This window comes from Papaver somniferum, chromosome 1 (genome assembly GCF_003573695.1).
Source record: "Papaver somniferum cultivar HN1 chromosome 1, ASM357369v1, whole genome shotgun sequence".
Classification (NCBI taxonomy): Eukaryota; Viridiplantae; Streptophyta; class Magnoliopsida; order Ranunculales; family Papaveraceae; genus Papaver; species Papaver somniferum.
Genome location: NC_039358.1, coordinates 28,108,433 through 28,180,521, shown reverse-complemented (window position 1 = coordinate 28,180,521; position 72,089 = coordinate 28,108,433). Strand labels below are relative to the sequence as shown.

Genomic DNA, 72,089 nt, shown 5'->3' with positions numbered 1-72,089 from the left:
TTCGATGTTGAATGTTGATTAGACAGAGAGAGGAATAAATTGGCTTCTCAATTTTCAATGCTTAAGTTGAACCAATTCTAAGCCCATGCCTATAATACCCATATATATATATAGCGCATTAGGTTACATTTTCACCACACTGATCAGCAGAAAATGGCGGATAGTGATTGCACGAATTACTGTCTTGTGTGCCGTGGTATTTTTTCTTTACTAGTTTTTTGTGTGGTTTTATCTTTTTCAATTAATATTTTAACCTTTCTCTTCAAAAGGAAAACAAACCATACTGTCTGTTTTAATGGTGTCAACATAGTAACTACTGTAAAAAATTCACCATCAGTTATCGACTCTGTTCTTAATGAGTTCCGTTCAAAATGTGTTATAGGTCTCGATATAGAATGGAATTCAGCTTCACACAACAACAAGGTTGCAACACTTCAGTTACGTCATGGAAGTCGTTGCATTATCATTCAGCTACTTCGTTTAAATTCAATACCAAGCTCTTTGCGAAGTTTACTTTCAGATCGATCAATCACTTTCGTTGGTGTGGGTATGACGGAGGATATCGCGAAGCTGGACCGTGACTATGTTCTTTGGTGCTGGTCTATTCAGGAGTTGGGTCCACTTGCAGACAGGGTTTATGGTAACAGCATTTTGGTAATGCTGGATTGGCGTCCTTGATGCATCAAATTGTGGGAGTTCGTATTGAGAAACCGGTGCATGTGAAACGTTCGAACTGGAGTTTGAACACCCTGAGCACTGAGCAAATCAAATATGCTACCATTGATGGTTATGCTTCTTTTGCAATTGGAAACAAGTTGTTGTGTAGATATAATTTTGTTAGTCGGTTGGGATTGGGTTCTTGATGGTTTAGTAGTTGTGTTGGTATCTTATATGATTTCGTGTTGTTTATGTTTCTAGGAGTAGTTTGATGGGGTTTCTATGTGGTTGTTTTTTCTATGTTTAGGAAGTCATCTTTTGATTTATTTTGCAATTTTAGTTTTTATCTTGGCTTGTTATGTTTCGTTTCATGAGATTGTTTATATGTTGACTACCGGTAGTGATATTAGTGTTAGGATTTTCTTAGGAAATCACTGACAACCGCGGAATAACGGATCTTGAGATATTATGATTAATTAGTCTTCAATTAACTAACAATCTCCCACTTTGAAGACTCATTTATTTTCTTCGATTCTCCTTTTCCTCAACTTTGTATTTACGGTACTAAAACATCTTCATGTCAGTGCGGATCCCCTCCCAGATCCTCATTCTGAGAAACCAACTAAAGCCTTGCAGAGCTTTAGCTTGTCTGATGTAACTCCCTTGGTAAACATGTCCGCCGGATTCTTCGAACCAAGAATCTTCTCGAACTTCAACTCTCCTTCTTCTAAGAGATCCCGAATGAAATGATAATGAATATCTATATGCTTCGTCCTAGCATGATAAGTTGAATTCTTGGCTAAATGTATAGCTCTTTGACTGTCGCTAAACATAACACTATCTCGTTGTTCCTTTCCCAACTCATCTAACAAACCTCGTAACCAAATCATCACCTTGCTCGCTTCTGTTACTGCTACGTACTCCGCTTCTGTAGTAGACAATGCCACCAACTTCTATAACCGTGAGTTCCAACTCACTGCAGCTGACCCCATAGTATAAACATAACCGTTCGTACTTCGCCTTTTATCTACATCACCTGCGAAGTCTGCATCCACATAACCCCTCAATATATAGGAACCTCTTCCATAACACAATGGTACATTTGTGTTACCTCTCAAATACCTGAGAATCCACTTCACAGCTTCCCAATGTTTTTTTCCCGGGTTGCTTGCATATCTACTCACTACTCATACTGCATGTGCAATGTCCATTCTCGTGCACACCATAGCATATATTAGTCTCCCAATAGCTGAAGAATATCGTACGTTAGTCATGTACTCCTTTTCTTCATCTTTCTTCGCACACTGCATAATTGAAAGACGAATCTGACTTCCAAGTGGAGAACTAACTGGTTTAGCATTCTCCTTATTGAACCTTTTCAACACTCGTTCAATATATTCAGCCTGACTAAGCATAAGAGTTCCCTTAGCTTTGTCCCTTATGATTCTCATACCAAGAATTGTTTTGCTTCACCAAGATCTTTCATGGCAAACTCACTTGCTAATTATTTCTTCAAATTCTCAACTTCTTGTAGAGATGTTCCGGCAACCAACATATCATTCACATACAATAGTAATATGATGTAGTCATAACCATTCCTTTTGAAGTAACAACAATGATCTGCATTACACGTGAATAACCACTTATATGCATGAAGTTATCAAACTTCTTATACCACTGTCTCGGGGCTTGTTTCAAACCGTACAAACTCTTCTTTAGCTTGCACACCATCTCTTCCTTGTCTTTTACTATGAATCCTTCTGGATGCTTCATGTAAATTTCTTCATCTAGGTATCCATGAAGAAAAGTTGTCTTTACATCCAACTGTTCAAGGTAGAGATCTTCAGAAGTCACTAAACTTAACACTACTCGAATAGTAGTCATCTTCAAAACTGGAGAAAATATCTCGTTGTAATCAACACCAGATTTTTGTTGGAAACCTTTCACAACCAACCTCGCCTTGTAGCGAATATTTCCATTTTCTTCAGACTTCATCTGATAAATACACTTGTTATGCAACACCTTATTACCTCTTGGTAATTTTGCTAACACCCATGTGCCATTCTCATCAAATGAATTCATCTCATCCTCCATAGCAAGTTTCCACTTGATTGAATCATCAACCGCTAGTGCTTCCTTAATATCTTCAGGTTTACCTCCATCCGTAAGTAATAGATAATTCAAAGCATACCTTGGGTTTGGTTTAGGAGTTCTTGACGATCTTCGTACTTCTTGTGAAACTGTAGGAATAACTCTTACTGCAGTAGAAGTCTCTTCAACTTGTACTTCTCCGCCATCAACAACATCATGCTCTTCTTGTTCCACACTTCTTCCAGAAACATCATCAATATCGATATACAACTCCTTATCGATGTTTCTTGACCTGACATCTTCAACTTGTGTTGTATTACTGTCCTTGTACAAATCATTCTCATTAAAAGTGACATCTCTACTTCTAATAACTTTGTGACCCTCATAGTCCCAAAGTTTATACCCAAAAGCGACAATTCCATAACCAAGGAATATACATTTCTTTGCTTGAGTACCTATCTTAGACCTCTCATTGGGACTAAGATGAACATAACCAACACAACCAAAAACTTTCAAACAGGAAAGATTTACCTTTTTGCCAGTCCAAACCTCCTCTTGTATCTTCATATCTAATGGACTACTAGGTGTCATGTTAATTATATAAGCATCCGTCTCCGTTGCATGTGCCCAGAAGGTCTCGGGAAAACCAGACTGCAACCTCATGCACCTTGCACGTGCATTCAACTTCCAATTCATACGTTCTGCTACTTCATTCTCATGTGGTGTCCTTGGAACTGTCCTCTCCAAACGAATTCCACTCGTAGCACATAACTGTAAGAATTCTGTTTTGTCATACTCACCACCGTTGTCTGACCTTAGACACTTCAACTTCACACCAGTTTCTGTTTCAACCAAAGCTTTCCACTTCTTAAACACTTCATACACCTCGAACTTATTCTTCATAAAGTAAAGCCACACATTCCTTGAGTGATCATCAATAAAGGTGACATAATATTGGAACCCGCTGTGAGATGCAACATCAATTGGTCCCCATACATCTGTGTGAACCAAATCAAGTTTTTCACTTCTCAAGTCTCTTCCTCCTCTGCTGAAACTAACCCGTTTTTGCTTTCCAAGAACACAGTCACAAAAACTCTTATCAATAGACTTCACCTTTGGTAGATATCCTCCCGAACATATAATCTTCATGTTCTTCTCACTCAGGTGCCCTAATCTTCTATGCCATAAGTTATTGTCTTCACCACTACTAGCCACTGCTAAAGTAGTTATATCTGAAGTCCGGTATAGAGTAACGACTCTAACTCCACAAGCTAATACCGTTGCTCCTTTCTTCACTTTCCAATTGTGTTTCGTAAGTACAACTTCACAGTCATCATCGCAAACTTGGCCCACGGACACCAAGTTCTTCTTCAAATTTAGAACGTGTCGTACATCCTTCAATTTCCATGTCGAACCGTTGACTTTCAAGATCACATCACCCAAACCAATGATGTCGCATTCTTCACCGTCACTCAAGAATACTTGGTCATAGTATCCTTCTTTATAAGAGATCATAATACTCTTATCACCTGTCGCACGGAAAGAAGCTCCCGAGTTTATAATCCAAGACTCATCTTGCTTGTCCTCAGAGAGTAGTAGAAAACCATTCGTAATCACCTTCTTGTTATCAACAAGGACCTTTACCGGTTCCGCAGCTGCAACTACGTTGACCTCTTCTTGATTACCTTTGTTTCCACCATTATTAGCACCTTTGTTTTTCGGAAAATCGCGCTTGAAGTATCCTACTTTCTTACACGCCCAACACTCAACAACACCTCTAGGCTGGGATTGAGATCTTCCCTAGATTTCCATCTAGACTTCCATCTAGATTTGTTGTTGTTGTTCCGATTTGAACTCATGCCTCTATCTTCTTCCGGAAAACTTAAGGCCGAGTTTGAAGTACTAGAATCGTAACCGTATTCTATTCTTCTCTCCTCTTCAGCAATTAACCTTTGTTGTACATCATAAAGCTTCAACTTCTCTCTCCCCGCGGAATTGCTAATGGTTGTCCTTGCAGTCTCCCAACTCTTTGGCAATGACAACAACAACCGTAAAGCTTGAACTTCATGATCAAAAGTAATACTAACTTTTGAAAGCTGAGAAATAATTGATTTAAACTTCCCAAGATGTGCTGAAATCGCTTCGCCTTCTTGCATCTTCAGATTAAATAATTGTTCACACAACATAATCTTCCCCGAGGCTGATGACTTTTGATACAACTTTTCAAGTTTATCTATAAGATCCTTCGTACTAGTTTCCTCTTGTACGTTATTGTAAACTTCCTCCGGTAGACATCTACGGATCACAGCTACATACTTGCGATCAAGTGTTGTCCATTCATCGTCTTTGCGTGCTCCCTTTTTCATAACTCCACCCAATGGATCAGCAAGGTCTTTCTCATATAGGTAGTCTTCCATCTGAGACTTCCAAAATGCAAAGTTCTTCCCACTAAAAACTTTAACCCTAGCTACCGTACTTTCGTTATTATCACCCATAACTCTCACTCCAATCGTACTACGATCAATCCTATGCTAAGAGCAACTTGGAGCTTAACCTAAAGATCTGATACCAGTTGTTAGGATCTTCACGGAACGCCGGACCCTATCTACTTCTGGGCCCGACCACATAGCACCGATATTGTCCCCACTTGACCACCTGTTACTGTAGGTGTGGGGTTCTAATCTAAAAGGCCTCGATGCTATGTAAGGAGATGCCCAAGCTTATTAGGCACCACATGTACTACCTCTTATTCCATGTGGGACTATCCTAGCTATACATATGTGGTTTACATCGCGTTACATACTCCAACAATCTCCACCTTGGCGAGATTAAACCACATTACCAATCCAATCATACTCCACCATATGATCGCCGTCCGTTACCCATCGAACATAATTATTGTCACTACGCACCCTGGAACCCTACTCCACCTTAAGTTAATGGGAAGGCTAGCACTAACTCCACCTTGAGCACAACCTTGCTCACCATAGAACCCTGCTCCACCTGAGTTAATGGGGTGCGACATTAACTCCACCTTGAGCGCCAGCTCTAGCTTGGGTCTTGCCTGCTCCATCTTGAGTCTGACTCCACCTGCGCCGTACCGGGTGACATCCACAACCACTTCTCCTTTCGGACAGTAGCCCCAACCATATGCTCTGATGCCAGTTGTCAGGATTTTCTTAGGGAATCACTGACAACCTTGGAATAACGGATCTTGAGATATGATGATGAATAATAAGTAAACCAATCACAAGCAATTATGAAAATACGAAAAAGATAATCAACTCACGGGACACAATATTTATAGTGGTTCGACCAATACATACAACTTGTATATATTTTCTACGTCCACTTTGAGCCGCGCCAACTCAAATCCACTATGAAGAAAAACGATTACAACGTCGTGTGAATCCCAGCAAACCCTTGGTTACACCGCAACAATTACCAAAGACGATAACCTTGTCTCTTGTTCCTCACCAATATGCTCTCACAACGAAATCCTAGCTTTGATCCTAAAAGCTATACAAGAAATCTCTCACCGATCTCTTAATCGTTTTCTACACAATGTAAATTTTACAAGGCCTAATTACCTATTTATATAGATTACAAACTTGGCCACCAAGAATTATAACCAGTTTAGGAAACCCCTTTCCTAAAATATCACGGCTAACTTTAGGAAATAATTAATTAGTCTTCAATTAACTAACAATTAGCTAATAGCATCTCATTATCTTATGATCTGCTAATGTTTACTGCAAACATTTTGTTCAATATGGATTAGTCGATTGAAGTTGTTGGGCTTGATATAAAGTAATTGTAAGTTCCTTTAATTGGGCTTGCAGAATCCTTACAAGTTAGAAGACTACAATGATCAAGTATGCTGCTATATTGGTGTCAAAAAAAAAGAAAGTATGCTGCTATGCTTTTTTTCCGTATTGATGCATATGCTTCTTTCTTGATTGATGCATATGTTTGGATCGAATTATTTGCCAATCTCCTCAATTTAAATTATTAGTTTGATGGCCGATGAAGAAAAGACGGTGACAAATTTCATTTTTCAAGCTTTTTTATGGTACAATTTTGCGTTTGTCACCACCTAATTCTGGGTGTCAACATGAAAAAATAAGTTAGAAATCGGGATGCTGGTGAGTTTCAATCACAGAGTATATGCTTAGTCAATTCCGTTTCCAAGTAAAGAAGTTCGACTTCTGGAATCAAAAACAAATGTTTTTACTTTTAACGTCTACTACTGAGAAACTAGAAATGTTTTTGCTTCAGGTATCTAAACACCAAGGCCTACAAGTATCGAAACCCTATTTGGTCTTTGCATTGTTCGAAGGATCTATATAAGAAAGACAAGCAGCCTTATAAAACCCCAAAGAGAAGAATCCGAAGATAAAAAAGAGAAGAGGACCCGGTGGCCTGTGCCCATTTAATGGTCCAAAAAAATTATTCAACCTCCCCTCTCATTATTTCATGGTCTCAAGTACTTATCATGTTTCGAATGCCACTTGATGATACACATCCAGTGCACAAGGAGACATTAGTGTACTATTTTTCCCACATGATTTTTTTTTTTTGCCAATCTGTAATTTTTAATGCTCAGTGATGCGCAAGATATGCAGTAGGTATGTACTATTTTTAATGCCAGAGAACTGATGCAGTAAGCCGGCTGTCTGCTTATCTTGTTGAGTTAAATATTGCATTGGGGCGCTATTAATGCAGGGTGTCCATTTCCATACAGCGCAACCAAGCATGAGTCATGAGTCTCATGACTGCTTCATTGCCTACCACCTAACTAACACAAACCATACCAGCAATTATTGAATTTATCCTGTGAAATCATTGGCCCTCTTCAACTAGGATGTAACCAAAAATTACTTGTGCACCAGTTTTTTGTCCAGATCAAATCTCACCTGACCAATAAATAAATGTTATGAAAAATCTAGTAATTCCCGATTTATCTCAAAACAGGACCTGTTAAATTTGATTTTTTAACAAAGGTAGTCACAGCTAGAGTGCACGTGAAGGTACTAAAGTATGACGTGCTAGGTAAGGTTTTGCTCATCATAAGCTTCAAAGAATCAAAGCAGTACCACCACTAACTCCACCACTGAAAGTATCTGACACAAAGAAGAAAAAAATGGTGATGGTGGTGGTGGCACGAAAAAGAGAACATCTAAATTTTTCTGTACTGCTGCGATATATCATGTGGTGGTTTGGGTCCAAACAACAACTAAAGTCCTACCTCCCACATGGGGCATATCCTTTGACCAGCTAGTTATAGACCAACACGTGTACTGGAAATTTGCAAACATGAAATAGAGCTATTCTCATGTCTGTTTCCCATTCGTATAGCTGAGAGAACAGGTGAAAGAATGGCCAAAAAGATCTCTTCCTATATAAAGTCTTCAAAGACAGGTCCTCTGAGCACGCTCCATCCCTCTTTACAGTTTTTTTAACTCAAATTTTAAACCTTTTTCCCTCTCTATTCACATGTTTCTTGTCAAAAATGAGGGACTTACTTTCCTTTAAAGGGATTTTTTTACTTCAGTACTTAAGTTAGCATAATCAAATGTGGGGGTGATTGCTTTTAATCTTATCATTATCATAGTGTACTTGGAATTGTGATTCATGCATTTATGGGTTTTTTTTTTACTGTCGAGATTAGGATTTTAAGAATATAAAGAAGGATATACTGTTATGTAAACTTTTGTGATGTGGTTTAACATCTTTGTCAACAGATTTTCAATGGTGGAACCATAGATTATAGGAGGCGTATTTAACTTTTTACGTGGGGCACTAGGATTTTACTGTTTCAGTCATTGTTGATATTTCCTTGACATGGAAGATTTATCCATTTTTAAATCTTTTTTTTCTTCTTGGGATCCGAGGACATTTGAAAATGACACGATGATTCTCAACCCAAATCAAATATTTGATCGTTTATTATTGTATTTTGGGAATGTCTAATGCGAGCTCTGACTGAGTTCGTACCAAAACCAAAATTAAAGCTCTTTTCCGGTGGTAAATACCAGGTCGAGCAAATATAAACCGCGTAACGATTTTATTTTCAGAGATGCGACAAAAGCTTTTACACCGGTCGTCAGCCTGCTGAGACGCAATCCATCTATAATAGGAGTAATCCTTAGCACATCCCGTGTCGTGTTGTGATGAATAGAGAGTGGACACACCGCTCTAGTAGGGTTTACGTATTCACGACCATTAAAGTAGTATTCTCACTTTATCCCTGCCCAGAAGACAGAGCAAGTCTGCCAACTGGTGGTATAACAAATTCGCATGCTGAGGATATGACCGTCTTCAAAGTGGACCCTATCGAATGGCCCGTATCCATGAACAGAAATCCGTGGATACGGCTAACCGCCCAACTGGGCAATCGTCAAATGCTAAATCAACGATTTTAACGCTCAACATAGTTGGGTAATCGAGTATGGTTGTTGGATTACCTTTGGAAAAGGTCCATTGCAATGATCTACCCCATCACGATGAAATTTTTGAAGATTACCCGGACCTGTCGGCCAAGGCTATATACTCGTTGAATACATCAGTGTAGCGCGCGTGCGGACCAGAACATCTAAGGGCATCATCGACCTATTATTGCCTCAAACTTCCGTGGCCTAAACGGCCATAATCCCTCTAAGAAGCTGGCCGCGGAGGGAATCTTCTGCATAGCTAGTTAGCAGGCTCAGGTCGTTCGTTAACGGAATTAACCAGACAAATCGCTCCATCAACTAAGAACGACCATGCACCACCACTCATAGAAACAAGAAAGAGCTCTCAGTCTGTCAATCCTACTATGGCTGGACCTGGTAAGTTTCCCCGTGTTGAGTCAAATTAAGCCGCATGCTCCACTCCTGGTGGTGCCCTTCCGTCAATTCCTTTTAAGTTTCAGCCTTGCGACCATACTCCCCCGGAATCCAAAAACTTTGATTTCTCATAAGGTGCAGGCGGAGTCCTAAAGGAAACATCCGTCGATCCCTGGTCGGCATCGTTTATGGTTGAGACTAGGACGGTATCTGATCGTCTTCGAGCCCCCAACTTTCGTTCTTGATTAATGAAAACATCCTTGTCAAATGCTTTCGCAGTTGTTCGTCTTTCATAAATCCAAGAATTTCACCTCTGACTATGAAATACGAATGCCACCGACTGTCCCTGTTAATCATTACTCCGATCCCGAAGGCCAACGCAATATGATCGAAATCCTATGATGTTATCCCATGCTAATGTATCCAGAGCTTGGTCTTGCTTTGAGTACTCTAATTTCTTCAAAGTAACAGCACTGGAGGCACGACCGGGCCAATTAAGGTTAGGAATGCATCGCCGGTAGAAGGGACGAAACGACCGGTGCACACCCAAAGGGCGGACCGGACGACCCAACCCAAAGTCCAACGACCTTTTTAACTGCAATAACTTAAATATACGCTATTCTGGCTGCGGCTGCTGGCACCAGACTTGCCAGTTAATTACCGCGGCTGCTGGCACCAGACTTGCCCTCAAACGGATCCTCGTTAAGGGATCTAGATTGTACTCATTCCAATTACCAGACTTGGAGAGCCCGGTATTGTTATTTATTGTCACTACCTCCCCATGTTAGGATTGGGTAATTTGCGTGCCTGCTGCCTTCCTTGGATGTGGTAGCCGTTTCTCAGGATCCCTATTTGGAATCGAACCTTAATTCTCCGTCACCCGTCACCACCATAGTAGGCCACCATCCTACCATCGAACGAATTTAGAGTCTTTTTTTTTTCAAAATTGGAGTTGATAAACTTAAATTCAGACTAGTCAGTTGGAAAAATGGTCCTCTTAAGTTAACCATGCTGGTAGACAAGTTCTCATTAACTCTGTCACATCCACTATCAGTATTTACCAGATGAACTGTTTCAAGCTCACAAAACAAACCTGTCAACACCAGCTTCAAAGAGATTTCTTCTGGGGTAAAAGCTTAGATGACCCAAAAGGATACCATTCAAAAGCCTGGACTGTTGTGTGTATACCAAAAGATCTAGGAGGGTTGGGGTTCATGAATATGGAACACTTCAACAATTCTATGCTCACTAAAATTGGTTGGAGGTTGGAGAATGAGAAAGACAAAGATTCACTCTGGTATCAGCTCATGGATACCAAGCCTAAAAATGGAGATTTCTAGGTTACGAAAGATAATCTGGAATGCATCAACAATATCCAAGACCATAGTTCTTGGAGAATTGGTAATGACAAGAACATCAAAATTTGGGAAGATATCTGGTTTCCTATGATTACTGCTAAGACTTAGCTTTCGAATGGGTCAAGGGATTGCAGCACACCAACGTAGAAATTCATGCTGAGTCCATAGAAGTTCTGGTGCATTTCACATTACTCTACCACAATGTAGTTAAAGAAAGATTTCATCTCCGTTATCATGAAAGAAGTGGAGGAGAAACCAACGGAAAAAATGAGGATAAAATTAATGTTATCTTTTATTTTATCCATAGATTTCAAAACTTGGCCATGGCTTGTAAAAACCTTACTACTAGAAGCAATGTTACCTTGTTTACTACTATATAGCTGTCAAACGGGCAAGCTAGGGTCAACCCGGCCCTAGCTTGACAAGCCACAGACGGGTTAGGGTCAACCCTATCCCTAGCACTGTTCATGTACAAGCCCAAAACCCCAACCCTAGCCCTAGACGGGTTGGCTCTGACGGGTTGCGGGTTGGCTGGTAAATTTATGGCATCAGTTAACTGATGGTGTTTCTGAACCAAATATCCGTTCTATTCCGTACTATGTTTAAACCAAGAAAGTTGAGGTTTTTTATCAACTCAATGCCTATGGTGTCAGCAGTTAAACATCACATGTCATGATTGAAAATTTGAAATTAACCAAACCAAAGTTGTGGAGTGGAATACATATAGACATAGTTTACATACATATATAAAACCAAAAAAAAAAAATACAAACTTCCACTTTTACTGCCTACCAGTTTACCACAGTGACAGAGACACAGAGTATCACCTACTAAAAGTCTAAAACATTTCAACCTTAGTGAAGAGGAGACCATAATAACAACCAATTCCTTATTCCTGCACAAAAAGTATCATATTCATTAATAAGGAATTAAGGATATAGGTCCAGGACTGTGATTCATATAAGAATCCTCAAAGTGACAGTAACTATTATCTATGTTTGTCCTTTTATATACAAAAGTGGACAAACTGAAGTACTGAACTGAAGCTACGGCTACCGTCTACTGAACTGACTTTGAAATCTTGAATCACAACCTAAAGGTCCTAAACCCTCATATGCAGTCACATATACAATATATATCGTTAGTGTCTCCCTTCATATTTATACAAAAAATAGGAGACAGTGATATCATATCGAAGTCCAAAATATTTCCTAAGTCAGTGCCCAAAAAATGTTCTTTTTCCATGTATCTTTGTAATTGTGTCTAGAAGTGTATTACTTCAAGATGCTCCAGTATGAATCTGTAATTTCCAGCAAAAAGTATATCAAACAAAAGGATGTGTTAATGTAAATAAATAGAATTTTCATAATTACCCGCTTTATATCGCTGAAGTACAGATACTAATTAGACGCATAAGAACTTACTGCCTCATTGTTGTTTGCTGGCTCAAATGCCAATACATCCTCACTAATATCATTATCTTTCACTTCCTCAACATCAGTTGATGCAGCTCCTACATATAATTGAAAATAAGTAATTATCAATCTATATATATTGTTAAATAGACTTACAACTAATTTTAAATATTACTTCAATCAAGACACTTAGCCTCTTACCGATTCCATATATCCAATCACGAGTTGTTATCAATGCCTCGGCACTTTCAGGTGATAAGGAGCTGCGATATCTGTCAAGTACCCTTCCCCCAAGGCTAAATGCAGATTCCGAAGCAACAGAAAAAGAATTGATAAAAATCAGTTGCCATTCTTGTAAGATTAGGGTATCGTAGTTCTTGGCTTCTCCAATACTTCAAGATGTCAAAATCAGTTGGCATTGATCCTGATGACTCACTTAGATATTGTTCTAGTTCTGACTTGTCAGATTGTTGACCACCATTTTTTTTTGCCGCGGCAAATTCCTGCATCAAAAAACTTCAACAATTAACTACCAGTTCTATATGGACAGTTATAGAAATGTTCAAGCAGTTAAAACTTAAAGAAATATCACCTGCATAAAAGCACTTCCATTGCGTCCAGAATTCCCACCATTTACAGTACCCGAATTCTGAGTTTCATTGGTTGTTGTCGAACCTCTTAAAGTTGACGCCGTATGATACTCTTTATAGAGTGCCGCCATCCTTTTTCTAATAATATCAACTTCCTTCTTCATTTCACTCAACAGGATACACCTTTTCTAAAGTAAACTCTACAAATTCAAACTTCAATCGAGGGTCTAAAACGACTGCCATTGCCAATATTGGACTCAATTTTTTCCAATACTTGGCAAATTTTTCTTGCATTTTCTTCGCCATGTTTTGATGAACTCAATGTCATTAGTTGTCTCTTGATCTAATAATACTTTAATCTGACAAACCCCATCAAAATAAAAATTAGAAGTAGGATACTTGTTTCCAGAGAATAGAGTCGTGAGGTCATAAAAGACCTTGAGAAACTTCGTGACCACTTTGATTTGCTCCCATTCTTCCCCATTAGGAGACTCTGCATAGTCAGGGTCCACCAACCTCAAATGAGTGAAGACTTTTTCATACGAAATACAACTTTGCAACATAAGATAAGTAGAATTCCATCTTGTCTTAACATCTTGTCGAACACCCATCTTTACTGACATTCCTAAACCGCTGACAGTATCCAAGAAATTTTGTTTTCTTCTTTGTGAACCTTTAAGGTACTTCACTGCTAACCTTATCTTGATTATTGCTGGATCAATCTCTGTCAGTCCATATCTTACAATAAGATTTATTATGTGAGCACAACACCTTATATGAAAGTTTCTTTTCCCAGTATCCGACATAACATTCCTTGCAATGAATCGACTCTTCATTATCTTAACACATGAAGTATTTGATGCAGCGTTATCCAAAGTGATGCTGGTTACTTTTCCTTCAATTCCCCAATCATTTAACATCAGAAATAACTTATCTGAAAGTGCTTGACCAGTATGGGGTGGTGGCAGTGGAGAAAAATTTAAAATAAACTTCTGCAATACCCAATCTTGATCAACAAAGTGTACTGTTAAACTTATGTATCCAGTGGTGTTGACGGAGGTCCACATGTCTGATGTTAGACATATTTTACCTGGAGCACATTGTAATTTCTTGCGAATAACTTCTTTTTGGAACTTATGCATTTTAAGAATATCAGACCTTGTAGTATTCCTTGATATGGTTTCAACATCGACATTCAGATAACTACATAACTCCCTAAATTCAGTCCATTCTACACAATTAAAGGGGAGATTTTTACCAATAATTAGTCTTGCAACTAAATCCCGAAACTTTGATTGATCTATTTTGCGTGCACGAGTAGCCAGTTCTCCATTTTTTGTAGATAACAAAAGTTTCCCCACATCTTGCATCTTCAGTCTAGGGCACTTCTTTAAATGCCTTGGCATAGTTGATGTTCCTCCTTTCTGACTGTCATAAGCATATTCCTTCATACAATGCTTGCACGTAGCATTTTCTTTACCATCTTTGTCTCGTGACCAATCAAAATCATTCCATACTTTTGATGTAAATTTCCGTTTCTTTGAAGCATGCTCTTGACTTGTCATCGACTCTACTACTGTGATATCCTCTTCACTCATGACATCGTCATGGTCTTCTTCAACTGACATTTTAGGAAGCTACATAAAGAATTCAAAAATCAAAATTAGTAAGCCTTGAGCTACATCACAGGGGACTAGAGCTGTCAATAATTAAAATCCCAACAAGTACACATCCCAAACTGGCAAAGGCAAAGCCAACAAAAGTATGTTTTTTTACACTTTCATGTAAGCCAAAATAAAACATGTGCTTTCTGATTCTGACATGCTGCATATGGAGTTCATTTCCATTTTCAGAATCAGTGTAAACCTTTGTAATTCAAATAAATATTCACAAGCATAAGCTGTATAATGTAAGCAAGCTATGCATTATTAATTTATTATAGATTGACATTAAGAGATAGATTGACATTAAGAGACATGACTCATGAGTTAACAATAAATGACACAAATTCGTGAAAAGGGGATTGGGGTTCTAAGCATCATTTCCACAAACACCTAACAGTACTTAAAACAAGTTATGCATTAAAATTTAAAAACTTAGAACTACTCACCTAGATTAGGAAAGTAGAAGTAAAATCATCGGCCAATTTTTCCTATTCTTCTTCAACGGTAGTCTAAAGAAAGCCCTAACCCCTGAAAATCAAACAGATAGTTAGAAAATTAAAATAAAAAGATCATTAAAGTTAAACTTAAAGATCAAAATCTAATCTATAACTTAGAAGTGAAAAAACAACCTAAATGATAAAACTTGGTTAGTTGATTACGAGTAAAGCCCTAACCCTAACCCCTGAAAATCAAACAGAATAACAGATAGTTAGAAAATTAAAAAAAAAAGATCATTATAGTTAAACAGTAAACTTAAAGATCAAAGATTCAAAATATAATCTAGAACTCAGAATCAAAAAACAACCCTATTTAGTTTTAAGTTAGAAAAAGAGACGAACTCACGAACACGAATACGGAATACCTCTGCTCTGCCTCCACCCTCCACTCCAGATCTAAAACTTAAGAGAAGTTTTCTGATTTCTCTTTCTTTGGGAAACTTAGATAAGATTATGAGAAGTACCCGGTTACCTGGGTAGCAGGTAAAATACTACCGATACCTCCCATTCTAGATTACTATCATAATTTAACGGGTTGACTGGTAACCCGCGGGTTAGACCTAGCCCGGCTTGTTTTCTATTAGGATCAGATATAACAAACCTAGCCCGGCCCGTTTAGGAAACAACCCCAGCCGAACCGGGTTGAAACAAGCCGGGGTAGGGTCAACCCGCGGGCCGGGTTACTAATTGACAACTCTATACTACTAGCTCTAACTTGTACACCTCTTAAGCTACCATGGCCTAAGTTTTTCTTTAAAAAAGAAAAAAAGACACGCTCTGAATCATCTGATACATCTAACAAGAACCGGAGATTAGCCGCCACACCACAAAAGTGGAATGCAGCTCATAAAGAGGATATATAGAGTATAAACATATTAACTGACAAAGAGAAAGCACGCTTAATTGAGTACTAATTACCTACTAATGTAGTATATGTCCTTGTCATTTGTTTTTTACTAGTACTTGCTTAGTGTTAATTTGTTGGCCCCAATATATTATGATTCACAATAATAATAATAATAATAATAATATATCCATCCAATAATATAATAATAATAATAATAATAATAAGAATAATAATAATAATAACAATAATATAACGGGTCCCTAGCTCAGCTGGTCATCCCCGTTTCTCAAAAGTTTAATGCGCTTCAGGAGGTCACAGGTTCGAGTCCCCAATGGCGTAATATTACAGGAATTAACATGGAAGGTAGTGTTAGTTTGCCCCCCTTGTGACACAATCTCAGCCCCCCTCCCGCCGTTTCGGCTCCCTTGGCTAGGTTATCCATGAGACTCGCCGGTAGATTAGCACATCAACCTGTTCAATTAATGTATTAGTATGTCGTTGGAGCTTAGCTTGTTAGGCTTCCAACTAGTTTCATGTAATAATATTCATCTAATAATATAATAAATTTTTTAAAAAAAATAAAAAAAAATAATAATAATAATAATAATAATAATGTTTGAGTGTTTGACAAAGAAACACCACACACTCAAAGAGGAAAAGTACAACGCAAACAAATATCATGTGATGACGACACTATTTCCCTTGCCAAATTTTCCGTAACAAGACAAAAATTTGTGTCGGAGAGAATCCAACTGAAAACACTAGATTTCTGGGGCTTTTCAATCACGAGCACTTCTAGAATTAAGAAAAGCCTATTGCATGATTTGGTCATTCCAAAACACAATACTTGGTAGGAATCCTATGTATAAATTAAATTGGGATATACGTGAAGCAAGAGATTCGCATTTCCCACTTCCCGATATAGTTGATTCTGCAAAGCTGAAGAATCAAAGGCTTGCCAATAATAGATATCCAAAAAGTCGGATGATAAGTCTGGCCAGTGGTAATGGCTTGGTCACTCACATGAGATCGGTTTTCGTCCGCGCTACATTTACCGGTTGCCGCAGAAGTCACGGGTGCCGAGCAAAAATAAGTAAATAAATATTCAAATCATATTTATTTGCAACCGTGCATTTCTTTTAAAAAATATTTTTCTATTCTCTTCGTTTTTTTTTAATAGGCCAGTTTGTATAAATAAAAGTTTCAAAAAATAGGTCAGTTTATCAATTGGGAAAATAAAATGTTATTTTAATTTTTTGGGACCACTTTTCTCTTAACTTCTTTTGATGACAAGTATCATGTGAACCACTTCACTTTACTTCTTTTGCTAACAAGTGCCATGGGGATCATTTCACTTCATTTTTTTTATTGACAAGTGTTATGAGTACCACTTTTAATGATTAATTCTCTTAATTTTCTTAAATTTCGTTAAAAACAAAACTGACCTATTAAAAAAGAACGGAGAGAGTAATTTACAAATTTGTTTTTTTTTTTTTTTTTTTTTTTTTTGTAAAATTTTAGTTGTGCACTGATATTGTAAAGTTTTCCTTTGAATCAAACAAATGAATGCAGAATCTTTTTATTTGATAGAGAGTTATCTTACGGAAGTGTAAAACTTAAGAAAGGGACCATTTACCATTTAAGGCAGCGTCCAAACGAAACAACGGTGAGTTTTGTTCAATACTAGTATTTGTTTATTAATTAAAATAAGAGTGAACTTTCTAATCGATGTCTTACTGTCCTAGTACCTATGTTCTAAGCAATAGGTGTAGTGTAGTAGGAAATTATTGATTCATCACTTTGTTTTCCAGGGGTACATTTAATGTCTCTGGTTACGATATTGCCCTTTTGGATCTTTGTCATTTGGAAAGGAAAAGTGCATTTTACCTCTAGATCCAATGTTTATCCGGACACCATTGCCCATATAATTTTGTCCGTTCTTTTTTTTCTTCGAACAATTGAATTTCAACTCATTGAACAAAGGTTAAATTCCAATAATTCAATTTCAACTTATTCGACGAAGGTTCAAAAATGCAAAACAAATGAAGCAGATGCTACTGTGGTACATGATAATGATAAAGTTGTCGGGTAATATTATCAATAAAAAAAAATCTAGCTATTTTTAGATTAATTAACTAACACTATGTTTTTTTTTTTTTTTTGATTTTACTCGTCTGAATCTGACTGAAATCACTCGAGTCATTTGGAACTGACAAAAATCATCTGAGTCATCTGGATCTAATTCGATGTGTTTGTTTTTTTCAGTCAGATCTGACTTGACTGGTTCAAAAATATGTGAGTTAGTGGTTGGTCTCATGGCATGGACATTCTATCTCCCGACTCTAATAAACCCAAATTGGGAGTGAAGTCTGAGTTAGATAGCGAGCCAGATCTGATAAAAACCAGAAAATAAACAGTCTAACATCTGATTCATGTCCGGTTGATTCAAATGTAGATCGCAACCCAAATGCAAACAAATGCACCGTAAGTTTTATTTTTTTACCATAGTTTTTATAGGACTTGGAGGACTCCAGCTCGACCTGATGTTGCAGTCACTCGCCTTTTAAGCTTTACTGGGCGGAAAATGGGGGGTATAATAGTCAATAGAGATTTGAGTAAACAAGAATTAAATAGGGCGGACGAAGTAAATAAACACACACACTGGTTTTACCTGCCAAAAGCACAGAGATTAATAAATGGGAATTACAGGCTTTGGCGGGATGTTGCTTTTCTTTAATCCCCATTTTCGAAACTAAACTTTACATTGATGGCTGATTGCTGATATTAACATCTCTTCTTCTTCTTCTTCATCAACAACCACTCAGCTCTATCATCATTTTCACTCCTAACAACATAGAAAACGAATCACTCACTAGATTCATATCATCATCATCACCGTCGAACTCAAAAAGTCTTATTAATAAATCTTACTTCCAAATTAAGTAGATCTTGTAATTAGGTAAGTCACTGATTACACTACTTCATCTTTCTTTCTTTTTTTCCTTTTTTTTTTTCTTTGATTTTTTTGATTTTTTTATGGTTTCAGTTTCAAATTGGAAAGTTTGTTGCGTTTTGAACTGTTTATCAGTGATATCCGGTTGACATTTTTTTTGTAGTGTGAATTTGAAATCTGAAGCTCAAAATTTGATTTGATAATTGCAATTCCCGTTTAATGCATTTGTAGTTTTCAGCTTTGGAATCTGATTGAAGCTTTTTTGGGGAATTTTTTTAGGTAATTGTTCTTGAATGCGTGATTAACTTTGTCTAGTTTCATTTCAGATAATGTAATTTGGTTTTAGTTGAGTATAGTCTTACTTGATCTGGCTCGAAAATTAGGTAATTAATCGGCGTAGAGTGTGAATCTGAGGGATCACGGGGAAATGTTGCCGGATTCCTGTGAAATTTGATGAAACACTAGATTTTTAGGTCTGGTGAAAGAATGATGCTGGCTGCAAATTGCCTGAATTTGTTTTTGGATTACACTCTATAGTGAGGATTGGTCACTGGAACTGATGTGTTATGAGAGTTCTCTATGTGGATCAAAGACACTATATGAATTCGATTAAGCTAGATCATGGGATTCAAATTCTGTCCAATTGGTTATCACATTCTGTGAATTTGTTTCCTAGATGTTAATGCATGCTTCTTCTAGGACTTTGATATAATTTGGCCAAATAGTGATGATTTTGGATCCTTGGAATCGTCATGATTTTTTCTTATAGGTTCAGTGCACCAGATAACTAACAATTCACCTATTAAATTGGCAATTCTAGGGGTTGAACTTCTTCTTATGAGTTTTGTTTACCAACATTTCGGCATTGCAGTTGATTACGGGAAATGTTGAAGAAGGGTGAAGCAGGAAAGCTGATGTTTAACTGCTGCTGATTTGTTTAGTCACAATGTCGAGGATTGCCAAGTGGAAGCTTGAGAAGACTAAAGTGAAAGTGGTTTTCCGGCTGCAATTCCATGCTACAAATGTAAGTTATGTTACACTTGGTTGGAATGCTAAAATCGGCAGCTTCTTCAACTTTATACTGCTCCGACTTGGTTTTGGTTTATTTTCAATGTGGTTACCTTTCTTTGTTATTTACATTGCGGTTCTACTGGGGTGTTACCAGGCTTATCTAGATGGATCACGCTATTGGCACTGTTCAATCATTTTTTTTGTCTTTCCAATCATTTTCTTTTTTTAAACGATCATGTCAACTGAAATAGTCTGGCTAGAAGCATACACCTTTTAGCATGACTGAGATTTTGGTCTGACTCATAGCTTAAGCCATAATTTGCTATTACTTTCCAGGATTACAAACTGTTGTCACTGCTGATAAGCAGTCTCTAATTGCAAAACTGCATTGGTGGCAAACCTATTTGTTACCAAGAGTAAAGGCTTCTTTATGCAATTGCTCAAATCCTCTAGTTATTTGAGCTTTCTGTTCCTTGTACAGATACCACAAACTGGATGGGATAAATTGTTCGTTTCTTTCGTTCCCGCCGATTCTTTGAAGGCAACAGCAAAGACAAGCAAAGCAAGTGTAAGAAATGGGACTTGCAAGTGGGCAGATCCTATTTATGAAACTACGAGGCTTATTCAGGATACCAAAAGCAAACAGTATGAAGACAAGTACTATAAGCTTGTTGTTGCAATGGTATTAGTCTTTCTTAGAATCTATTTTTTTACGTGCCAGCATCGACAACTGAACTTTTGATGTTTTAGCATTCATATCAAGCACAGTACAACCATTAAACTGCAAAATGAAGTAACTTTGTTGTTTAATTGTGTTTTGATCTCAGACTAACTTTCTAATTAGCTTGAATTTTCCTAATATCAGGGTTCTTCTCGGTCGGGCTTTCTTGGTGAGGGTATTATCAACCTTGCTGATTACGCAGATGCATCACAGCCTTCTGCTATTGCTCTGCCTCTTCAAGGATGCAACTTCGCTACAATTTTACATGTAAAAATCTCTTATCCGCTGATCAAAAAAAGAAAATCTCTTATCTGCAAAATATTCACTATGTTTGATTTTGGATAAAGAACTGAAAATAATCTATGATGTTACTGCACACGAGTGCTTATGTTATTTATCACGTGTTTGTTGTAATTCTTTGCGTCGCTTGATGTAGGTTGCTGTCCAGCCACTCACTTCTAAAACCGGGTTCAGGTACTACTCTCATGAAATCTGCTACAGTGCATCATTCTGATAGTTTCACGGACTTATCTCAGGCTCATTAATTCGTTTTTGCTTTTTATAGAGAATTTGAACAGCAGAGGGAACTCAGAGAGACAGGTTTGCAAACTACTGTCCAAGGTGATTATAATGGATCTACTGCAAATTTAGCATCTACTGGTGAAATGGCCCGTGATCAGGTAGATAAAGTCACACCACAAAAGTCATAATTTGTTCAGTAAAATTTTGGTCTTGGATCATCTATCTTATCGGGCTAAAAAATTGAGTAGATGTAGGTTAACAGGATTAACTGTTGTGAAACCTCATTGATCAAACAAATGAATGAGAATTAAAACTTATGATATGTTCTGGCAATCTAGTATCACCTAGGTCTAATTAAAATGAACGTGTGTGAACTTTGAAAAGATTCTAATTTTGGTTCCAACCGACAGAAATTCTGTTAAAAAAAACGAGAACTACTGTAGCAGTTCAGTGGGTTCCTGAGATGATAATGTATCTGCTAGACATTCTTTATCATTTGCTAAAGCAGCATTATTAATTTCTTCCTTTTGGTATCTTCGAATGGAGCAAATTAAGTGGAGTCCCTTTTCTTCTTGTTTTCTTTTTTTCTGAAGCATTCTTTTTTTTTTGGTTTGTTTGAAAATAGGTTAATGGGAGAGTTAGGTTCAAATCAGAATCTAAAGACCTCCCTGCACTTGAAGAGGTGGAAGAGTTGAATGAAGACTATGCTGACTCAGCCACCGGGATCGATGTTTCGTCAACCACGTCAGGAAGTCTATATGCGGACAAGCATGATTCAAGCACACATGAAATTGATAGTCTCAAGAGCACAACCTCTGGTGATTTAGCTGGACTTTCCCTTAATCAGAGTCCTAATCCTGATAAAGGGGACCATCGGAATGTGGGACAGGGTGGCAATGATTGGGTCCATGCATGGAGTTCAGACTATTCCATGGATAATGACTTAGCAGCTGCTTATGAAGAAAACAGTAGACTTAAAGGAAGCTTAGACATGGCCGAATCCTCTATCTTAGAACTCAAACTGGAAGTGACTTCTTTACAGAACCTTGCAAAAGAATTAGGTTCTAAAACTCTGAAGTTTGATAAAGTACTAGATGCTGAGGTTGTTTCTGGAAAGGAGCTTGCGAAAGAGGTTTCTATACTCAAATCTGAGTGTTCAAAGTTCAAATATGATTACGAACAGCTTAAGGATTCCAGATCGAGTCATCATTTTACATCTGGAGACATTGTTGCAGAAGATCAGGCTCTTCTATTTCAAACCCTGCATATGGGATGGTTGCAGGGTCTTCTAGTTATGGAGGAAAATGTAAGATCCATACAGAACAAGGGTTGCCACGATTACCATGGAGGAGACTTTCGTTATCTTCAGCCAGAGTTAGAATCACTAGAAAAGGTTCTCCACAATCTTAAGCAAGTAACCACACAAGTGCCCTCGTCACTAGATGTGAAAGCAGCTCCGGCAGATATGAAGCATAGCCAAGCGATGAGGTTCGAGGAATCTGAGAAGTTCATCTCTGGAAACAGACTGCTAAATATCGGCACAGATTTGTACTCGGGGAGGTCTCCTCAGCTGTCTCAGGAGCCTGATCATTATGTCACAACCATTGCATTTGAAGCTAAAATTAGTGGACTTCAAAAGGAGTTGGAGGAGTCCAAATTTGAGCGAGATAGCCTCACCAAAAAATTGGATCAGATGGAGTGCTACTATGAAGCTCTCATTCAGGAGCTTGAGGAAAGTCAGAAGCAAATGCTTGGAGAGTTGCAGAGTCTCAGAACTGAGCACTCTACTTGCTTTTACACAATTTCTTCTTGTAAAACTCAAATGGAAGCAATGCACCAAGACATGAATACACAGTTTGTAAGGTTTGTTGAGGACAAGCGTGACTTAGTGTCTCTTAACAAGGAGCTTGAGGAAAGGGCAATCACTTCAGAAACAGCATTAAAAAAGGCTCGCTGGAATCACTCTGTTGCAGTGGGTCAGTTACAAAAGGATCTTGAATTGCTATCCTTCCAGGTTTTATCAATGTTTGAGACTAATGAGAACCTCATTAAACAAGCCTTTAAAGAATCATCTTTAGATTGTTATCAGGACTACCTGGAAGAGAAATCAGAAGCAATTGATTCATGCCTACCGAAGAAAACTGGAGTAAGAAATCTGGATACTCTGGATGTGTTGATGGATTCGAAGATTGAGCTTCCCATTACAAATATTAAGAGAAGGGTAGATTCTACAAAATCTGATGCTCTCAAACCCTTGCAATTCCAGGACCAGAATGAAGATGAGCAGCTCTTGAGTGGAGATACACATTTTGTGGATCTGAAAAGATCGCTTCGCTTGCAGGAAGAACTGTACCAAAAGGCAGAAGATGAACTTGGTGAAATGCATATGGTGAACTTAAATCTGTACATATTCTCAAAAGTTTTACAAGAAACCTTGCAGGAATCTACCAATGGAATCAAGCTCATGAAACAGAAGCTGGGCGAACTTGCTGAGCAGCTAGATCACTCAACTGTGTCCAATGAGTTGCTGATGATAAGGCTGCAAGCCACTCTAGATGACGTGAATGCCCAGAAGGAGATAAATGCTGATTGTGTCAGAAAGTATAACGAACTAGCTTCTCATAATCTAATGATGGAAGAGAAATTTCAGGGGGTCTATGATGAGAATTCTGATCTTATTCACAAGATCTCAGATTATGAAAGTCTAATCATTGAATACAGAAGTTATGAAAGTAAATTTGATGTTTGCACATCAGAAAAAAACGAGCTACTGAACTTGTTGAAGCAAGAAAATATGGATAAATACAGCCTTCAAAATGAAGTTACTTTTCTCCATGATGAATTGAGAAACTTGAAAACAGATTTTGATATTCAGTCTTCTTTCAAGGGGGATCTAGAAAAAAAAGTATCTTCACTACAAGACGAGTTGGCTTTGCAAACTCAAGTACTGGAAGAGAAGCTACAGGGTCTTTCTGATGAAAATGGTCTTCTTGCTCAAAAAGTCTCAGAATATGAAAGTTCAATCTTGGAATATAAAGGTTACGAGAAAAAATATGAGATAAGCACACTAGAGAAAACTGAACTGGAGAATTCGTCAAGGCAGGAAAGTCTAGAGAAAAGTAGACTTCAGCACGAAGTTTGTTCTCTTCATGAGGAGTGGAGAAATTTGAAAGCAGATTTTGATTCTCAGTCTTTGCAAACTCAAGTACTGGAAGAGAAGCTACAGAATCTTTCTGAGGAAAATGGTCTTCTTGCTCAAAAGGTCTCAGAATATGAACGTTCAATCTTGGAATACAAAGGTTACGAGAGAAAATATGAGTTAAGCACTGTAGAGAGAACTGAACTGGAAAATTCGTCAAGGCAGGAAAGTCTAGAGAAAAGTAGACTTCAGCATGAAGTTAGTTCTCTTCAAGAGGAGTTGAGAAAATTGAAATCAGATTTTGATTCTCAGTTTTCACTGAAGGGTAATCTAGAACGAACTGTCTCTTCTTTGCAAGATAAGTTATCTTTGGAAAATCAAATGCTAGAAGAAAAGCTAAAGGGAACTTTAGATGAAAATATCATTCTTGCTCAAAAGGTATTGGAATACGAAAAAGTGAAGCTAAAATATGAATCTGATATACAAGGTATGGCAAATAAGCTAGATGCTTCCATGGGCCATCTTGCAAGGCTTCAGCTGGAAATTGAAGATATTACCAATAAACTTAAGCTCAGCTCAGAAAATGAAGAACGATATGCCGCGAATACCCAAGAGATATCATCAAAGCTTGCAGCATTTGAAGCTGAGGTGCAAAATGTTACTGGTGAGAACAGAGATCTTGTTCAGAAGATTTTGGCGTTAGAGAATGTAAATGCAGAGCTTGAGAGAACTAAGTTGATACTTGCTGATTCTGAAAGGCAGAGCGAAGCTGTGGTGAGCTCTTTAAATGCTAGCAATGAGGCATTAGAAAATGTAAACGCAGAGCTTGAGCGAACTAAGTTGACAGTTGCTGATTCTGAAAGGCGGAGCGAAGCTTTGGTGATCTCTTTAAATGCCAGCAATGAGGCATTAGAGAATGTAAGTGCAGAACTTGAGAGAACTAAGTTGGCAGTTGCTGATTCTGAAAGGCAGAGCGAAGCTATGGTGATCTCTTTAAATGCTAGCAATGAGGTATCTGTTAAGCTGAAAGATCAGCTGAAGAGTGCAAAAGAAAATTTGGGGTGCATGCGTGATGAGTTGCTATCAGATACAACCTCGAGGGTGGAATTAGAGAATAAGGTTGCAGATCTTTCCTCCCAGTTGAGTATGAAAAATGATCAGCTGCTTTCTCTCGATGCGCACAAATCTGAACTTCTACATCTCAAACAACTGGTAGCAGATATAGAACATGAGAAGTCAAGAGTTTGTCATCTTTTGTTGCTCAGTGAGGAGTCTGGGCGGAAGGCTGATGCAGATGTTTTGTCTCTTCAGGCCCGAGTCAGTGATCTGGAATGTCAATTAGCTACACTTCATGGGTTTGCATTTGCCGCAGATATTGAACTTGTTTACACGAGAAGCCAGTTCCTAAGCAGAACGCAGGAGCTGGTTCAGCAACTTGAAACTCTAGATAGTTGCTACAGGGAGCTTCATATCAAGCATCTTGCTGTGCTGAACACAGTTAATGACCGTATTTCGAGCAAAGCTCAATATGTTGAAGAAAATGCTGTGCTGCTGTCAACTCTCAGTTCCTTGAGGTCTGAGTTAGAAGCAACCGTAGTTGAGAGAAAATCCCTTTTGGATAGGATTAAGGCTATTTCTGAAGAGCTTGAGAATCACAAGAATAGAGCTGATATAGCAGATAGTAATGTTGTTGAATGTACTAGTCGGCATGAACTTGAGATTGCACACCTGAAGCAGGCGTTGTTGATTTCCCAAGAGGAGGCTAATGTTCTGCTTTCCTCCCAAGAAGAACTTGATACTACAATAATAGTCATAAAAAGTAAACTGGATGAACAGCATCTTCAGATTTCGTTGTTGGAGGATGAGCTGACGCAGCTGCGGGACCAGCAAAAGGAGCTTACTCGAAGGCTTTCTGAGCAGAGTTTGAAAACCGAAGAGTTCAAGAACCTGTCCATCCATTTAAAAGAACTAAAAGATAGGGCTGAGGCTGAGTGTGTCCAGGCTCGTGAAAAGAAAGAGGCTGAAGGTCAATCAGTTGTTGCACAAGAATCCTTGAGAATGGTTTTCATGAGAGATCAATGTGAAACTAAGGTTCAAGAGATGAGAAAACAGATTCTCGTCTCCAAAAAGCATGGGGAGGAAATGCTGTTCAAATTACAAGATGCTCTCAGTGAAGTAGAGAATCTGAAAAAAGTTGAGGCTTCTCAAATAAAAAGAAATGAAGAACAGTCAGTGAAAATTTTGGATTTGGAGTCTGAATTACAAAGAGTACTTGCCGAAAAGCGTGAAAAAGTCAATGCTTATGATAGAATGCAAGCAGAGCTTGAATGCTCTTTGATTAGCCTTGAATGTTGTAAAGAGGAAAAGCAAAAACTTGAAGCTTCGTTGCAAGAATGCAATGAGGAAAGATATAAGATCACAGTTGAACTTAACTCAGTGAAAGAACGGCTTGAAAGTCTTGCATCCTCCACAATTCTTCAAGAAGAAGGAATCAGTAAATCTGTTGTAGACGAGGATTCGTGCAGAGAACTGGCAGATGCCTCTCAAGTTCCTGTGCAGGTAATATCTTTTTCATGAAACAATCTCGCATTTTCATTTCTGGCTCTCTAACCACCTTAATTTGCAAAGCCGGGTAACTTTATTTAATAGTCATCTTGTCTGGAACTTATATAAGGTTTGTGTATTTTTAAATATCACTTTATCTAGGTTTGGAGTAATTAAGAGATAAATGATATTCCAATAACTTCTACCAAAAGCTTTTGTGTTTCACGCTTACCCGCTCATTCTAACTCTATATTGTAGCTGTGTGAGATGCCTAATTCATAAGTTCTACAATTAAACAGGACGGTGTTGTGTCCAGAAGTGTGGTTGGAATTTCAAGGCAAGCTAGTGCTGGCCAGAAGGGCCTACTGCAAAACGATGCACATCACTTAGCTCTCATTGATGAACATGCCAAAGCTCAAAGTATAATGTCTAGCATGGACAACCTTCATCACGAGGTATGTATTGTGTTTAATAAAGTCCAGTTTTCATCATCTTACTTTCCTAGTCAGTATCATACAAGATGGTTTCCCACGTAACAGAAAAGTATACGGAAGTTTTCTTCTTCTCCAATTAAGTGTGACAGCATGGTTGATATTAGTAATGAGGATCAAGCCTAAAACTATTTTTACGTGTAAAAAATAAAGGCTAAGCTGCTTATCATATTTGTGCAGTTGGAAAGAATGAAGAATGAGAACTTGGGTTCTATTCACCCCCATGAGCAGCAACATTGTCAATCTATTTTTCAAGGTCTAGAAAGAGAACAGTTGCAATTACACAAGGTATACACAGGCTTACAGCAATGTACACCCTTAATATTTTTAAATTTGATTTTTTTCATCTGAATTATAATTTGCACTGTACGTTTTTCTTTCTTTCTGCAGACAAACGAGGAATTAGGGATCATATTTCCTTTATTTAGTGAATTTTCAAGTTGTGGGAATGCACTGGAGAGGGTGCTAGCTCTGGAAATGGAGCTTGCAGAATCCTTGAAGACAAAGAAAAAGTCAGGCTTCCAAAGGTTGGTTATTCAGAATTTGAATGCTACGTTTTCTTGTCCATGGCTGCAGTTTTCTAATTTCGATGCGGCCGTTTCTGTTTCTTTTGTATCACTTTTCTACCTTTTAGAAGCTGTCGTAGTGTTCAAATGAACATCATTTTCTGTTTTCTGTCCAGTTCTTTCTTAAAACAACACAGTGACGAAGAAGCCATATTCCAAAGTTTCAAGGACATAAATGATTTGATCAAGGACATGTTGGAGATTAAAGGAAGATATGTGACAGTGGAGACTGAGCTAAAAGAGATGCACGATCGTTACTCTCAACTAAGCCTCCAATTAGCAGAGGTTGAAGGTGAGAGACAAAAACTTGTTATGACACTCAAGAATGCTAGATCACCCAAAAGGCTCCCATACTTGTAATAAGAGAACAGTAAAACAAATAGGATAGAGAAATTTTGAATCTTTTAGAAATTTATTTAGACTCTGAAATGGGAAATGGGAACTTTCATGCGGATGGTACATTGTTGTAAATATAATCTATGTAAATTTTTCTGTATAAAATTTCGGATTCAATATCCGATTTCATATCAGATTACTTCAAAATGCTAAGCATTTTTATTAACTTCTGAAGAACAACAACTTCAACATCAGCAACTAATCAGTAAATGTAGATTTCATTTCATAAAACCTTACCTATGCTCTATCCCAAGTTACAGAGATCATTGAGTTTGATAATCCAGATTCCTCGAATGTCAGCTTGTCTTCATAATTAAGAGTCTTTGACGCACCTGGAATGGCTAGCGTCAATTCAAAAGACGGAAACTCTGCTGCATCAAGCTGGGAGCTACAGAAAGGCCATAACAGCTGAACTGGATCTGTACGCAGGAAATTTCGCTGAACTCTGCGTCCGTCAGGAAGTCGAATCCTGATACTGCAAAGAAGTTTTTTGTCGACCTCCTTTGGCTCTTCAGCGAGTTCAAGATACCTAAGCTTCTTGCTCAGTAATGTTCCTACATCGTCACTCTTACATTCATTTGCATCATCATTTGAAGCTAGAACACCAGTAGCTGTCATGTTTTTCATCGATGATGCCCCGATCGCCTTTTCTTCCTCGGACTTTCTTCTTGCTGTTCTTTTTCTTCTGCTGTATACTTTTATGCGTTTAACAGGTTTCTCCACTGGTTTCTCCAATGAATCCTGAGGAGCTGCATCCATATAAGGCATCAAGTCCTCTAATAATGCCTCAGGCTGAACCATCCCGCTCCAGGATTTCTCCTTCTTGCCTGTGAACGGATCCAGAACAAGAACCGCAGGAATAGAACCCGTCAAATTATACCAACCACACACTTTCTTACCTTCAGTGGTGTCATCGCACACTTGCCAGAAGATAAAATTAGATGCAATCATCCCAGCAAGGATTTCATGCCCCCATGTATCCCGATTCAACATATGCGAACTGAATTCTGTCGGTGACTGCAGATTAAGTAATAACCATTTGCGCTGTGCCTTTGCGACTTCCTTTGACTCATGGAAAGAACCCCTAAACATCAATTCAACAGGAGGACGGTATAGTTTAGCAAGATTACCATTATTTTGATCAACTTTTCTGGTTTTTGTTGCATCTTCAGAATCCCAAACCCTAGGTCGTTTAGCCAGCTGTTTTTTGTTTGATCGATTTATTTCATCAACATCATATAAGGTATCTCTTTTTATTGGTAATGCAGCACGAACCGTATCCGTATCCATCGTGAGAAATTTTGAGACCTGAGAAGGAAAATTGTTTTTCAGTACCAAAACTCTTAGAAGGAGATCTGAAGTTATTTATACCTTCCTCTTTTTATAGACTTAGGGTGGTATTAGGCAACACAATACGATATATAGAAACTCCCAAATATGAGAGAGTCCTAAAAAAAAAGTCCAGAGCTTTAGGCCGTAAGGGCTAGTAAAAGGGCTCTGATTTAATTTGGGGGTCCATGGATTGGATTGTTTCCTCTTTTTTTACGGTTAGATTTTAATTGACTCGTTTGATTGACTCGTAATTGAATCTCACATAATTACCATGACCAAGTGTGTATACTTCGACATGGCCTTCTCTAAGAGCAAGTCTCATGATGGAAGAATTCCATATTCCATGACACCTCAGCATTTGGATCTCATCATGGAAGCTAAAGTCTTATGGTGGAATTACAAAAACGCCAATCAAAATAGCGTGGACTTTTATTCGTTTTTTTTGTTTATAATGTTTTCTGGAACAGGTGGAGAAGATACATATAGCTTATTCAAGGAATATAAAAATATTTAACATATATTTTTTCTCACATTTATTTAGGGATACGTATGTATCACTTAAGGAAACAGGTTTAAAGTTTGCTCTTAAAGTTTACGGGAGAAATTTTTTTAATAATATTTTAATGAAAAACGCTATTTTGATTAGCGTTGAGCGCCATTTTTATTGGCGTTTCTTGTCCTCTACTGTGCCAATCCTATTGGCGATTCTTGTCCTCTACTGCGCCAATGTTATTGGCGTTCCACACTATTCTTATTGGCGTTTTAGATGGATTCCATTGATCCTTCCACCAAACCATGGAAGGTTGCTTGGATTTTCTGTGGAAAATCCCAACTTGGAAGCCACTAGACTTGACATTTCATGAATTTTCCACGCTTGGAATAGGTTAGATTCCACCATAAGACTTGCTCTAAAAGATTCAGGGAAGTGGATTCCAACAATGTTGTACTCGTTAGTAGAACTAACGTATCCGAATCCAGATGATATTCTCTCTCCTTTATTTTATGAGGATCATTCATACTGACATGTTATATTCTTTCGTTACGACCAGTTTGGGAAGATAAACATATTCTATTGTGACAGGGTTAAAAATATACTCCCTCCGTCCCATCATTAACATCATTAAGTGACCTATTTGATTTTATATTTTTTCCACTAATAAGTGACCTATATCACTAAATAAGGAGATATTTCTAAAATTATCCTTTTAGTTAATTATAAAAATATAAGAAATATGGATAATTTGATAGGCATGTTTATATTCGTTGCATAAGTGTTTTAATATGCTTTTCAATGGTATGAAGTTTGCGAACATTCGTGGAGTAGTTTGAGAGATAAATCATTTCTAAATTTCACTAGTTATTATCCATAAGGGTATAATTGTAAAAATTGCTTAAATATACTCTTTTCCCTTGCTTGCCTTAAAAATTGTGCAAACTTAAACTAGGTCACTTAATAGTGGGACGGAGGGAGTAGATGTGATCGCTGATGGATAGTTAAGCACACCAAACCATTGCATGAGCCGACAAAGTTTCCCATAAACGATCACTGGGCCGGCAGAAGAGGATGATTGATCTTTTTCGGTTTGTGAAAAATACTACTAGACGCATTTCTTAGATTTTTTTTTACCGTGAAATTTATGGGCGGAAAATTTCACGTGTGCATCCACTTTTTTGGTTAAAATTTTCCTCATGACCATGTTTTCTAAAATTATTTCTTCGTTTCTTCTTCCTTGGTTTTTTTCTTTGTGACTTCTTTTTTCCTTCGTCTTCTCTTTCTTATGATTAACTTTTTTTGCCGAGAGAACATGGTGAAATTAATCGAGGGTAATCATGTTGTTGCCATCAATTGATAAGATTTTTTGAAGAAGATCCAAAGTGATTCCATTTTTAGGTTTTAAACCTGCGATCTTATTTCAATTTTCAATGAGTAGAGCTGATCCAATGGTTTTCTAGATCTAGTTCCATCTTTTTTGCGTGAAGTTATAATTTCGTTGTGTTTCGATTTGGTTTTCCTGAGGTTATTGAGAATAAACCTTATTGGTGTGATACCGTAATTATGATTTTGAGAACTAAGGTTTGTAAAGAGAAATTAAGGTTAGGCTTGAAGAAAGGTAATGGTCACGTGGGTGTATCGATGTATGTGTGGTATCCTAAATTTGTGAGTTGAGTTACCTGGAAGATAATAAGTAACAAGAAGATGACGCTGTTATGGCCAACAAAAGTTCAAGGAGAAGAAAACTAAGAAGAAGATGTTGTTGTTATGAATGCATGACATGTCATATGCATTCAAGAAAGTCTGCATAGAGAAAATGTATGCATAACGCATTATCCGACACTTTTTTATTAGTTTTATGTAAAATGTAAAATTGTTGCATAATCTTTTATGCATCGCTGAAATGGCTGCATAACCTAACATGCATCCGAAAACATGATTGCATAATACATCAATTTATTTTCTGTATCCACTAAAATCAACCAAAATAATGGCTACATAACTTGTTATGCAGTCGAAAAATGGTTGCATAATTCGTAATGCGTCTGTATTTCTGTTGGATTCAGGCAAATACATCGCTTTAGTGGTTGCATAACTAAATTAGTGGATGCATGAACCAAAATATGAGTATATAAGGTGTTACGCATATTTTGTGGTGTCTGCATATTGTGTTATGCATCTTTTTTGGTGGTTGCATAAATATATAATCAGTTTTCAAATTTTTTTTCCTAAAAGAACTATTACCTCCGATTTTTTAATTAAAAACTTAAATATGATATTGTTGTTTATACTCGTTTCGTAGATCTCATTAAAAGCTTTCTAACGAGATAAAATTTGTAAAATTCCAAGGCGTGATTTTTTAGATGTGTTATATTTAAGTTTCCTTAACAATTAGGATGCGAGTTATGTAGGAATTTTTAATAATTTCGGATAATTTTGGGTGTCACCAAAATTGAAAAATATCTAAGGCCTGACAACAAGAATAATATATCTTTCGGCCCTTAGCCTAGCTTTCCCGTCCAGTTTACCTTTGTAAGAGTATCTCTCATTGAAGCTAACCCCGTCACGAGACGTCCACCACAAAAAAAGCAATGGTACGCCACATTTATTCTCAAAGCAACAAGCAAAATAGAGACTTACTTCCACCTTAGCAGCTGTATTATCATTGTCGCCATCACCTCCATAGAGATGGGTATGATGGCGACTAAGGTGCATATTTGTAATGTAAGTTCCGTTATTCGTCATTTTTTGCATACTAGTTTGCACTCTAAAACGACCTCAGTTCGAACCTGAGAAAGGATGTCTAATAAGATACTCGAGGGAAGAAACTTCATTGATCCTGACACTTTCTTCGCTTCTTATTATGTTGTGCTTAGGTAGAGTATGATCATGTAAGATGATCTTTCTCCTTATCCTCAATATGTATATTTAGTCGCAACCTTACCATCGCTCTGCAACTACGTTTTGTCTGAACCCTAGATGGAACGTAATAGCTTAGAATAACAAGATTCTTACTAGTACCAATGTTCCTGAGCAACTGGGTGTTAATGTTGTTGATCCGGACTAGGATATTTTCCTTAAACTCACAACTCAATAAAATAAAAGGATGCATGATGGTGACCTCTAAGTAGTGTTTCGTCAAACATATCGTGGCACTAGATCGCTACCTTATACGGTTATCGAATTGTCGAACAGTTTGATAACTCATACAGTTTCATTCTGGAAAAAGTATACAAACAATTCTACATGTTTATGTTCAACTTTGATACGATTCTCATAGACACTTTGTGTTTGTGGATCATTGATTAAGTTTTGAGTGTTATTGAGCATTACCATGTGCTCGTAAATATAAAGTCTATTGAGACTTTATGTACCATCATTATGCACGGTTCCAGTACCCTGGACCATAATAGACATTATTTTGTGTAATTTCAAGGCGGAATTCTCGCATGCTTACATGAATTCATAGTAAGAACTTCATATAAACTGAGAAAGTGTTTACTTGTATCTTAAGTTATCCTGGCTTGAATTCAAACATACTTAGAGCCTTGAAAATCCGTAAATAGAGAGACTCTTATTCCTTGGTAAGAGTTTAAGATAATTACTTTCGCGGGTTTGCTTTGTTTGCTTATCGAAAGTGGTATATTATACCTCCAAATTGCTTATGCTCTTATAGGTTGTACCGAGTTCTTATGAACTTGAGGGTTCTTTTGAAATACTTGTTGTACTTTTGTCATTTTTTTAATAATATTTTAATGAAAAACGCTATTTTGATTAGCGTTGAGCGCCATTCTTATTGGCGTTTCTTGTCCTCTACTGCGCCAATCCTATTGGCGTTTCTTGTCCTCTACTGCGCCAATGTTATTGGCGTTCCACACTATTCTTATTGGCGTTTTAGATGGATTCCATTGATCCTTCCACCAAACCATGGAAGGTTGCTTGGATTTTCTGTGGAAAATCCCAACTTGGAAGCCACTAGACTTGACATTTCATGAATTTTCCACGCTTGGAATAGGTTAGATTCCACCATAAGACTTGCTCTAAAAGATTCAGGGAAGTGGATTCCAACAACGTTGTACTCGTTAGTAGAACTAACGTATCCGAATCCAGATGATATTCTCTCTCCTTTATTTTATGAGGATCATTCATACTGACATGTTATATTCTTTCGTTACGACCAGTTTGGGAAGATAAACATATTCTATTATGACATGGTTAAAAATATACTCCCTCCGTCCCATCATTAACATCATTAAGTGACCTATTTGATTTAATATTTTTTCCACTAATAAGTGACCTATATCACTAAATAAGGAGATATTTCTAAAATTATCCTTTTAGTTAATTATAAAAAATATAAGAAATATGGATAATTTGATAGGCATGTTTATATTCGTTGCATAGGTGTTTTAAAATGCTTTTCAAGAGTATGAAGTTTGCGAACATTCGTGGAGTAGTTTGAGAGATAAATCATTTCTAAATTTCACTAGTTATTATCCATAAGGGTATAATTGTCAAAATTGCTTAAATATACTCTTTTCCCTTGCTTGCCTTAAAAATTGTGCAAACTTAAACTAGGTCACTTAATAGTGGGACGGAGGGAGTAGATGTGATCGCTGATGGATAGTTAAGCACACCAAACCATTGCATGAGCCGACAAAGTTTCCCATAAACGATCACTGGGCCGGCAGAAGAGGATGATTGATCTTTTTCGGTTTGTGAAAAATACTACTAGACGCATTTCTTAGATTTTTTTTTACCGTGAAATTTATGGGCGGAAAATTTCACGTGTGCATCCACTTTTTTGATTAAAATTTTCCTCACGACCATGTTTTCTAAAATTATTTCTTCGTTTCTTCTTCCTTGGTTTTTTTCTTTGTGACTTCTTTTTTCCTTCGTCTTCTCTTTCTTATGATTAACTTTTTTTTCCGAGAGAACATGGTGAAATTAATCGAGGGTAATCATGTTGTTGCCATCAATTGATAAGATTTTTTGAAGAAGATCCAAAGTGATTCCATTTTTAGGTTTTAAACCTGCGATCTTATTTCAATTTTCAATGAGTAGAGCTGATCCAATGGTTTTCTAGATCTAGTTCCATCTTTTTTGCGTGAAGTTATAATTTCGTTGTGTTTCGATTTGGTTTTCCTGAGGTTATTGAGAATAAACCTTATTGGTGTGATACCGTAATTATGATTTTGAGAACTAAGGTTTGTAAAGAGAAATTAAGGTTAGGCTTGAAGAAAGGTAATGGTCACGTGGGTGTATCAATGTATGTGTGGTATCCTAAATTTGTGAGTTGAGTTACCTGGAAGATAATAAGTAACAAGAAGATGACGCTGTTATGGCCAACAAAAGTTCAAGGAGAAGAAAACTAAGAAGAAGATGTTGTTGTTATGAATGCATGACATGTCATATGCATTCAAGAAAGTCTGCATAGAGAAAATGTATGCATAACGCATTATCCGACACTTTTTTATTAGTTTTATGTAAAATGTAAAATTGTTGCATAATCTTTTATGCATCGCTGAAATGGCTGCATAACCTAACATGCATCCGAAAACATGATTGCATAATGCATCAATTTATTTTCTGTATCCACTAAAATCAACCAAAATAATGGCTACATAACTTGTTATGTAGTCGAAAAATGGTTGCATAATTCGTTATGCGTCTGTATTTCTGTTGGATTCAGGCAAATGCATCGCTTTAGTGGTTGCATAACTAAATTAGTGGATGCATGAACCAAAATATGGGTATATAAGGTGTTATGCATATTTTGTGGTGTTTGCATATTGTGTTATGCATCTTTTTTTGTGGTTGCATAAATATGTAATCAGTTTTCAATTTTGTTTCCCAAAAGAACTATAACCTCCGATTTTTTTTATAAAAAACTTAAATATGATATTGTTGTTTATACTCGTTGCGTAAATCTCATTAAAATCTTTCTAACGAGATAAAATTTGTAAAACTCCAAGGCGTGATTTTTTAGATGTGTTATATTTAAGTTTCCTTAACAATTAGGATGCGAGTTATTTAGGAATTTTTAATAATTTCAGATAATTTTGGGTGTCACGAAAATTGAAAATATCTAAGGCCTGACAACAAGAATAATATATCTTTCGGAACTTAGCCTAACTTTCCCGTCCAGTTTTTCTTTGTAAGAGTATCTCTCATTGAATCTAACCCCGTCGCGAGACGTCCACCACAAAAAAAAACAATGGTACGCCACATTTATTCTCAAAGCAACAAGCAAAATAGAGACTTAGTTCCACCTTAGCAGCTGTATTATCATTGTCGCCATCACCTCCATAGAGATGGGTAAGATGGTAACTAAAGTGCATATTTGTAATGTAAGTTCCGTTGTTCGTCATTTTTTGCATACTAGTTTTCACTCTAAAACGGCTTTAGTTCGAACCTGAGAAAGGATGTCTAATAAGATACTCGAGGGAAGAAACTTCATTGATCCTGACACTTTCTTCGCTTCTTATTATGTTTTGCTTAGGTAGAGTATGATCATGTAAGATGATCTTTCTCCTTATCCTCAATATGTATATATAGTCGCAACCTTACCATCGCTCTGCAACTACGTTTTGTATGAACCCTAGATGGAACGTAATAGCTTAGAATAACAAGATTCTTACTAGTACCAATGTTCCTGGGCAACTGGGTGTTAGTGTTGGTGTTGTTGATCCGGACCAGGATATGTTCCTTAAACTCACAACTCAATTAAATAAAAGGATGAATAATGGTGACCGCTAAGTAGTGTTTTGTCAAAAATATCGTGGCACTAGATCGCTACCTTATACGGCTATCGAATTGTCGAGCGGTTTGATAACTCATACAATTTCATTCTGGAAAAAATATACAAACAATTCTACATGTTTATGTTCAACTTTGATACGATTCTCATAGACATTTGTGTTTGTGGATCATTGATTAAGTTTTGAGTGTTATTGAGCATCACCATGTGCTCGTAAATATAAAGTATATTGAGCCTTTATGAACCATCATTATGCACGGTTCCAGTACCCTGGACCATAATATACATTATTTTGTGTAATTTCAAGGCGGAATTCTCGCATGCTTACATGAATTCATAGTAAGAACTTCATATAAACTGAGAAAGTGTTTACTTGTATCTTAAGTTATCCTAGCTTGAATGCAAACATACTTAGAGCCTTGAAAATCCGTAAATAGAGAGACTCTTATTCCTTGGTAAGAGTTTAAGATAATTACTTTCGCAGTTTTGCTTTGTTTGCTTATCGATAGTGGTATATTATACCTCCAAATTTCTTATGCTCTTATAGGTTGTACCGAGTTCTTATGAACTTGAGGGTTCTTTTGAAATACTTGTTGTACTTTTTTTTCTTTTGTCATTTTGTAACAAAAATAGGGAGAAATATATGGAGTATACAATGACTCATTATCACTGAGAAATGAAATATGTGCGTGAAAGTATGTCTAAACAGAAAAGAGTAAAAACATTGATCGATGAGGAAAAATATATCATGTTGTGTAGTAATACATACTACAAGACTGAATAACAAATATGTTCTGATTGAATATATACCTATCTTTCCTTTAGGTGGAGTAAAGCTTTTTGTTATTCAAATGCTTCAACAAATTTTTTTGAATATTTGCAAGACCTTGTATTGTTGAAACTTGGAATCAAGCGTATGAAGACTGAGTTAAGATATTTTTATGTAATGTAATATCTTTTCTTTTAATTCTTATATTCTCCATATGTAAATAAATTTTTACTAAAATTGACAATGAGGGAGATTGTTAGATCATTGCTCGTTTGAACCCACCAAGTGTTGGTATGTCAAGTTTGGTTGTCATATTTTAGCTCCAAAACTCGAAGCTGCTTGATTAAATTACTGGAGTCAACTTTGTTAGGTTAGTAGTTGAGACTTGCTCGTATTACTCTGAAGAACCTGAAGATGTGTTGGCATTAACGAGCACATCATCCTTTTGTTCGAGGTTAGTAATACAGATTTGACTTGTTTTCATTTCTATCTACGTTTCTTTCAAGTCGTTTAGATTGGAAACATAATATTCGAAGTTTATTTATGTATCTCTAGTATTAGTAAATTCATAATTCTTTTATGGTCAAGTGTCAACGAAGTATATAGTAGTTGTTTGACACAACTTTGGTATTGTTGATGGTGGTTTTTAGCGTAGGGTTGAAATCGTAAAACCTTGCATATGATGTGACGTCACTCTGTAAGGAAACAGTGACGTGAGTGCTAACCTTTCCACCGGACTATTTATTGAGCCGTTCAATATACTTACATGAAATTTATCAATACTGGGGAATGTAGCAACCATCCCAGATATTCTGTAAATTTCGGCGCCTCGCCTATATTCACTTAATGTAAGTTCCTTTGAATTCCTTTTATGCTATGTTCTCCAGCTGAACCCTTAATGTTGATATCGCATGAAGATTTGTGTTCATTCGCAGCAGAGTAGCACGAATTTCCAAATATCAAGGATAAGGTATTTGCATAAGGTATTCAATCAGAAAAAGCATGCTGCTCTCTGTAAATGAACTGAAAAGAACTCTGTGTCAACACATAGAATTCCATCAATTGCCCTGACTAGCTTGCAGAAGTTAGGGTTTTGCGCCTCGCGCAGTATATCATACCTTTCTTGTCGAAATTAAACCTAGGCAAACTAGGTAATTAATCCGCCATGGATTATCAGGTGCAAAACCTTGTTCAGAATCAGAAAACAGGGATCCGCGGCAGTAAAGGGAGACGTGGCTATGCCTTAGGCTAACTGGCGCCACTTGCCATTGGCCACGCCCCTTCCTAAACTGTCCATACTTCTCTCGACCAATCATGTCGCCTTAAATTAGCATCGCGCACATAAGTTGTAGCTGGGACCATACTTTCCAACCCCACTTCCTATCGACTAATCAGGTCGCTCTAAAGCTGCCACACTCTCACCAGAAGTGTAGCCACACCCATGCTTGAACGGCCCTCTTTTAATCGACCAATCAGGTCGTTCTAAAGCCGCTACACTTTCACCAGAAGTGTAGCCGCGCCTTATGTTTGACTGGCCCCTTTCCTTGGCCAATCAAGTCACTCTGAACTTGCCACCATACATTAAAGGCCAACCACACCCTGTCGCGCCACCATACTGGCAAGCCAAACGCGCCTTACCACAACAATATATTGATCGACATTCCAACATACTACTCTACCGCGTAGCATGCCACTTTAGCCTTGGCCACGCCGCCAAGCCCTAATTCTTACAACGGCGCCAAATCCTAGCCTTGGCCACGCCGCCAAGCCCTAATTCTTACCACGACGCCAGATTCTAGCCTTCGCCAGGACGCCAAGCCCTAATTCTTACCACGACGCCAAATCCTAGCCTTGGCCATGCCGCCAAGCCCTAATTCTTATCACGGCGCCAAATCCTAGCCTTGGACACGCCGCCAAGCCCTAATTTTTACCACGACGCCAAATCCTAGCCTTGGCCATGCCGCCAAGCCCTAATTCTTACCACGACGCCAAATCCTAGCCTTGGCCACGCCTCCAATCCCTAATTCTTACCACGACGCCAAATCCTAGCCTTGGCCACGCCACCAAGCCATAATTTTACCACGGCGCCAAATCCTAGTCTTGGCCACGCAGTCAAGCCCTAATTTTGGTGACAGAGCCAAATCTTAGCTTTAGCCATGCTACAACGCTACGGTCGTTGCCATGCCACAACGCCACTGGCATGCCGCCATGCCACGGCTACTAGTATGCCGCTATGCCACGGCTACTAGCATGCCGCTATGCCATGGATACTAGCATGTCGCTATGCCACGGCTACTAGCATGTCGCCATGTCACGGCTACGCCAATGTGATGAGTGCCAAATATTGTATATATTTATCCCTTTTTGTTGGCATTTAACTCATCTTTTGTGCATTAATTCTACATTTTATCCCATATTCTGTATTTTCATTGTTTTCAAGAATAAATATTTTTCTTACTTAATTTTGCATTTTTAGGTAATAAATAAAGTTTAGATGAATAGCAGAGCGGAAAAGAGCAGAAAAGTAGTGAAAAGTCGGGAGGAATTACACAAGGAAGCCGCGAAGAATGTTGTGCACAAGACCAAAAGGGTAGAAATGGGCTCAAGAAGGAAGAATTGTTCTTAAAGAAGATATGGGCTTGGCATACCCAAGGCCCAAAATCCTTACCCAAACCCATTTTCTATATCCATACCCGCCTCCATTCTCAGCCGTTAGATCGGATTCATCTCATCATCTAACGGTCGCTCCATCATCGTTCATCGAAGTCTGAAGCTCCTGCCAAACACTACAACACCTAACTCCATCCGGAGCCGTCAGTTTCGTTGTATCTCGTAATCTAACGGTCGCTCAAGATTTATCCCCATCTCGCCGTTAGATCATCCATTAACTACACATCCCATGGCCCAGCTCGCGAAACATCATCTCTTGATGCACCCGCCTCACACCAGAACATCCCATACCCTAAAAACCATCGAGAACTACGCATTACATTTCTCTTCTTCTCTTTCTTTTTCTTCCTTGTCCCCCGACCGTGTGCAGAGAGCTCTGCAACCACCTCTCCCTGCCACCACCATCACTACCAGTCTTTGCCACCGCCGCCTGCGCCACCCTCACCACAGACACCATAAACCCATTCCCTAGTTGCATCTCTTTCTCGTTCTTAGCACCCCCACACACTAGGTGCTATAATCAAGAGAGAGATAAAACTAGGGTTTCACCACAGTCGACAGAGGAGACAATTTCAGGGTAAGGGTTAACTTTTCACAGACCCTAATTTTGTCTGTAATTTGGGAATTGGGTGTAAGAACCCTAAAATGTAAATTGGGTATAAAAAGGGGACTGTGGTGTGTGTAATTTTCATGTTGGACTAGCCAGTGTCCAAAACTTAGTTCTGTTAATGTTCTAATTTCAATTCAGTTTTGTGTTTAATGTAGTTCACTGTGATGCTTAGTTTCTTCAATTTTTCCTAGTGCATGTTCCTGTTGATGTTTGTGTTCCATGTAGTGTTAATGTACCTGTTATGTGATACATGTTTAGTGGAATGTTAGGCTAGAAACCTCAGTGCACTGATTTGATTGAGCAATGGGAGAAATTAGTGCTCATGGCAAGCTAATTCTCTTTCCATTCCATTTGTATGCTTAGGATGCATTGTTTTTATTGAGCAATGGGAGAGATTAGTGCTCATAGCAAGCTAATTCTCTTTCCATTCCATTTGTATGCCTAGAGCCACTGCCTTAGCCTTGCATTGCCACCACTGTTAGTTTCTCATCTTCCCTGCCCTTGGCTTAGGCCTTGGTTTACTTCCATTGTTTTAGTAGTTTCATTGTATGTTCATATTTACTTCACTGTTACATTGTGTTTACTTTTCCTCATTCCTTCACTGCCTTGTTCTGCTGCTGCTGCTTTCTTTTCTTTGCTACTGCAGCTGTTTGCTTCCACTGCCCTGCAACTCTGTTGCTTCTCTTCTTTCTCCTTGCCTTGCAGTACTGCTGCTGCTGCTGCTTTCTTTGCCTTGTGCTGCTGTGCACTGCTTGTGCAGCTGCTGCTGCAACCCTTCTGCTGTTGCTGCAGCTGGTTAAGGCCTAAGTCCTACTGCTGCTGCTGCTTCCTCTCCAAAGCCCAAGTTCTCAGTTCATCATTCAAAGGCCCAAAGCCTAGTGCATTTCAAGACCAACTGAGCCCAATCTCAGTTCATTTCATTGTTAAAAACAAACCCATTAGACCCAATTTACTCAAAGGGTATTCAAACCCAACAACAGCAATTTAGAAACCCAAAATAGCTAGAAACTCCAAACACACCCAGTCTCTGTGGATCGACCCGTACTTGCACGAGCTACAACCGACGACCGTGCACTTGCGGTATTACTGTAGGCCCGTTTCATTTCACTTCAATTTTATACGCTTTCCCGGGTCCACCAAGTTTTTGGCGTCGTTGCCGGGGACCATTTTGCATTTAAATATAATATCTTTGAGGCCTACCTAGTTTTTGGCGCCGCTGCCGGGGATTGGTGCTGTGTTTTTCTTGTAGTTTTATTAGCTATTTTTGCATTTCACTGCATAGCATTTGCATCTGCATCTGCTTCACTTCATTTGCTGTTGGACATGCTGTTCTGAACCCGTTTTTCCTCTGCTGGGACGCCACCAAGGAAAAGAACCAAAGCCCAACTGGGTTTTTGCAACAATATCAGAGCAGCTGGGCTGTGCTTAAAAGGTAACCCATTTAAGAGAACCCGAATTGTGGGCTTGTAATAATTAACCCAATTTTTGGGCTTTTTATTTTCTGTTGGGTTTGTAATTAATTTTTGTGGGCTTGTTTGTTTAATTTGTGGGCTTGTGTATTTAATTTTTGTGAGCTTGTTTAATTTGGACTTGTATTTTGTATTCTGGGTTTTTAAACCCAGCTGAGCTTGTAACCGATCACGCTAGGTTAACTCGTTAGTGGGCCGAGTACCCAAATTCTAGGCCGAGATTTTGGACTCAGTTTCACCAAACGTTTTCAAACCAGCTGAGCCACAGCAAACACAAAACCAACAGTGGGCGTGCTCCCATTTCAAAAACCAAATTTTATTTTCTTCATTTTATTGTTCTTAAAAAAAAAAAAAAAAAAAAAAATTTTTTGCTCCCAATTTTAAAACCAAATTTCTACTTTGCTCCCATTTTTAAACCAAATTTTCTTTTTCAAATATATCCCATCAAAACCAAAATTTTTCCATAAAAAAACCAAATTTTTCCCAAAAATCCAAACCCATTAAAACCAAATAGTGGGCTTTGTGTCTTTTCAATATGGGCCAACCTCGTGCTCTCCATGAATACATGTATCCGACAATAAAAATTCCATTATCATGTATTGTATTACCTCAAACCAATAACCCTTTTAAAATAAATGCAAGCATGATACAAATACTTCCTATATTTCGAGGGTTCGATTCTGAGAACCCCTATACTCATGTAAGAGAGTTTGAACAAATTTGTCGGACTATGCAACCTGATCATATGTCCGAAGACTCTCTGAAATTGCGTTTGTTTACATTTTTCTAAAGGAAAGGGCCAAAACATGGTTTTATGGTTTGAGACCACAATCAATCACCACTTGGGAACAACTCACTAATCAATTTTTCAAAATTTTTCCACATCATAGGACCATCGCTATTCGTCAAAATATCAATTGTTTTGTCCAGTTGGATGAGGAAACTGTTTTTGACTATTTTGAACGTTTTAATGATTTGTTGAGCGAATGTCCGCACCATGGATTTGAGAAGTGGAGACTTGTCGTCATCCTCTATGAGGGACTAGACTTTAAATCTCGAACCATGGTTGAGTCTATGTGTAATGGTGAGTTTATTGATAAATCTGTGGATGATGCATGGAATTTTTTAGCCGACATTGCAGAGAAAACCCATCAATGGGAATCCGTTAGGGAAACAGGAACAACACCACATGATATGAGTCACCCCCATGAATTAGAGTTTTATTCTTGTAATAGCTCCGACCTTAGGATTGAAAATTATCCTAGATTGCAAAATCCCTATCATGATGATGATGATGATTATGATGTTATGTTAGAAGAACATGTCTATACTGAAAATGTTATGGAACCTTTGGGTTCAAATACATTAGGCTTCTCTGCCCCGACCTTAATGCATGATATTTCTTCTAGTATTCCATGTGATGTTTCCCCTGATGTGCCGATACACGAGAATCAATCTGTTGATGATGTTGAGGATTCTGATTGTGATCTTGCCAATTTGATTGATGATTGTGAGCATGATGTGACATGTGTAGATGAGTTAGGAGATTTTGATTTGATTGATAATGATATGCCTATTCTTCTACCTAAGTCACAATCTTATGGCCTTCCACCCAACCTAGATTTGGTTTGTACCCATATTGTCAAACCGATTTTTCTGAAAATTCCTAATCTAGGATTGGAACTGTGTGCCTCTCAAGTCCTCTTGGACTATTTTGCATCTAAATACAATACTTTTGAGGAACCACAGTTGGAAATTGCATGTTTGCCCGTCCCTAGCACAGTTCATTTTGAGCTAGACCTTGTGCAAGATGAACCCCCAAAACTGCGCGATTTTGTTTTCAAAACTATATCTTCTGTAAAATCCAGGTTTGGGGGTAGCTCATTTTGTTTCACAGTTTCACTTGCGTTTCTTTCCTATTATTATTGTGTGAAGCTGTTGAAATGTCTACACTTCGTCTTTTGGGTTGATCCTCAACTCTTTAGATTGTTAGTGTATGGTGAATATTTTTGTATATAATCCAGTAGATAAATTTTAAAAACCATTTTGTTCATTTTGTATATATTTTTCTAATCCAATATGATCTCGGCTGAAATATGTTGGATTTTTGCCTTGAATAAACGGAGTTTTAATTCTGCTTTCGCCGAAATCGGGTATTCTCTCTCCTTTTACTCTACTCAGCATGTCCCTTTCCATATGTTGCATTTTAATTCTTTCCATATTTTGAAACATTGAGGACAATGTTTAGTTTAGGTTTGGGGGTATAGAGTAGATACCACGATAATATGCTATAATTGAAAACGAACTCCTTCTTTTGAAAAAATTGAAAAATTCCAAAAAAAAATTAAAAAATGAAAAATCATAAAAAAAATGGAGCTCATTTACCTTGAAATGTTGACTCTTGTGCAAATATGTAATTATTAGGAGTCTTAGTCTAGATATTTAGGCACCCTGATTCTAGCACAATTCACATAGTGATAAGAAATTTGCACGCGCACGATCTACCAATACATGTATGGCCTCGATCTTCAAGGTGTTTGATAGGAAGTTACGATTGCCAATCACTTTAGAATACTGAACGAAACTTGACTAGCTTGTTCTTTGGTTGGTTGGGATAGAAGGTGGAGGTTACATTAAGAAAGACAACCATCGAATTTAACTGGGTGCATCAAAAAGGGCTACCTCTTGCAAAGTGTCATGTAATCTTTTGTTTCCTTTTGTATATGTATCAAAAGTGTCTCCTTCAAAAAAAAAAAAAAAAAAATATCAGAAAAATACAAAAAAATCAAGTACTTATCAATTCCATCATCTCTTGTTCCAAAAATAAAAAGAGAATAGTCAATGTAAATAAGAGTCATGTAAAGAGTCATCTTTTGTTGTTTCATTGTAATAAGCAAGGAGGGTGTATGCCATTGATGTACAACGCGAGTAATTGTGAAATACCTCCAACTCATTCACAATTCTCGTAAAGTCCGGACAGCTAGCTAGATTTCGACCTTGGTTCGTAGCCTGAGAAACTATCTCTTTGTGATTAGTAGTCATAACTTCAGATCTTTCTTTACACATGTGTAGATACACTTTACACTCTTATCACATGTCTTTTTTTGTTATCAGTGCTAGGATTGTGCCTTCGATAGCTAGATTGACATCTCCATTTTGCTGTGAGCTTAACTAACTTGCACATGTCACATTTGATGGAATCTGAGCTCATATTTTGTCCTTAGGTTTTGTAGGTACACCTCTGGTAAACCTTCACGAGACTTCAACTCGTCCACTAGGGACACTTAGTGGTTTAAAAGGCTTAGTGCATACGCTAAATGCATTCGAGAGACCAGCGACAGTGGTATAGGTAGGATTTCCTTAGTTTTGTTTTACTTGAGGACAAGTAAAATTCAGGTTTGGGGGTATTTGATGAGTGCCAAATATTGTATATATTTATCCCTTTTTGTTGGCATTTAACTCATCTTTTGTGCATTAATTCTACATTTTATCCCATATTCTGTATTTTCATTGTTTTCAAGAATAAATATTTTTCTTACTTAATTTTGCATTTTTAGGTAATAAATAAAGTTTAGATGAATAGCAGAGCGGAAAAGAGCAGAAAAGTAGTGAAAAGCCGGGAGGAATTACACAAGGAAGCCGCGAAGAATGTTATACACAAGACCAAAACGGTAGAAATGGGCTCAAGAAGGAAGAATTGTTCTTAAAGAAGATATGGGCTTGGCATACCCAAGGCCCAAAATCCTTACCCAAACCCATTTTCTATATCCATACCCGCCTCCATTCTCAGCCGTTAGATCGGATTCATCTCATCATCTAACGGTCGCTCCATCATCGTTCATCGAAGTCTGAAGCTCCTGCCAAACACTACAGCACCTAACTCCATCCGGAGCCGTCAGTTTCGTTGTATCTCGTAATCTAACGGTCGCTCAAGATTTATCCCCATCTCGCCGTTAGATCATCCATTAACTACACATCCCACGGCCCAGCTCGCGAAACATCATCTCTTGATGCACCCGCCTCACACCAGAACATCCCATACCCTAAAAACCATCGAGAACTACGCATTACATTTCTCTTCTTCTCTTTCTTTTTCTTCCTTGTCCCCCGACCGTGTGCAGAGAGCTCTGCAACCACCTCTCCCTGCCACCACCATCACTACCAGTCTTTGCCACCGCCGCCTGCGCCACCCTCACCACAGACACCATAAACCCATTCCCTAGTTGCATCTCTTTCTCGTTCTTAGCACCCCCACACACTAGGTGCTATAATCAAGAGAGATATAAAACTAGGGTTTCACCACAGTCGACAGAGGAGACAATTTCAGGGTAAGGGTTAACTTTTCACAGACCCTAATTTTGTCTGTAATTTGGGAATTGGGTGTAAGAACCCTAAAATGTAAATTGGGTATAAAAAGGGGACTGTGGTGTGTGTAATTTTCATGCTGGACTAGCCAGTGTCCAGAACTTAGTTCTGTTAATGTTCTAATTTCAATTCAGTTTTGTGTTTAATGTAGTTCACTGTGATGCTTAGTTTCTTCAATTTTTCCTAGTGCATGTTCCTGTTGATGTTTGTGTTCCATGTAGTGTTAATGTACCTGTTATGTGATACATGTTTAGTGGAATGTTAGGCTAGAAACCTCAGTGCACTGATTTGATTGAGAAATGGGAGAAATTAGTGCTCATGGCAAGCTAATTCTCTTTCCATTCCATTTGTATGCTTAGGATGCATTGTTTTTATTGAGCAATGGGAGAGATTAGTGCTCATAGCAAGCTAATTCTCTTTCCATTCCATTTGTATGCCTAGAGCCACTGCCTTAGCCTTGCATTGCCACCACTGTTAGTTTCTCATCTTCCCTGCCCTTGGCTTAGGCCTTGGTTTACTTCCATTGTTTTAGTAGTTTCATTGTATGTTCATATTTACTTCACTGTTACATTGTGTTTACTTTTCCTCATTCCTTCACTGCCTTGTTCTGCTGCTGCTGCTTTCTTTTCTTTGCTACTGCAGCTGTTTGCTTCCACTGCCCTGCAACTTTGTTGCTTCTCTTCTTTCTCCTTGCCTTGCAGTACTGCTGCTGCTGCTGCTTTCTTTGCCTTGTGCTGCTGTGCACTGCTTGTGCAGCTGCTGCTGCAACCCTTCTGCTGTTGCTGCAGCTGGTTAAGGCCTAAGTCCTACTGCTGCTGCTGCTTCCTCTCCAAAGCCCAAGTTCTCAGTTCATCATTCAAAGGCCCAAAGCCTAGTGCATTTCAAGACCAACTGAGCCCAAGCTCAGTTCATTTCATTGTTAAAAACAAACCCATTAGACCCAATTTACTCAAAGGGTATTCAAAGCCCAACAACAGCAATTTAGAAACCCAAAATAGCTAGAAATTCCAAACACACCCAGTCTCTGTGGATCGACCCGTACTTGCACGAGCTACAACCGACGACCGTGCACTTGCGGTATTACTGTAGGCCCGTTTCATTTCACTTCAATTTTATACGCTTTCCCGGGTCCACCAAATTTTGGCGCCGTTGCCGGGGACCATTTTGCATTTAAATATAATATCTTTGAGGCCTACCACAATGACATGCCTACATGCCACGAATAGTAGCATGTCGTTATGCCACGGCTACTAGCATGTTGCTATGCCGCGACTCCACCAGTTGCTACTATGCCAATGGCGTCACTTCGCTATACAACAAGATGCGGCCATAATCAATGGCCACTCTTCCTCATGAGATGCAATCTCAGCCATCCAAGTTCGCCACTGAACTAACGGACTTGCGGCAAGCCCCAGGCAACCCGCTACGCCACGGCTACGCATAGTGGCGCCACTTTGCTACACAACACATATTTGGCCATAATCAACGGCTACCCTTCATCATGAGATGTAATCTCATCCATTCAAGTTCGCCACCAAACTGACGACTTGTGTCAAGTTTGAGGCGGCCAACCAAGGCAAGCCTAATATCATCACATGCTATTTTTCTATGGAAAAGTCTCTTGACTTTGAATTTCCACACATAGCAACTTGCTACACGTTTTCCACGAAAATACTCGAGACATCAAACATGTCACAAACTGGGGATACTCATCAGGGTATTGGTCAGGCGGTTTACAGCGTGCGGCGTGCAATGCGCCCGTTACAAGAAAGTGTCATGAAGTAGGATAATTAGTGGTGGAGAAAAGTAAAGGTGTAAACAATTCATTACCTTCATCATGGAAGCGTAATGACTGACGATTACGTGAATTCACTTCCCTCATCATGGAAACATAACGTCTCAGGGTTACACGTTACTTTATTCTTCCACCACTCAATCGTTTCCACTTCCTACGAGACCAGGGTACGTTTCAATATGACGTATAAATAGGCTTCACCTATTTTCACCAAACAACAAGTTTTTGGTCGCAACTACACAGTATCCAGAAATCACCAAAGAACTGATAGCTTTCATTCCACAAGCTAGTTCTACTTTCAGATACAAGTCATAAACAACCACGCCATCAGAATCAACGATTCTGGTCTCAACACTCTCTTCGCTTCCCTCCCTAAGACAAACCCTTCTCATTCACTTTGTGACCGAAGCAAGCCTGGAATGGCCATTTCTTGGTTTTAGGCCAGGATTGTACAGATTGATCTCTCAAATCAAAAGTACTCCCGTGCAATGCATTGTTTAGGGTTTAGATTCGTTTCTCATCCACACACCCGAAATTACCAAAATCAGCAGAAACGATTTTTCAACCACAAACAGATATATAAGATTATGAAGTATAACGTCTATCTTTTGAACTTTGTAGTGTCGTCATAACATTATTTGTTAATTCTTTACCAGTTAGTATGGTGAATATTGGGTTGATTCTATACCTAAAAACTACGTTTTTAAGGAGTAGACTTGTTCAAACAAGCTACGCTTGATCTTGATACACAAGTGAAGTGATTTCTTTTCAACAAGAGAAAAATAATGTTTTTGAAGAAGATGAAACTAAACGGAGGCAAGCACCATTGGTAAAGTGATTATTGAAGGAAGAATGAATTATGACACAGTTGGGAGGTTTATCTGATTCACCTGACCTTTCATCACCCTTGGAGAACTTAAAATAGTCGAGATAGATCGTAATGTTTTTATTTTCAAGTTCAGACAATGGGATTATCTTTAAAGAGTTATCGATGAAAGACCATGGAATATTAACAAAAAGCTGTTGGTGGTTCACGACTACATACCAGGCATGGTTTACACTGAAAAAGCATTGAGGGTTTCAACAGTTTTGGATCCAGATCGAATATCTCTTGCCTGAACACATGAATGTTTATGCAGTCACAAAAATGAGTGAAATAATGGGGAAAGTTATATCTATCGAACCGAAATATTCAATCCCTGTAGGCAGTGTTCCTGTCAAAGTTTGTGTCAACATTGATCTCAGCAACCCATTGAGAAGAGGAGTTAAGGCTATCACTAATGCTGGGCTCTCCAGATGGATTAAATTTTAATGAACGACAACCAAGTGGTATTTGTACTAGCTATTACATGATCAAGCACTATAAGGTGGCCTGTACGGATGCATCCAACTTCTTAGCTAAGGCTCACGAGAAACCTTACTTTTTCGGTAAAACAAGTATCATCAGAAAGAATATCACAGTATTGTCTTCAGCCAATATTCCTGCATCCAATTATAGTCAGAAGAGTTTTATGATGGCTACGATTTTTTTTCCACCTAAAGATGGTGTCCCTATCAAAAAGGATTTTCTTCTTAAGAAAACTGATGAAGATAATAATGAAGCAGTTAGGCTAGGAAAACGGTTAAGCACCTCTAGAGAACCTTCTCCTAACAATCATTCAGCTGAATCCTCCTGCACCAATACCAGTGCTGAGAACAACTCATTCACACAACAAACTATGATGGACACAACAAGAGTATCTCATTTTGAAAATCCATACTTGGAGAAGCAGGTAATTTACTCTTCCAAAGATATATTTAAAACACATTTTATTAGCTTTCATGATTTTATAAAGTTTAAATTATGGTCTTTTTAACTTTGATTTTTACTGTTAGGATATTTAGCTTCTGTATTTGGTTTAGAACTTTACAAAAGTTCCTTTTTACTCTACTACATAATAATTTGAACATCAAAACTTTGGTTTCTATAAAACATCTGCTTTGATATTAACTCTCACATCATAAAAATAATTTCCTAGAATGTTCAAGGTTTCAAAAATTCCAACACTAATATAATATTCCTATGTGAGACTAAAATCAGTCATGATAAATGCAAACCTTACTTAAGTCAATACCAATACCCAAATCATTTTTATATTGAACCTGCTGAAGGCTTATCTGGTGGTTTAGTGATGCTTTGGAAAAATGGTTTTACCTGTGAAATTGTTGACTATACTATGAATATGTTTAATCTGGTTATTCAATCCGACCAGAGTAAACCAAAATTCCTCCTTACTTGTATGTATGACTAAACCAATTACACAAAGAAAAAATAGCAATGGGATTTCACTAATGAGATTAGTAAGGCTAATAGCTCTCCAATGGATCCTCACATGGAATTTAAACTTTCACATTATAAAAAATGCTAGTAGTGCCTCTTCTTCTACAGATGGATGGGTTAATGGTATTATGCATGGTCTAGATGAAATTGGTTTCATAGGAAATGATTACACTTGGACTAGCAATAATCATGGAACTGGTAATAGGATATCTAGAATTGATATGGCTTTACGTAACGGGGACTGGAATTTAAACTTCCCTAACTCTAAATTTATGCATCTAACACAAGTAGGTAGTGATCAGTGTCCTATCATGATTGTGACTAATTCAACATTACCTAATTGTTGGAAGCCTTTTAAATTCTTCTTTACTTGGTTGAATGATAATTATTGTATTGATGTAATAGCAAATGCTTGGAATATAAGTGTTTCTGGTACACCTGGCTTTCAGCTTGTTTCTAAGCTTCATTCTTCTAGAAAAAAACTATCCATTTGGAATAAAGAACACTTTGGAAATATTAATCAAAAAAGTTGATGTTCTTGCTTTCTAGATGAACTAAATTATATCCAAGAACTACCAGCTAGTAATGAGAACCACAACAAAATTTTCTTCATCGACAAGAAGCTTATTCAATTCAATGTCATAAGGAAAATAGTGAATTTTACCAACAAAAATCAAGAGAGCGCTTTATCAAAGACATGGATAACAACAATAAGTACATTCACACTAAGACCAACATAAAAAAAGATAGAAATATTGATTCCATCAAAGATCATTCTGGTTCATGGATCCATACTAGAGAAGAGATTGCTCAGCACCTTACAGATCATTTTAAGGATATAAGTACTTCTTCCAACACTATTCTGAATGAATATCCTTTTCTTATACTTCCTACAATACTCAATGCATAAGATAAATTACTTATTACAAGAATTCCTTCACATCAGGATATTTTTGATACTTTGAAGAGCATAGAAAATTGGAGTGCTCCTGAACCTGAAGATTTTTAGGATGGTTTTTATAAAATTCAGTGGAACATTTTTGGTGAAGATGTTTTTCAGATGGTGATTAGGTTCCTCCAAACCAAGCATATCCTCAAGAAGATGAACAAAACCTACATTTCTCTTATTCCTAAGAAAAAGAAATTCATTTGTGAAAAAGTGGGGGTCTAACAACCACACCCAATATTTCGTTCGGCAATCTGAATAGAAAAATTCTAACATAATTTCAAGAGAATCAACTAGATAGTCAGACTCAATCTATAGAAAAGTATATCAAAGAGTTATATCTCAACTTATCAATTTAATCTGCAATCAAACAAATAAGAATTTGCGAGCCCGATTGAATAAGAGAAATAATTTAGACGGTATCACAAACCAATATCCAAGTATCAATCAATTCAATCAACAACCCAAAGGTCGGATTCAAGAACTGATTGAAATTAACGTACAACTTGTGATATTTATATTATATAAAAAAATATAATGCGGAAAATAAATAACATAGATACCAGAAATTTTGTTAACGAGGAAACCACAAATGCATAAAAACCCCAGGACTAGTCCAGCTTTGAACACCACACTGTATTAAGACTCTGAAGACACTAGCCTACTACCAATGAACTTCAGACTAGAATGTAGCTGAGCCATAATCAATTTCACGCTGATCAAGGTACAGTTGCGCTCTTTACGTCTCTGAATCCCAGTAGGATTCTACACACTTGATTCCATTAGCTGATCTCACCCACAACCAGGAGTTGCTACGACGCAAAGTCGAAGACTTGATAAAAAAATCAGTCTCACACAGAAAAGTCTATTGGAATAGATAAATCTGTCTCCCACAGAGATACCTATGATTTTTGTTCCGTCTTATGATAAATCAAGGTGCACAGGAACCAATTGATAAACTAGACTTATATTCCCGAATAAAAACCTAGTATTATCAATCACCTCACAACAATATTAATCATATGGAGTTGAAACAAGATATTATGCAATCACAAACAATAAGACGAAGTTATTTGTGACTACTTTTAATCTTACCTATCGGAGATGAATCTCAAACAAATCTTAGCAAAGATACTACTCAATCACGATAGTAAAAGTATTATCAGAACATGCAACTGCATAGAAAATAGTTGGGTCAGGTTTCACAATCCCGATGAAGTCTTCAAGTCGTTAACCTACAGGGTTTCGTGAAAAACCTAAGGTTAAAGGAGAATCGACTCTAGTCGCAACTAGTATCACACAGAAGGTGTGGGGATTAGGTTTCCCGGTTGCTAGAGTTTTCCCTTATATATTTTTCAAATCAGGGTTTGGAATTTAAGTTAACTTGGTAACAAAGCATTCAATATTCATCGTTAGATGAAAACATGATTAGATTCAATCTAATGTCTTTCAACCATTAGATCGAACTTAGCTTGTTACACACAAATGAAATGTACCTTCATTTAGGTTTGAGTAACCGTACCTAAACGTGTACACTAGGTAGGGTCAACAGTAGTTAACCGAAGTTAGCTATATGAATACTCTCATATCAACCTTATTCATCTTAACCATAACTAGTTCAAATGACTCAAATGAAACTAGCTATAGAGTTTTTCAATTGTTATATTCTCATAGAAGTATACAAGAACACAATTGAAGCAAATCAGTTTAATTCACTCGACTCAGTTCATGAACATTATATCCACGGTTTGTATATAATGCATTCCTTATTATATAAATGTATTAGTTCATGAACAAACTGATTTTAGAACTTTAACCACTCAAGTATGCAAACGGGTACGCATACTTAAGTAGCCTGACTGAGTTTGGGTTCGCCAGTATGCGAACGGGTACGCATACCTCCAAACTAAGCAAAAATTCTCGAACCCAAACGTTACGCCAGTACGCGTACCGGTATGTGTACTTAGGCTCCAGGAATTTCACAAACCAACAGGTACGCATATGAGTATGCATATTATGGTTCCTGGACATGAATCACATATATGCAGCAACACATACTATGTTCATAATCCAATAATGGTTAAGTGTTTTAAACTCTATTTCAATCATTGAAACATTCTTAGAGGATGACAATAGCTGTTTTCACGAACTATTTGGATCAAAGCAATTTTCAAGTTATTGAAATAATCATTACGAAACATTCCAAGTCTACAACAAATTATTGTATCACATAAACCATGTAAGATGTTACTCGACTATTTTCACATGATCATCTTTTGACTTTCATCAATAATATAAGATGAACTTGGTCGAAGCGAAAGCTTACCAACACATATTTCGAGATATATGTAAGCGAGTTAAACTTAGCTCAAAATATCAAATGTGCATAATCGAATACTATATAGCAATACGATTTTTGTCTCAATATAAGAGATATAGTAGAATAGACTTTCCAAGTGATAGATAAGTTTCAGTCTCCACATACCTTTTGTTGACAAAGTTCCACAAGCACTCCTTAGTATAGTTCATCGGCTTCAAATGATGAACGCCGTGAATTCTAATGCTCAACTACACAATCTATCCTAGTCAGAGACATCGTTGTAAGTAGACTAGAAATTAAGACTTATAGTTTTGATCACTAACATTGAAAAACAAGCTTGAGATAGCAATGCTTGCGAGTTCGACAGAGCAGTACTTTAACAATTTTTATTGCTGACTATAGACCTATTGGATTATGTAATACTTCATACAAGATCATCTTAAAATTACCGGTGAACAGAATGAAGCCTCTAATGAAGAAAATCATCTCACCTTTTCGAACAGCTTATGTTTCTGGAAGACTAATTAGTGACAATACAATTATTTGATGTGCTTTTCAATTGATTTGTAGTAAAAAGGTTCGTTGAGACTTGTGAAAGCAAAATAATTTAGACTTAAAAATTAAAGAAAACTTAACTCAAAATTTGGTTTCAAGATATTGGGAATAACCAAGACACTGATTCCACTATTACACATGAATAAATTATGGTAAAAAAAATCCAAAACTCTAATTATCATCTAAGTCTCTTATTTCTTAATTCACAAATAATCAGGAAAATTTTCAAAAATTAATTGTATCCCCTAAGCATAGATTATCTAAACAAAGCATAACCTATCTAATTTAATCACAACTAATGAAGAAAATTTTTCAAAAAATTAAAAACTCGGCAAAAGCAGTATTGAGTGAATTACAAATTATAAGTTAGAGAAAGTAAATGATTACCAATTATTCATGCGTAAATAGCTTCCTCATTGCCTTGGTTGTGAGAGAATTAGCCGCTCATCATGTTGGAAACACGCTCAAAAATCTTTATTATTGCTCAAAGGGTTTACAAATGATGAAAATGGGAGAAATATAATAAAAACCGGGTTTGTAACAGTTATAAGTGTTACAAACCGAGCTGTTACAAAGAACGATATAAGCTTTCTGTCACTGTTACTGTTGCTTTAAGACTGTCTCCACGACTCTCGTCTGTTGGTCGTTACCACTGTAGCGTAAACGACTGTCCTTAGGCGTCCAATGAGTGTGGGTCGATGTTCTTCGTTATCTTCACATTAGCAGAAATGGTGGTTTCCTGCCACTTGATTATCTCGACTTTCTGATGCTCTGCAACTCTCCCAATCTCTTTATATCCTCTTCTTTGACTCCCAGCGTCTATTTATAATGAAACAGCACAAAAATATCACATCATAATTGCATATAGTTCTCCCATTACTCGGAAATGAAGAAAGAATATTTTCTCCCCTTTTTTATCTCCTCCACGAGTTCTTCCAGCTGAAAACTCTCCATATTTATCTCTTACACACTCCAAACTGTTGCTCGAGTCAACAGACATGCACAAAACACGTTCAAACTCTTCCAAAACTCAAGCAGACCCGTGAAAAACCTCTATCGTATACGTGTTGCTCTGTGTGCTTCAATCTCACGATGCAGCCATACTTTGACGAATCTAAGAGGATTACCAGCCCTGTTTGCGGTTAACGGGCCCAAAACAAGCTAAAACTTCGATTGAATTCCCACAAAATCTTCCCAAACTCGATTCCGCAGTTACGCAGGTACAACATATTTCTCCTGTGCACGAACTGCCCTGGATTTATCCCTTGGATTATCTAGACAAATTCAGTCAAAACAGACAATCATACCACGCCTGTAACGCACAAACAACTCATCCCAAAGAATCTCAGCCATTGAATCTCTCTAAAACAACTCTAAATCACGAACCCTAATTCTGATAATAGTCTGCCACATTTTTACCGCCAATTTCAAATTTGAATTGTTGAAGATGAAGTGCCCCGATCCAAAACACGGGCGCCTTTAACAACTGGGATTCTGGGGGTTTCCTTATCCAAAATGAGGGTGCCTTTAACACTTTTTCTGAGGTCCAAAAAACACTTTTCGAGCAGCTTTTTCCAACAATATTTATTTGCCAAAAATACCTAGAAACACACAAAACACCATAATAAGAACAAAAACGAGTACTTACAATATGGAACATTGATGACAAATTAGACACATAAATGCGTCCATCATTATTGCACAAGAAATTATTCACTCCATGAAAAAGAAAAAATGTCAAACTGGATGGATGGATTTAAAATTGGATATGTCCAAAGCTTTTGATAGATTGGAATGGAATTTCCTCATTAAAGTTCTGAAATATTTTGGCTTTGGTGAAGAATTCTGTGATCTTATTTATCAGTGTATAATCACAACTTCTCTATCTGTTATGCTAAATGGTTCTCCTTGTGTAGAGTTTCATCCAACGCTCACCTTATCTTTTCATTCTGGCAATGGAATTCCTCTCTAGAAAACTTATCTCATCTCAACAAAATAACACCATTAAAGGTATTAAAGTGGATGCTCACTCACCAGCCATTAATCATTTGCTGTTTGCAGAAGATTGCTTGATATTTACTCAAGAAAATCTTTCCATCTTCTGGAACTGTTACAGGATTTCAGCACTCAGTCAGGTCAGGTTATGAACTTTGATAAGCCCTCAGTTCATTTCAGCAAGTACACTAATCCTAGTGTTATAGATACTTTAACTAATATTCTTGGAGTTATAAGAATGCCATCTAAAGAGAGGTACCTTGGATATCCACTCATTTTGGGTCACTCTAAACAGGTTGCTTTCAAAGCCATTGAAGAGAATTTTTTAAACAGATATTCAACATGGTCTTCTACTTCCCTAACTCAAGATGGTAAGTCATGATAAAACATGTTTTAAATTCTACACATATATAATATTCTAGTTACCAGTCCATCTCACTGATAAGATTATTTCTATTCAAAAAAAATTCTTTTGGGGGCGTAGTTCAAATAGAGGTTCAAACCTAATTAGATGGAAAAAGGTCTTTAAACCAAAAAAATAAGTGGATTATCTTTGAGAGATTAGAAATGTTAAATCTAGCATTACTCAAAAAAATGGCTTGGAGACTCTGCACTGAATAGATTCTCTTTGGACACAAATTATGGACAGTAAGTACTTCAAGAATGGGAATATTCTTCATAGCCTTTTTTTCCTCTGATTTTCTTCTTGTGGTTCTTTTTCTTTTGTATACTATTATGGGTTTAACAGGTTTCTCCAATGAATTCGTAGGAGATGCATCCATATAGAGGATCAAGTTCTCCAATAATATTTCAGGATGAACCATCTCGCTCCATGATCGCACTTTTGCGCCTGTGAACGGATCCAGAACAAGAACCGCGGGAAAAGAACCCGTCAAATTATATTAAGTGGTGTCGTCATATACTTGCCATAAGATAAAATTAGATGTACTCATCCCAGCAAGGATTTCATACCCCCATGTATTTCGATTCAACATATGCGAAACTGAATTCTATCACCGACTGAATATTAAGAAATAAACATTCGTGTTGTGTCTTTGCGAATTCTTTTGACTCATGGAACGCACCCTTAAACATTAATTTCTAGAAGAGGACGATATAGTGTAGCAAGATTACCATTTGTTTGATATATCTTTCTACTTTTTGTTGCAGCGCTTTGATCATAATCCTAAACCCTATGTCATTTTGTTTGCTCTTTTTAGGTTATCAATATCATATAAAACATCCCTTTTTACTGGTAATGCAGCACACACTGATTTTATATCCGCATCCATTAGAATTGAGAATTTTGATACTACTGAAGAACAAAAAAAAATTGTTTCTAAGTTTTGATGCTCTATGATTGAAACCTTAAGAATTGTAGAATAAGATTTTGCCTCTTATTTATTGACTTATTGGCATCCCCGATATAGAAGTATAGGAAACTAGGAAACAAATATATGGTGAATTAGGAAACTGATTACATCGGAAACTGTTAGAGCACTGCTCGTCCAAACTCGCATGCGTTGCTATCTCAAGCATGTTTGTCAATGTTAGTGATCAAAACTATAAGTCTTGATTTCTAGTCTCTTATAGCTAAGTCTAGGACTAAGATAGTAAGAGTAGTTGAGCCTAAGGAATTCATGACGATTCATCATACAAGTAGAAGATCTACTCAAGGAACCGGTGGAACTTCTCTATAAAAAGGTATGTGGAGACTTGAACTTATCTGTCACTCAAAAGTCTATCTATTTTATCTCCTACTCTTTGAGACAAAAGTCGTATGCTATATATATATACTAGATTATACACATTTGGATTTCGAGCTGATTATACCTCGCCTATATATATCTCGAAATATGTGTTGGTAATATTTTCGCTTCGACTAAGTTTATCTTTGCCTAGTGACGAAAGTCATGAATGTTTCAATCATTTTGAAAATTGCTTTGACGAGAAATAGTGTAACAACTATATAACGTCCTCTAAGAATGTTTCAATGATTGGAATGAGAGTTTAGATTACATAACCAATGGATTCCTTGAACCGAAGTTTTCGAACTTTGTTGATCAAGAGAACCGGAAGTATGACAAGTGCCAAGTCCGCGAACTGTCGAAGTTCTCAAACCCGAGAATTTCTGCTGGAGTTGAAAAACTACTTGCGTGAGCCAAGTCTGCGAACCCAGTCCGCGAACCGTCAAAGTTCTCAAACCCGAGAATTTCCGCTGGAGTTTGTAAACTCTAACCGGTGTCTTAAGTCCGCGAACCTAGTCTGCGAAATTGAGAAGGTTATATATCTAAAGATGATTTCTGAACTTAATCTTAAAATACTAAGGAATGCATATGCAAACCGTGGCTATTAAAGTTCATGAACTGATTCGAGTGAATCAAATCATCATTGCTTCAATTATATCTTGTGTAGTTACATAAGATTTCCTTGCAATTGAACAACTCTCTTAACTAGTTCATCTGAGTCAATTGAACTAGTTACGGTGAAGAAGAACATGGTTGGTATGAAACGCTCATATGGTTAACCTATTTAGGTAGACTTTTGTTGAACCAATAATGTACACGTTTGGGTGCGGTTAACAAACCTAGAAGCGTACAGTCATTTGTGTATAACAAGCTAAGTTTTCAATCTAACGGTTGAGAAATATTAGCTTGAATCTAAGTCAGGTTTTCATCTAAAGGTGAATATTGATTGCTTTGTAACTAAGGCAAAACCCCGATTTGAAAGGCTATATAAAGGAGACATCAAGTATTGTGCAAAACTAATCCCACACCTTACGTGTGATACTATTTTGCGTACTAGAGTCGATTCTCCTTTAACCTTTGGTTTTCTTCTTCTAAAACCAGGTTAACGACTTAAAGACTTCATTGGGATTGTGAAGCCAGACCGATACTACTTTTATCGTAATTGTGTGATCTGATCTTGCATCTTCTATCGTAACAGTACAATCATATGGATTGTCTTGAGATTGTTTGATTTCTCCGATAGGCCAGATATAAAAAGTAATCACAAACATCTTCGTCTCATTGTTTGTGATTCCGCAACATCTTGTTTCGCTACCATACGATTAAGATTGTTGTGTGGTGATTGATTAATCTAGGATGTTCTTCGGGAATATAAGATCGGATTATCAATTGGTTCCTGTTAACCTTGATTATTATCAAAAGGCGGAACAAAAACTTTAGGGTTTTTCTGTGGGAGATAGATTGATCCTTATCTTTTCATTCGGGCAATGGAATTCCTCTCTAGAAAACTTATCTCATCTCAACAAAATAACACCATTAAAGGTATTAAAGTGGATGCTCACTCACCAGCCATTAATCATTTGTTGTTTGCAGAAGATTGCTTGATATTTACTCAAGAAAATCTTTCCATCTTCTGGAACTGTTACAAGATTTCAGCAATCAATCAGGTCAGGTTATGAACTTTGATAAGCCCTCAGTTCATTTCAGCAAGTACACTAATCCTAGTATTATAAATACTTTAACTAATATTCTTTGAGTTATAAGAATGTCATCTAAAGATAGGTACCTTGGATATCCACTCATTTTGGGTCACTCTAAACAGGTTGCTTTCAAAGCCATTGAAGAGAATTTTTTAAACAGATATTCAACATGGTCTTCTACTTCCCTAACTCAAGCTGGTAAGTCATGATAAAACATGTTTTAAATTCTACACCTATATAATATTCTAGTTACCAGTCCATCTCACTGATAAGATTATTTCTATTCAAAAAAATTTCTTTTGGGGGCGCAGTTCAAATAGAGGTTCAAACCCAATTGGATGGCAAAAGGTCTTTAACCCAAAAAATAAGTTGATTATCTTTGAGAGATTAGAAATGTTAAATCTAGCATTACTCAAAAAAATGGCTTGGAGACTCCGCACTGAAACAGATTCTCTTTGGACACAAATTATGGACAGTAAGTACTTCAAGAATGGGAATATTCTTCATAGCCTTTTTTTCCTCTGATTTTCTTCTTGTTGTTCTTTTTCTCTTGTATACTATTATGGGTTTAACAGGTTTCTCAAGTTTCTCCAATGAATTCGTAGGAGCTGCATCCATATAGGGGATCAAGTTCTCCAATAATATTTCAGGATGAACCATCTCGCTCCATGATCGCACTTTTGCGCCTGTGAAAGGATCCAGAACAAGAACCGCGGGAGAAGAACCCGTCAAATTATATTAAGTGGTGTCGTCATATACTTTCCATAAGATAAAATTAGATGTACTCATCCCAGCAAGGATTTCATGCCCCCATGTATTTCGATTCAACATATGCGAAACTGAATTCTAACACCGACTGAATATTAAGTAATAAACATTCGTGTTGTGTCTTTGCGAATTCTTTTGACTCATGGAATGCACCCTTAAACATTAATTTCTAGAAGAGGACGATATAGTGTAGCAAGATTACCATTTGTTTGATAGATCTTTCTAGTTTTTGTTGCAGCGCTTTGATCATAATCCTAAACCCTATGTCATTTTGTTTGCTCTTTTTAGGTTATCAATATCATATAAAACATCCCTTTTTACTGGTAATGCAGCACACACTGATTTTATATCCGCATCCATTAGAATTGAGAATTTTGATACTACTGAAGAACAAAAAAAAATTGTTTCTAAGTTTTTATGCTCTATGATTGAAACCTTAAGAATTGTAGAATAAGATTTTGCCTCTTATTTATTGACTTATTGGCATCCCCGATATAGAAGTATAGGAAACTAGGAAACAAATATATGGTGAATTAGGAAACTGATTACATCGGAAACTGTTAGAGCACTGCTCGTCCAAACTCGCATGCGTTGCTATCTCAAGCATGTTTGTCAATGTTAGTGATCAAAACTATAAGTCTTGATTTCTAGTCTCTTATAGCTAAGTCTAGGACTAAGATAGTAAGAGTAGTTGAGCCTAAGGAATTCATGACGATTCATCATACAAGTAGAAGATCTACTCAAGGAACCGGTGGAACTTCTCTATAAAAAGGTATGTGGAGACTTGAACTTATCTGTCACTCAAAAGTCTATCTATTTTATCTCCTACTCTTTGAGACAAAAGTCGTATGCTATATATATATACTAGATTATACACATTTGGATTTCGAGCTGATTATACCTCGCCTATATATATCTCGAAATATGTGTTGGTAATATTTTCGCTTCGACTAAGTTTATCTTTGCCTAGTGACGAAAGTCATGAATGTTTCAATCATTTTGAAAATTGCTTTGACGAGAAATAGTGTAACAACTATATAACGTCCTCTAAGAATGTTTCAATGATTGGAATGAGAGTTTAGATTACATAACCAATGGATTCCTTGAACCGAAGTTTTCGAACTTTGTTGATCAAGAGAACCGGAAGTATGACAAGTGCCAAGTCCGCGAACTGTCGAAGTTCTCAAACCCGAGAATTTCTGCTGGAGTTGAAAAACTACTTGCGTGAGCCAAGTCTGCGAACCCAGTCCGCGAACCGTCAAAGTTCTCAAACCCGAGAATTTCCGCTGGAGTTTGTAAACTCTAACCGGTGTCTTAAGTCCGCGAACCTAGTCTGCGAAATTGAGAAGGTTATATATCTAAAGATGATTTCTGAACTTAATCTTAAAATACTAAGGAATGCATATGCAAACCGTGGCTATTAAAGTTCATGAACTGATTCGAGTGAATCAAATCATCATTGCTTCAATTATATCTTGTGTAGTTACATAAGATTTCCTTGCAATTGAACAACTCTCTTAACTAGTTCATCTGAGTCAATTGAACTAGTTACGGTGAAGAAGAACATGGTTGGTATGAAACGCTCATATGGTTAACCTATTTAGGTAGACTTTTGTTGAACCAATAATGTACACGTTTGGGTGCGGTTAACAAACCTAGAAGCGTACAGTCATTTGTGTATAACAAGCTAAGTTTTCAATCTAACGGTTGAGAAATATTAGCTTGAATCTAAGTCAGGTTTTCATCTAAAGGTGAATATTGATTGCTTTGTAACTAAGGCAAAACCCCGATTTGAAAGGCTATATAAAGGAGACATCAAGTATTGTGCAAAACTAATCCCACACCTTACGTGTGATACTATTTTGCGTACTAGAGTCGATTCTCCTTTAACCTTTGGTTTTCTTCTTCTAAAACCAGGTTAACGACTTAAAGACTTCATTGGGATTGTGAAGCCAGACCGATACTACTTTTATCGTAATTGTGTGATCTGATCTTGCATCTTCTATCGTAACAGTACAATCATATGGATTGTCTTGAGATTGTTTGATTTCTCCGATAGGCCAGATATAAAAAGTAATCACAAACATCTTCGTCTCATTGTTTGTGATTCCGCAACATCTTGTTTCGCTACCATACGATTAAGATTGTTGTGTGGTGATTGATTAATCTAGGATGTTCTTCGGGAATATAAGATCGGATTATCAATTGGTTCCTGTTAACCTTGATTATTATCAAAAGGCGGAACAAAAACTTTAGGGTTTTTCTGTGGGAGATAGATTGATCCTTATCTTTTCATTCGGGCAATGGAATTCCTCTCTAGAAAACTTATCTCATCTCAACAAAATAACACCATTAAAGGTATTAAAGTGGATGCTCACTCACCAGCCATTAATCATTTGTTGTTTGCAGAAGATTGCTTGATATTTACTCAAGAAAATCTTTCCATCTTCTGGAACTGTTACAAGATTTCAGCAATCAATCAGGTCAGGTTATGAACTTTGATAAGCCCTCAGTTCATTTCAGCAAGTACACTAATCCTAGTATTATAAATACTTTAACTAATATTCTTTGAGTTATAAGAATGTCATCTAAAGATAGGTACCTTGGATATCCACTCATTTTGGGTCACTCTAAACAGGTTGCTTTCAAAGCCATTGAAGAGAATTTTTTAAACAGATATTCAACATGGTCTTCTACTTCCCTAACTCAAGCTGGTAAGTCATGATAAAACATGTTTTAAATTCTACACCTATATAATATTCTAGTTACCAGTCCATCTCACTGATAAGATTATTTCTATTCAAAAAAATTTCTTTTGGGGGCGCAGTTCAAATAGAGGTTCAAACCCAATTGGATGGCAAAAGGTCTTTAACCCAAAAAATAAGTTGATTATCTTTGAGAGATTAGAAATGTTAAATCTAGCATTACTCAAAAAAATGGCTTGGAGACTCCGCACTGAAACAGATTCTCTTTGGACACAAATTATGGACAGTAAGTACTTCAAGAATGGGAATATTCTTCATAGCCTTTTTTTCCTCTGATTTTCTTCTTGTTGTTCTTTTTCTCTTGTATACTATTATGGGTTTAACAGGTTTCTCAAGTTTCTCCAATGAATTCGTAGGAGCTGCATCCATATAGGGGATCAAGTTCTCCAATAATATTTCAGGATGAACCATCTCGCTCCATGATCGCACTTTTGCGCCTGTGAAAGGATCCAGAACAAGAACCGCGGGAGAAGAACCCGTCAAATTATATTAAGTGGTGTCGTCATATACTTTCCATAAGATAAAATTAGATGTACTCATCCCAGCAAGGATTTCATGCCCCCATGTATTTCGATTCAACATATGCGAAACTGAATTCTAACACCGACTGAATATTAAGTAATAAACATTCGTGTTGTGTCTTTGCGAATTCTTTTGACTCATGGAATGCACCCTTAAACATTAATTTCTAGAAGAGGACGATATAGTGTAGCAAGATTACCATTTGTTTGATAGATCTTTCTAGTTTTTGTTGCAGCGCTTTGATCATAATCCTAAACCCTATGTCATTTTGTTTGCTCTTTTTAGGTTATCAATATCATATAAAACATCCCTTTTTACTGGTAATGCAGCACACACTGATTTTATATCCGCATCCATTAGAATTGAGAATTTTGATACTACTGAAGAACAAAAAAAAATTGTTTCTAAGTTTTTATGCTCTATGATTGAAACCTTAAGAATTGTAGAATAAGATTTTGCCTCTTATTTATTGACTTATTGGCATCCCCGATATAGAAGTATAGGAAACTAGGAAACAAATATATGGTGAATTAGGAAACTGATTACATCGGAAACTGTTAGAGCACTGCTCGTCCAAACTCGCATGCGTTGCTATCTCAAGCATGTTTGTCAATGTTAGTGATCAAAACTATAAGTCTTGATTTCTAGTCTCTTATAGCTAAGTCTAGGACTAAGATAGTAAGAGTAGTTGAGCCTAAGGAATTCATGACGATTCATCATACAAGTAGAAGATCTACTCAAGGAACCGGTGGAACTTCTCTATAAAAAGGTATGTGGAGACTTGAACTTATCTGTCACTCAAAAGTCTATCTATTTTATCTCCTACTCTTTGAGACAAAAGTCGTATGCTATATATATATACTAGATTATACACATTTGGATTTCGAGCTGATTATACCTCGCCTATATATATCTCGAAATATGTGTTGGTAATATTTTCGCTTCGACTAAGTTTATCTTTGCCTAGTGACGAAAGTCATGAATGTTTCAATCATTTTGAAAATTGCTTTGACGAGAAATAGTGTAACAACTATATAACGTCCTCTAAGAATGTTTCAATGATTGGAATGAGAGTTTAGATTACATAACCAATGGATTCCTTGAACCGAAGTTTTCGAACTTTGTTGATCAAGAGAACCGGAAGTATGACAAGTGCCAAGTCCGCGAACTGTCGAAGTTCTCAAACCCGAGAATTTCTGCTGGAGTTGAAAAACTACTTGCGTGAGCCAAGTCTGCGAACCCAGTCCGCGAACCGTCAAAGTTCTCAAACCCGAGAATTTCTGCTGGAGTTTGTAAACTCTAACCGGTGTCTTAAGTCCGCGAACCTAGTCTGCGAAATTGAGAAGGTTATATATCTAAAGATGATTTCTGAACTTAATCTTAAAATACTAAGGAATGCATATGCAAACCGTGGCTATTAAAGTTCATGAACTGATTCGAGTGAATCAAATCATCATTGCTTCAATTATATCTTGTGTAGTTACATAAGATTTCCTTGCAATTGAACAACTCTCTTAACTAGTTCATCTGAGTCAATTGAACTAGTTACGGTGAAGAAGAACATGGTTGGTATGAAACGCTCATATGGTTAACCTATTTAGGTAGACTTTTGTTGAACCAATAATGTACACGTTTGGGTGCGGTTAACAAACCTAGAAGCGTACAGTCATTTGTGTATAACAAGCTAAGTTTTCAATCTAACGGTTGAGAAATATTAGCTTGAATCTAAGTCAGGTTTTCATCTAAAGGTGAATATTGATTGCTTTGTAACTAAGGCAAAACCCCGATTTGAAAGGCTATATAAAGGAGACATCAAGTATTGTGCAAAACTAATCCCACACCTTACGTGTGATACTATTTTGCGTACTAGAGTCGATTCTCCTTTAACCTTTGGTTTTCTTCTTCTAAAACCAGGTTAACGACTTAAAGACTTCATTGGGATTGTGAAGCCAGACCGATACTACTTTTATCGTAATTGTGTGATCTGATCTTGCATCTTCTATCGTAACAGTACAATCATATTGATTGTCTTGAGATTGTTTGATTTCTCCGATAGGCAAGATATAAAAAGTAATCACAAACATCTTCGTCTCATTGTTTGTGATTCCGCAACATCTTGTTTCGCTACCATACGATTAAGATTGTTGTGTGGTGATTGATTAATCTAGGCTGTTCTTCGGGAATATAAGATCGGATTATCAATTGGTTCCTGTTAACCTTGATTATTATCAAAAGGCGGAACAAAAACTTTAGGGTTTTTCTGTGGGAGATAGATTGATCCTTATCTTTTCATTCGGGCAATGGAATTCCTCTCTAGAAAACTTATCTCATCTCAACAAAATAACACCATTAAAGGTATTAAAGTGGATGCTCACTCACCAGCCATTAATCATTTGTTGTTTGCAGAAGATTGCTTGATATTTACTCAAGAAAATCTTTCCATCTTCTGGAACTGTTACAAGATTTCAGCAATCAATCAGGTCAGGTTATGAACTTTGATAAGCCCTCAGTTCATTTCAGCAAGTACACTAATCCTAGTATTATAAATACTTTAACTAATATTCTTTGAGTTATAAGAATGTCATCTAAAGATAGGTACCTTGGATATCCACTCATTTTGGGTCACTCTAAACAGGTTGCTTTCAAAGCCATTGAAGAGAATTTTTTAAACAGATATTCAACATGGTCTTCTACTTCCCTAACTCAAGCTGGTAAGTCATGATAAAACATGTTTTAAATTCTACACCTATATAATATTCTAGTTACCAGTCCATCTCACTGATAAGATTATTTCTATTCAAAAAAATTTCTTTTGGGGGCGCAGTTCAAATAGAGGTTCAAACCCAATTGGATGGCAAAAGGTCTTTAACCCAAAAAATAAGTTGATTATCTTTGAGAGATTAGAAATGTTAAATCTAGCATTACTCAAAAAAATGGCTTGGAGACTCTGCACTGAAACAGATTCTCTTTGGACACAAATTATGGACAGTAAGTACTTCAAGAATGGGAATATTCTTCATAGCCTTTTTTTCCTCTGATTTTCTTCTTGTTGTTCTTTTTCTCTTGTATACTATTATGGGTTTAACAGGTTTCTCAAGTTTCTCCAATGAATTCGTAGGAGCTGCATCCATATAGGGGATCAAGTTCTCCAATAATATTTCAGGATGAACCATCTCGCTCCATGATCGCACTTTTGCGCCTGTGAAAGGATCCAGAACAAGAACCGCGGGAGAAGAACCCGTCAAATTATATTAAGTGGTGTCGTCATATACTTTCCATAAGATAAAATTAGATGTACTCATCCCAGCAAGGATTTCATGCCCCCATGTATTTCGATTCAACATATGCGAAACTGAATTCTAACACCGACTGAATATTAAGTAATAAACATTCGTGTTGTGTCTTTGCGAATTCTTTTGACTCATGGAATGCACCCTTAAACATTAATTTCTAGAAGAGGACGATATAGTGTAGCAAGATTACCATTTGTTTGATAGATCTTTCTAGTTTTTGTTGCAGCGCTTTGATCACAATCCCAAACCCTATGTCATTTTGTTTGCTCTTTTTAGGTCATCAATATCATATAAAACATCCCTTTTTACTGGTAATGCAGCACGTACTGGTTTTATATCCGCATCCATTAGAATTGAGAATTTTGATACTACTGAAGAACAAAAAAAAATTGTTTCTAAGTTTTTATGCTCTATGATTGAAACCTTAAGAATTGTAGAATAAGATTTTGCCTCTTATTTATTGACTTATTGGCATCCCCGATATAGAAGTATAGGAAACTAGGAAACAAATATATGGTGAATTAGGAAACTGATTACATCGGAAACTGTTAGAGCACTGCTCGGTCAAACTCGCATGCGTTGCTATCTCAAGCATGTTTGTCAATGTTAGTGATCAAAACTATAAGTCTTGATTTCTAGTCTCTTATAGCTAAGTCTCGGACTAGGATAGTAAGTGTAGTTGAGCTCAAGGAATTCATGACGATTCATCATACAAGCAGAATACCAACTCAAGGAACCGGTGGAACTTCTCTACAAAAAGGCATGTGGAGACTTCAACTTATCTGTCACTCAAAAGTCTATCTATTTTATCTCCTACTCTTTGAGACAAAATTCGTATGCTATATATATATATACTAGATTATACACATTTGGATTTTGATTCGAGTATACCTTGCCTATCTATATCTCGAAATATGTGCTGGTAAGATTTTCGCTTCGACCAAGTTTATCTTTACCTAGTGACGAAAGTCATGAATGTTTCAATCATTTTGAAAATTTATTTGACGAGAAATAGTGTAACAACTGTATAACGTCCTCTAAGAATGTTTCAATGATTGGAATGAGAGTTTAGATTACATAATCAATGGATTCCTTGAACCGAAGTTTTCGAACTTTGTTGATCAAGAGAACCGGAAGTATGACAAGTGCCAACTCCGCGATCTGCCGAAGTTCTCAAAACCGAAAATTTCTGCTGGAGTTCACAAACTACTTGCGTGAGCCATGTCCGCGAACCGGCGAAGTTCTCAAACCCGAGAATTTCTGCTGGAGTTTGTAAACTCTATCCGGTGTCTTAAGTCCGCGAACCTAGTCTGCGAAATTGAGAAGGTTATATATCTAAAGATGATTTCTGAACTTAATCTTAAAAGACCAAGGAACGCATTTGCAAACCGTGGCTATTAAAGTTCATGAACTGATTCGAGTGAATCAAATCATCGTTGCTTGAATTGTATCTTGTGTAGTTACATAAGATTTCCTTGCAATTGAACAACTCTCTTAACTAGTTCATCTGAGTCAATTGAACTAGTTATGGTGAAGAAGAACATGGTTGGTATGAAACGCTCATATGGTTAACCTATTTAGGTAGACTTTTGTTGAACCAATAATGTACACGTTTGGGTGCGGTTACCAACCTAGAAGTGTACAGTCATTTGTGTATAACAAGCTAAGTTTTCAATCTAACGGTTGAGAAATATTAGCTTGAATCTAAATCAGGTTTTCATCTAAAGGTGAATATTGATTGCTTTGTAACTAAGGCAAAACCCTGATTTGAAAGGCTATATAAAGGAGACATCAAGTATTGTGCAAAACTAATCCCCACACCTTACGTGTGATACTATTTTGCGTACTAGAGTCGATTATCCTTTAACCTTTGGTTTTCTTCTTCTAAAACCAGGTTAACGACTTAAAGACTTCATTGGGATTGTGAAGCCAGACCGATACTACTTTTATCGTAATTGTGTGATCTGATCTTGCATCTTCTATCGTAACAGTACAATCATATTGATTGTCTTGAGATTGTTTTATTTCTCCGATAGGAAAGATATAAAAAGTAATCACAAACATCTTCGTCTCATTGTTTGTGATTCCGCAACATCTTGTTTCGCTACCATACGATTAAGATTGTTGTGTGGTGATTGATTAATCTAGGTTGTTCTTCGTGAATATAAGACCGGATTATCAATTGGTTCCTGTTAACCTTGATTATTATCAGAAGACGGAACAAAAACTTTAGGGTTTTTCTGTGGGAGACAGATTAATCCTTTGATAGACTTGTCTGTGTGGGACAGATTTGTTTATTGTTAAAGCCTGCAATTTTGGGTCGTAACAACTCTTAGTTGTGGGTGAGATCATCTAAGGGAATCAAGTGCGCAGTATCCTGCTGGGATCATAGGCGTAGGAGTACAACTGTACCTTGGATCAGTGGGAGACTGACTGAAGTTCAACTATAGTCCAGTCCAAAGTTAGCTTGGAGTAGGCTAATGTCTGTAGCGGCTTAATACAATGTGTATTCAATATGGACTAGGTCCCGGGGTTTTTCTGCATCTGCGGTTTCCTCGTTAAAAAAATTTCTGGTGTCTGTGTTATTTTCAGTTTCCGCATTATATTGTTTATCTTTATAATTGAAATAATACTGGTTGTGCGTTTAGATCATCAATTAGATTAATCCAACCTTTGGTTGTTGATTATCATTGATTGATCCTTGGACATTGGTATTTGGTACCGTCCAAGTTATTTCTTGTGTTTGATTAAGACTTGTTGATTTCTATTAGCTTGAGTAAATCAAAACAAGAGAGAGATATTAACTCCTTGAGATACTTTTACCTAGATTGAGTTTGAATGTCTAGTTGATTCTCTAGAAAGTGTTTTGGAGTTAGTCCATACATATTGCTAAGCAAAATATTGGGTGGTGTTGTTAGACATTAAGAAAACCTATGTCTCTTGTCCTTTGTCTGAATCTGCATTCGATTGGGAAAAATATCTTGATGAACAATTGGATGATCTTTTAGATGATAGTGATTCAGAAGAAGGGCAAAGTGTTGATGAGGAAGTTGCTCAATATATCAAGCTGTTTGATCGAGCTTTGAAAGAGAATAATTCAACAACTTGCTTGAGAAAATACATGGATACTCTTTGTCAATAAAACATAAAGTTGAGAAAACTCTTTAAAGGATATGATGGTGGGTATAGACTCCTAAAATCTATCGTTAAAGATCGTGATGAAGATTTACGCATAAAAAGTTCTGAATGTGATAATCTTCTCCGAAATCTCGGTTTGTTGAAAGAAAAACTTGTAAATGATGATGCAAGATATGACTCTCAACAAAAATGTTTTAATGACAAAGAACTTAGTGTCCTTTCCAAAGAAAAATCCTTGGAAACTGATCTTGCTGTTGCTCTTGATAAAGTAAAATCACTGGAAGAGAATCTGAGAAGGTTCAATTCGAGCTCTACAAAATTATCTTCTATGATTGGAGCATGTAAAGAACATCGTGATACACGTGGTCTGGGCTATAAAGGAATATACGCTCCAAGAACTAGTAAGATCAATTTCGTTAAAGCTAGAGAAAATTCCTCATGTCAAAAACCGCTCACAACATGCAATATATCTAAAGGAAAGAATTGTTCTCCCTCTAAATCAACTCGCATAAAGAAAAGAAAACCCTTGAACTGCTATTACTGCGGAAACAAAGGACATCCTGAGCAGAAATGTCGTTTTCGGATTAGGAATGAAAAACTTCACAACATTCTTACATGGGTGTCTAAAGAAGTTATTAAACCTGTCCCTCATTTTTTTGGGCCAAATAACAGGTTCTACAATCAAACAAGACACCGTGGTAAGTTCTTTCTTGATTGTGTTGCTGGATCAAAAAACGCCAACAAAGGTAGGAGGAAGAACAACAATAGAGCTAATGATTTCCTAAATAACTCTGAAAAGAGAAAAAGGCATAGAAAAAGAAGGGTAAATTCCTTATCTCGCCCAAAAGAAGAATGTGGTTCCAAGACTCTTGATCCAGACTTCATGCATATTAATAATCGAGTCACAGAACTTAATATCAACATAAACAAACTCAAACGGGGCATCAAAAAGACTTGGATAGCAACTGACTCAGGTATTTCGAGTTTCTCTCCTGTTAAACATTCTTCAACTATCATGTGTGATTCTTCTCTAAATCCCCTTGAAGGAGATAAAGATGAAGTCAATGATGATGATCCAAATGCTCATCTTAATGCACTATGACTGCATAAGGTTGCATCGATATTTTAAACAAGAAGTATGCTCTTTGTTCTCAAGTTGTGTATCTTGAGAATGTTGGTAGGAGTGCTGTGAGGTCGTGTCTCTTTTAAGAGTTAATTTTTTTTTCCTTCTTTCCGTTCATCCCTCTCACTTATGGGTGACCGCTTTTACATGTACTGGACCCACAGGAACGCTATGGTTCCTAGGGTTTCTGAATACTTTATAAATATTGTGATCTATAAGGTTAAAAGATTCAGTTGAATTCTTTTTGTGTGTACACAATGGATAAAAGCAACAAGGTTGTTGAATTCAAGCAGGACAAGACCAGTGAATTGATTGATGTCTCCATAACATGCTTTCATGCTGTT

General features: G+C 37.2%; 2 protein-coding genes across 5 annotated transcripts; one reads left to right on the top strand and one right to left on the bottom strand.

The window, feature by feature from the left end:
* Positions 1–18,625: 18,625 nt before the first annotated feature.
* Positions 18,626–28,423, top strand: LOC113281868 (protein NETWORKED 1A-like). 4 transcript variants are annotated; one of them, XM_026530782.1, is made up of 12 exons: positions 18,626–18,905; positions 19,138–19,178; positions 19,771–19,923; positions 20,392–20,592; positions 20,776–20,898; positions 21,068–21,105; positions 21,197–21,311; positions 21,779–26,851; positions 27,136–27,291; positions 27,508–27,615; positions 27,718–27,854; positions 28,010–28,423. In XM_026530782.1, the coding sequence occupies exons 3-12, from the start codon at positions 19,846–19,848 to the stop codon at positions 28,251–28,253; spliced, it is 6,273 nt and encodes a 2,090-aa protein (XP_026386567.1). In that variant the 5' UTR covers positions 18,626–18,905; positions 19,138–19,178; positions 19,771–19,845; the 3' UTR covers positions 28,254–28,423. The 4 variants fall into 4 exon arrangements, with proteins under 4 accessions (XP_026386567.1, XP_026386550.1, XP_026386556.1 ...); XM_026530765.1 differs by having other exon boundaries at positions 19,131–19,178; XM_026530771.1 differs by having other exon boundaries at positions 19,063–19,178.
* LOC113281886 (plant UBX domain-containing protein 7-like) lies at positions 28,292–29,641 on the bottom strand. Its single transcript, XM_026530792.1, has one exon. It carries the CDS (start codon positions 29,577–29,579, stop codon positions 28,527–28,529), a length of 1,053 nt encoding a protein of 350 aa, XP_026386577.1. The 5' UTR covers positions 29,580–29,641; the 3' UTR covers positions 28,292–28,526.
* Between the last annotated feature and the right edge of the window lie 42,448 nt (positions 29,642–72,089).

Coding starts and splice junctions, on each gene's coding strand:
- LOC113281886 (XM_026530792.1), bottom strand. CDS start 29,579: ATGGATACGGATACGGTTCGTGCTGCATTACCAATAAAAAGAGATACC.
- LOC113281868 (XM_026530774.1), top strand. CDS start 19,846: ATGTCGAGGATTGCCAAGTGGAAGCTTGAGAAGACTAAAGTGAAAGTG. Junction 20,899..21,067: donor ACTTCGCTACAATTTTACAT/GTAAAAATCTCT, acceptor CGCTTGATGTAG/GTTGCTGTCCAGCCACTCAC. Junction 26,852..27,135: donor CCTCTCAAGTTCCTGTGCAG/GTAATATCTTTT, acceptor ACAATTAAACAG/GACGGTGTTGTGTCCAGAAG.